A 72,089-nucleotide genomic window follows, 5' to 3' on the forward strand; every position below is an offset into this window, starting at 1 on the left:
AAAACCAAATAGAAAGTAACAAGCCTTTTTCAGAATTGAAAGCAAATTCCGTACATTCACGACATGCATAAAACAACAATGGTTTATAGAATTTAAAAATTTTAGTTTAATCATTTATGTTGGTTGTAGTTTCCGTTAGCTTAATCAACATGTTAAATTACTAAATTTTGACAAAAAATACTTACGAGTTTAATGATTGTACCGAGATTTTTAAATAAAAAAGTCGGAAGACTAATTTCTAACCTTTTAAATATAGGGACTAAAAGCATCTTTTAACTTTGATATTATTATTATAAGCAGGGATAATGTCACCTTTGGCATCTGTACTTTCATAAAATGTCTAGTGGTACAAGTACTTTGAAAATATATAATGTGGTACCTGAACTATCAATAGGTGTTATTATTATGGTACATGTACTTTGAAAATGTTTAATGTGGTACCTAAACTATCAATATATATTTTATTATGATACTTGATAAAGACGGACTATGGTGGCTTAGGGGGCTCTTTGTCCCGCCACCCTTGCAAAAAAAAAAAATCGAAGAATTTTGTTTTTTCCTTTAAAATTTTTAGAAAATTTCAATTAGGCCCTCAAAATTTTTGAAAATTTTCATTATACCTTTTAATTTTTTTGAAAATTTTAATTAAGCACTCTTAAATTTTGAAAATTCTCATTAATCTCACAAAAAATTTAAAATTTTTTATTAGACCCCCAATTTTTTTTAAAAAAATCTTATTAAACCATTAAATTTTTAGCAAATTTTACCTGCCCCCTCCCCCCCAAAAAAACCTAGTCCCAACTACTAGTATCCGCCATTGTTACTTGGTATTAACACTGTTAGAAAATTGCTAAATCAACCAATAAAAATTTGACACATAGAACCCTTTTTTTAATTATCAAGTCCACGTGGATAATATAATAGTGAAAAACTAAATAAAAAATAATTAAATGAAATTAAAAAACAAATAACTAAACATATGGTTAATAAAAAAAAACCCATACTTTCAAAGATAATAAAAAATATTATTTAAAAATCAATTGAAAATATTATTTTAAAAGGAAAACTCTTTGAAGAAGATGATCATTTGCTTAAATGGAGAATATAATATTTTTGGTTATGTAAGTTTAGTATTTACTTCTTTTTTATTAATCATATGTTTAGTTTTTTTTTAATTAATTTAATTGTTTTATTTAATTTTTCACATAATGTTATTTTACACATGCGGACTTGATGAATTAGAAAAAAAATATTATGTGTCAAATTTTCATTGGTTGGTCTAATAATTCATTAACGGTGGATTTGTTCTACATTGATGACAAAGATGTGGAGTTTAAAGAAGTAAGAACTTATCAACAATATTCGAGGTTCTGTTATATGTTACCTTATTAAAAAAGTCATCACTTAAATTCTTCTATGTTGCCTTATGTATGTAGGTTCTTGAGTCACCTTTGCCAAAAGCACCGCTTGATACATCTGTTACATCCCACTGGCTTGCGATTGAAGGCATTCAACCAGCAATTCCAGAAAATGCTTCAATTGAAGGTACCGTCTTAGCTAACCTAAATATTCTCTCGAAGCTATTTGTGTTGAAGACTCTCATGGTTCATGTTCTTTTCTGGTTTTATCACTTTAATCTAATACGACTTATCGTCATTTCTACACGGAATTTGTATTTTGCTTTCCATGCAGCACCTTCTGATGGTAAAAAGGCTGAATACAAAAAAGATGGGCTTTCCGTTGATGTCAAATTACCTGTTAAGCATGTATTATCTAGAGAGCTTCAAGTATGTTGTACATCTTCAGCAACATTTTTCTGTTAAAATACATTTTGCACAGAATGATATTAAAAGACTAATTTGGTTGTCATGCAGCTTTACTTTGACAAGATCGTGGACATTACCATGAATAAATCAGTCTCAATTCTCTTTAAACAAGCATTACTGAGTTTGGCAACAGACTCGGGATTACATCCTTTAGTTCCTTATTTTACATATTTTTGCGGATATCTCATACCTGATTATATATGTGTGTTGCAAAGAACTTTTGGTTGGTTATCTCGAGCTTACATTTTTGCCACATTTATCTCAGGTTGCACGGAGTAATTTCCCTCTCATGTTTGCTTTGATGCGTGTTGCCCGGAGTCTTCTCCAGAATGAACACTTACACATAGAACCTTACTTGAGTTTATTATTTCAATCATTTAGAAGTACACGAACTAATGCAAATATGCTAGTGGTTTATTTTCCACCTATCTGATTTTTTAAAATGTTCTTCAGTTACACCAGTTGATGCCATCTATTATTACCTGCCTCGTTGCAAAAAGGTTAGGAAATAAATTCACCGACAATCATTGGGAACTTAGAAACTTCGCAGCAAAGCTAGTGGCATCATTATGCAAAAGGTGAGGATTTCTTTTCTTTTGGACTTATACATGCATATTCGTTTTTATGAATCTCAGGTGTCTGATTTTTTAGTTATAAACTTGGATCTATTCTTCAAATCATGTGTATATCATTTTTATGCTATTTCACACATGCAAAACAAATGGTGCGAGCGTGCATGTTATATGCAGAATGCATAGATTAATTACATGTGGATCATTAAGCATGCCTATGTTTGACCATTGTGTGTGGCTACTTTTTTTTACATGATCCAATTTTCGATATGCTTTGCTTTTAGGTTGAATGCGGAAAAGATTAGAACTTAGTTTCCAGCATAATGATTTGTCTTGGATTTGCAGATTTTTACATGCATTTCTTACAAGTCAATATTTTATAGATTTGGGCATGTTTATCACAATCTTCAGCCACGTGTGACAAGGACACTGCTCCATGCTTTTTTGGACCCAACGAAAACATTTCCCCAGCATTACGGAGCAATTCAAGGGTTAGCAGCCCTTGGACCCAGTGTGGTATAATTCTAATCTCAAATATTTACTAGCAACACAATAAGATACTTGTTTGTGGGATCAACTGGTCAAAGATATTGCAATGATAGCCATCTTTTTAAGCCCATTTCTTTCAGAAAACTGTTTTGTCACTCTTTTCTGCAAGATCCGAAAAAAGAAAGAACTTGGAAATCTATAGTCCAAAAGTGTAAATATGCGGTTTCTCTATAGGTATCTTTATTATGGCATCTGTACAGTTTGTCTTTCATATGTTTGGCTAACGCTTCTTCTTCCATGTGTAGGTTCGTTTACTTATACTACCAAATCTTGAAGCGTATTTGCAGCTTCTTGAACCTGAAATAAAAAGACACGAGGCCTGGTGTGTTTATGGGGCCCTGCTGGTAAGTTCCACATCAAATTTGGTACCAGTTTATGAGCATCGTTTCATTTATTTGCTGTAGAACTAACAACACTGCATAAAATTTCCACTAACAGCGTGCAGCTGGACTGTGCATGTATGATCGGCTTAAAATGTTCCCCAGTTTGCTAGCACCCCCAACTCGTCCCGTTTGGAAAAGCAACAACAAAGTTGCGACAAGTATGATTTCTTCGAACCATCATATTTACACTTAATCCACAAGTCTCTTCTCCCCCTTTACGATATTCCTTTTTCTGATCAACCAAGATAAACGAAAAGCAAGCACGGACACCTTGATGCAGCAGCAACAACCTGCCAAGAAAATAGCAACTGAGAGTGCAATAGGTATGATGCCAATAAATTCCATGCAAGCTGATTTACAAGGGTCAGTTAGCGGCTTTTCTACCACCGTAGGAGGTTCCAATATCGGTGTATCATCAATGTCACGGCCGTTATCAAACTATAACATGCTTGGAAGGGAGGCTGGGGGTCGAGTTTCAAAGACATCAACCGTTCTAGCTCAGGCTTGGAAGGAAGACACAGACGCAGGGAACTTGTTAGCATCATTATTTGAACTTTTTGGTGAAAGTATGTTATCATTTACTCCCAAACCCGAGCTTTCATTCTTCCTTTGATTGAATTTCACCTCCAAAAGCTATGGTTTTTGAAGGAATTTGTGTAAATTATCCCCATAGTTTTTTTCAGTCTTACTGTGTTTATCTTTATAAGTCTTCTTTTTTTCCTTGCTCATAAATGTATTGTAGTTATCAGAAAATATATTCTACTTTGGATTTTGTTTATATTAAATTTTAGGTTAAATTCTGCTATTAGTCTCTGTATTTACGAAAATGATGGATTTAGTCCTTATACCTTAATTTGATCAATTTTAGTCATTGTATTTTTTGAATTGGTCAATTTTAAACTATTTACTTTTTGAAGTTTGAAATTTTAGTCTTGATCCAAATAATAATAATAATTAAATCTGCTTATTTAAATTCAATTATTAGTTTTGTATTATGTAGATAGTTATAAATTTAGGGTGGGTTTGGATGGGCTCTGCTTTTACCTGCAGTTAGTGTAAAAATAGCGGCGGTGGTGAGATTAGATATCCAAGGTACCTAATTTTTATTTTGGCCATAAGTACTACTAAAACTATTCTTCCGTTACCCATTTTATACCAAAATGTTATATCGGCTAAAAAGATTCCAACAAATAATAGATTGTATGTCATATAAACTTTTTTAAAAAATCATTAATTAATTAATTTTTATATTTTTCTTTCTTATTCCTTTATAATGTTTGACAATGTCGATAATGCTTGAAATTGGCCCACTTGAGGTCAAAACGCTGGTGATTAATTTTGGTTTTGAATTTCACCACCTACTTCTCTGACCAGAGGGGATAGAAAAAGTTCTTTCATCGATCAAAACTAGTATTTTCAAAAACAGACTGATTCTACGGGTTGGATAGGAAATCGGTTTGGAAATAGGGGTTGAATCGATTGACTTGCGAACAAAAACAAATCGGTTGAACTAAGCTAAAAAAACTGGTTGAATAAGTTCTCTCTTTTTATATATATATAAATAATAATAGACTTTGTTTTTACTACATGTCAATTTTTAATTGGTTAATTTTTTTTTCATATAAATTGAACAATTTGACTAATGACGGAGGTACCAAATTATAGTCTAGGTACCAATTTATGGGTTAAGCCTATTTATAAAATAGACTTTTGACAGTTTGACTAATGGCGGTAGTAACTTGGGAAAAAAAAAAGTAGTTTATGTACCACTTGTGACAAAAAATAAGATTAGGTACCAACATGGGAAAATGAGTATAATTTAGATACCGATTTATGAGTTAAGCCTAATATATTTGTCGCATAATTTTTTGAAAATAACAGAACTTAATAAATTTAACGGTTATTGTTTGGTGATTACTAAAATTTTAAAATTTGAAAAGTACATGAACTAAAAATGACCAAATTAAAATATAAATATTAAGTCCACAACTTTTGCAAAGTACAAGGACTAATTGCAGAAATTAACCTAAATTTCATATGGGTCAATTACAAAAATAATCACTAAACTATCCCTTTGGTTCTATTCTAGTCACTCAACTATATAGGTGCTCATGAGCTTGGCCAGGTCAGGCCTAAGTAAGGGTGAGCATTCGATTGAATCGAAAATTTTCGAGTTAATCGAGTTTTCGAATCTCATTTTATCATCCTAACTTTATTTGAAGTTTTCTCGAATCGAGTCGAGTGAGATGGAATTCGAATCGAATCGAATCGAATCGAATATATTTGTTCGAGTTAAATTTTAAAAAATAATTTTGGGTCCTTGTAACCATTGTCACCCATCGTAATAAAATTTGTCCACCTTAATCAAATTTTTTATTAACTTTCATCACTTCATAATTTATTTATTAATTTTTTATATACTGGTTAGCTTCTTTGCTTGCTTAGTTGTCTTCAGATTCTTGTCACTATGTATTTTAGAATTAAAAAATATATTAAATGTAAAAATATGATTTTTTAATAAAAGTTATTTTAAAAATAAAATGTGAAATTGATACCAATATAAAATTTCAACACGAATATTTTAAGGCATAATTAATAATTCAATTTTAATATAAATATTCAATATGACTAAACAATTCAATAATATAAATAATATAAAATGTGAAATTTAATTTAATAATATAAATAGTAGATATAAATAAAATTATTGCTATTTATGTTTAGTGATTTTTTTTGGATAATTTTGATTTTTTATTTGAGAATAAAAGGTGAGAAGTAAAAGTTTAGGGGAAAAATAAAAAGTTTTGGGGAATAAAAGTTTGAGAGAAAGTAAATAGGGGGAGTAAAATTTTGGAGGGAAAATATTAAAAAAAATTGGAGGGGGGAGGGTTTGGGATAGATGGGAGGTGGGATGGGAAGGGAATAAAAGTTTTAGGGGAAAAGTGGGAGGGAGTAAAAATTTTGGGGGAAAATAAAAGGTTTTGAGGGTTTTTGGGAGTAAAATTTTGAAAAAAAAATAAATGGGAGAGTAAAATTTTGGTGGGAAATGGATTTTGGGTAGATTGGGGGGTTGGGAGGGAGGGGAGTAAAAGTTTTGGGGGGAAAGTGGGAAGGAGTAAAAGTTTTGAGGGAAAAGTAAAAAAGTTTGGGAGTTTGGGGTAAAAATGTAAAATATTATAGTTTGATATTCGAATTATTCGAATTATTCGAGTTATTCGAATTCGAAAACTCAACTCGATTCGAACTCGAAATTCGAAAAAAAATTCGAGTTGATTCGAATAACTCGATTCGTTTAACTCGAAATTTGAATTTTTTTCAATTTTTTCGAGTCGAATCGAGTTTTGCTCACCCCTAGTTGCAAGTGCAACTTGCGTGGTGGCTGCCAGAAGGACTGAATCGTAAATGTAGCAAAAGTTTTGGGGCAAAAATGTAATTTCGAGAAAGTTTAGGGTCAAAATATAATTTTAAAAAATATTAAGGGTTAAAATATAATTTTATAAAAATTTAAGGGTCAAAATGAAATTTTAGAAAAGTTCAGAGGTCAAAATACAATTTTTAAATTTTTTTTTAAAAAAAAAACACGAAATTATTCCCACAAAATTAAGTGATTACACGTAACTTTTCAATGTAAAAGAAAAAAAAGACTGTAACACCAATGTTGTGGTGTTATTTGTTGCCTATAAATACCATTCCTATTCTTCATCTTCCTCTGCAAACATAACATGGCCCCCTATCTCTTTCTCTGCCTATTCCTCTTCTTTCCCCGTCTTTATGCTTCTTTTCTTCTTCAGGATATCAGTCCTGCTCTTCATTAATCCAGTTTAAGGACTCTTTTTCCATAACAGAGGATGCTTCTTCTGATTGCAATGAGATTGCTGGCCTTAAATCTTATCCCAAGACAAATTCATGGAAGGAGGGTACAGATTGCTGCTCATGGGATGGGGTCACTTGTGACCACCTAAATGCTCATGTTATTGCCCTTGACTTGAGCTGCAGTTGGCTATATGGCAACTTCCCTTCCAATACCACTCTCTTCCTTCTTCCTCACCTTCAAAAACTCAACCTTGCCTACAATTATTTTAATCTTTCCAAAATTCCATCCGAGTTCGGTCGGTTTATAAGCCTATTCTACCTCAACCTTTCCAATACAGGGTTTGCAGGAGAAGTCCCATCCCAAGTCTCCCACCTGTCAAAATTGGTTTCACTTGATCTCTCCTGTCGGGCTGATGCACAAACAATTGACAAACATGCTCTGGAGGGACTTGTTCACAACCTAACCGAGGTCAGACATCTGTTTTTGGATGGAATCAACATGTCTTCTGTTAATGCTCATGTCTTCATGAATCTATCCTCTTCTCTAAGGTCTCTCAGTCTTGCTTTTTGTGATTTGCAAGGAAAATTCCTAAAAAACATTATTGATTTGCCAAACCTCAATCTCCTCAACTTGGGACGTAACCAAAACCTCAATCTTGATCCTTTGAAGTTCAATCGGAGCAGCAATCTCGAACATTTGGATCTGTCGTGGATGTCCTTCTCTACAGAATCCGTTAATTCAGTTGATAATCTACAGGCCTTAAAGTACTTAGATCTATCAGGAAATTCTTTCTTTCAAGGATTGTCTGTCTCAATCACAAATTTATCATCTTTGGAGCAATTGATAATTTCAGGCGCAAATTTTTTTGGAGGATTGCCTGACTCGATGGGGAATCTTGTGTCCTTGAAGTTTTTAGTTCTCTCCGATTCCAACTTTTCAGGACCGCTTCCAAGATCACTGGGAAACCTCTTTCAACTCAAGTGTTTAGACTTGAGATCAAACAAATTGAGTGGACAAATTCCATTGTCAATTCTAAACCTAACGCAGTTGGAATACTTGGAAATATCTGAAAATTCTTTAGAAGGTTCCATTCCAGATGAGGTAACCGCTTTTCCTAATCTAATATATTTATACTTATCTGACAATTTACTCAATGGAACACTTCCGTCATGGTTGTATACTGCTCCCTGCTTAAAGGAAATATATCTCTCTCAAAATCAATTCAGTGGGCATATCAAAGAATTCCAATCCAAATCACTAGAATTGATAGCGTTAGAGAGTAATAAACTCCAAGGTCCTCTTCCATCTTCAAAATTCCAACTTCTCAATCTTACCCACCTCTCTTTATCCTCAAGTAATCTCAGTGGTGTCATAGAGTTTCGCATGTTCTCAAACCTTCCAAATCTAAAACTTCTTGACCTTTCATACAACAGCCTATCCTTAGCATCTAATACTACTTCTTGTGTTAACCATATATTGCCTAATCTTACAGACTTACGTTTGTCATCTTGCAATCTTAGTGAATTCCCCCAATTTTTGAAAGGGCTTAAAAGTTTGAAAAGGTTAGACCTCTCTTGCAACAAAATTGAAGGCAAGATTCCACAGTGGATGCAAGAGGTGGGGAATGGCTCTTTGACTTACTTAAACGTATCTCACAACTCTTTGACAGAAGTTGAGCACTTTCCACGGAAGAATATTGAAGTTCTTGACTTAAGCTCCAATTTGATCAGTGGAAATCTTCCGATTCCAGCTTCGACCATCAATGTCTTTTTGATCTCAAATAATAGTTTCAATGGAGAGGTCTCTTCTTTAATATGCAATGCCAGTTATCTTAAAATTCTTGATTTGTCCCACAATAACTTGAGTGGAACAATTCCGCAATGTTTTGGAAATTTGAGCAACAGCCTTCAATTCTTGAATCTGAAGAAGAACAAGTTCTATGGGACGATTCCTCCAACATTTGCAGAGGGATGCCAATTGACTAATTTCAACATAAATGGAAATCTGTTAGAAGGGCCTTTGACACCATCCATCCTTAATTGTAATGAACTGGAAGTGCTAGATCTTGGTAACAACAAGATCAATGATACATTTCCTCATTGGTTGGGCAGTCTTCCATTTTTGCAAGTTCTTGTATTGAAGTCAAATCATATGCATGGTTCCTTGCGTGTCAATAGCTCCAAGTCTAGCCCTTTTTTCTCTAAAATCCAAATTTTTGATCTCTCGAGTAATTATTTTTCTGGACCTCTACCAGTGAGATACATCAACAGCTTCAAGGCTATCATAAATCTAGATAAGATTGGGAGTACAATGTCGTACATGGGGGTGTATGCTCAGAGAGGTAGTGGCTTCTATACCTATTCCATTGGAATTGTTATGAAAGGACAAGATATGGAATTGGTGAAAATTTTCACCATGTGGATGATCATTGATCTATCAAACAATCAGTTTGAAGGGTGTATTCCAGAGGTTTTTGGGAAGCTTAACTTACTGAAAGGGCTCAACCTTTCTCATAACAACCTTCATGGTGGTATCCACCTCAATAGGGAATTTGACAAGTCTTGAATGGTTGGACCTATCTTCAAACAGGTTGTCTGGGACGATTCCAAATAGATTGGCAGATCTGGCATTTCTTTCGTCCTTCAATGTTTCTGATAATCAGCTCCATGGTCAGATTCCTCAAGGCAAACAGTTCAACACATTTGGAAATGATTCATATGAAGGAAACAAGGGATTATGTGGATTTCCAGTCTCGAAAGGTTGCAACATCATTGAGCCACCACCTCCAAATGTGCTTGAAAAAGATGGCTCAAAATCAAACATTACTTTTGGTTGGAAAGTGGTGTTGATAGGTTATGGATGCGGAGTGGTGTTCGGAATGTCCGTGGGATATGTTGTTTTCCAAACTGGTAAGCCGAAATGGTTGGTGAATTTGGTTGAAATCCAACATGAGAAGAAGCAAAGACGAAAGTCAAAGAAAGGCAATCGAAGCAATAGACGAAGAAGGATCTAAGTACAGCAAATGATGTTCAAGAATTAGTGTTGTATTTTAAAAATTTCTTGTTCTGTAGACCGTTTTGCCCATGGTGAAGGGTTGCATTGGTATGTGTATGTCTTTATTATTGTACCAATTCCTGTCTTTCATTGCATTTCGTACTATCTGTAATGGTTTGTTTGAGTGTAACATTTTGTATGGTATTGTTGTTTATGTCTTCTTTCATGACTTTCCATTTAGTCTCGATAATCTTTGCTACTGCTCAGTAAAGGAGGAAGGAGAATAAAATGTCTCAATTTATGTCAATTTATGCTTGCAGATTTGACGTGGAATGTTGTTGAACTGAAGGTTGTTTAACTTTTGTCTTCTAAGCTATACATGAACATATGGGATGTGACAAATATTATTTTAGCTTTTGCTTATGAAATGTTGAAATAGTGAGTTTATATTCCTTGATTAATAAAAAGTGAGATGGAGATAGTCAAACCTCAATTTCCACATTGAAATTGAATCCAAACATTAATTGGTGGATCACATGTCTTGTATTCTGTCAAGTTAAAGGGAGTGAATAGATGTTGCGGAAAGGATCGATTCGAGAACTCCGATATGACTACAAGTAAATTGACCGGAACGAAAAATAAAGTGAACACAAGGATTTACGTGGTTCGGCTTTAATGCCTACGTCCACGGGCAGAGGCGAAAAGAAATTTCACTATAACAAGATGAAGATTACAAGTGTTTTACACTCAAGACACAACCCGAGAACCTCACAACTCTCAACCCCTATAGAAAACCCGAAAGCTAAAATCCTAGCTTTCAAAGAACAAGCTTTGCTCTCTCTTGGTTTGGGATGATCAATATGGCTAATGAACCTCTCTATTTATAAGAGAGTTCAAGGACATAATTGTCCAAAACTTTGGCAAAGATTTGTGGTTGAAAATGGACACCAACAACCATCCACTAATCCACTACCACCAACAACCCACTACCAACAACAACAATCCACTACCAATTTTAAGCCATTTCTTAACAAATCTCCACCTTGGCTTGAAATTTACCAAGCTGAACATCATAGTGAATTCCTCGAACTGGATCACCTCTTCCAAACGCCTCTCTGGCGCTAATCAATCCCGAATACCTATCAAGTCCAAGCAATGCTTGAACTTATATGCAGGGATCACCTTAGTTAACATATCTGCAGGATTCTTCTCGGTAGCAACCTTGCTGATAACAATGTCACCTTGCGTAACATGTTCCCGAACAAAATGATATCTGACATCAATGTGTTTGGTCCGTTCATGAAACATCTGATTTTTAGTCAGATGTATGGCACTCTGGCTATCGCAAAATACAACAGTGAAATCCTGTTGTAAACCCAAACTGCTTACTAGACCTTTCATCCACAATGCTTCTTTCACTGCTTCTGCTAACGCCATATATTCCGCCTCAGTCGTAGATAAGGCTACGGTAGACTGTAACACAGCTTTCCAACTAATGGCTCCTCCAGAATAAGTGAAAACATAACCCGTCAGAGATCTTCTTTTGTCCAGATCTCCAGCATAATCAGAGTCCACATAGCCCGTGACACTGCTAGTGCAGTCACTCTGATCATATACCAAGCATAAATCTGCAGAACCTCTCAAGTACCTGAGAATCCATTTCACGGCCTGCCAGTGTTCCTTGCCAGGACAACTCATGTATCTGCTGACCACACTAACTGCATGTGAAATGTCTGGACGAGTGCAAACCATTGCATACATCACGCTTCCAACTGCACTCGAGTATGGAATGTGAGACATTTGCTGCTTTTCTTCATCAGATTGTGGTGACAACTCTGCAGAGAGTTTGAAATGTGGTGCCAACGGAGTACTCACAGTTTTCGCTTTATCCATGCCGAAGCGTTGAAGAACCTTTTCAATGTAGTTCTTCTGCGACACACGAAGCTTGCCCGCCTTGCGATCTCTGTGAATATCCATGCCCAAAATTTTCTTGGCAGCACCCAGATCCTTCATCTCGAACTCACCACTCAACTGCGACTTTAACTTGTTGATTTCCGACATGTTTTTGGAAGCAATTAACATGTCATCAACATACAGCAACAAATAAATGTGCGAACCATCTGAGAGCTTCCGATGATAGACACAAGCATCATAGTCACATCTTGTGTAACCATGCTGAATCATGAAGCTATCAAACCGCTTGTACCACTGCCTTGGGGATTGTTTCAATCCATATAAAGACTTCTTTAATAGACAGACATGGTCTTCTTTACCAGGAACTGTAAAACCCTCTGGTTGACGCATGTAGATTGTTTCCTCGAGCTCACCATGCAAGAACGCCGTTTTTACGTCAAGCTGCTCAAGTTCTAGATCAGACTTGGCCACCATGGCAAGTAATACACGAATGGAAGAATGCTTTACGACTGGGGAGAAAACTTCATTGTAGTCAATCCCCTCTTTCTGAGTGAAGCCTTTAGCAACCAATCGTGCCTTGAATCTAGTTGCTTCAACCCCTAGGATGCCTTCCTTTTTCTTGAAGACCCATTTGCAACCAACTATCTTCTGGTTACTTGGCGGCTTAACCAACTCCCAAGTATGGTTCTTGTGAAGAGATTCTATCTCCTCACTCATAGCAATTGCCCACTGTGCCGACTCATCACACGTGACAGCCTCATTATAACTGGAAGGTTCTATACCAATGGACTCCGCCACACTGAGCGCGAAAGACACCAGATTAGCGTAACGCGGATTTGGTTTGATTTGTCTCTTCGTTCTTCCAGTGGCAATGCTATATGGTTTTTCTTGAGGTGACTCATCTTCATCGGAATCTTGCACCTCAACTTGATCATCCTGGACTGAAGTACCTTCCGTAGGAATTGGAGCGTCCACCTGACACTCCACCTGCTTCTCAACACCGTGATCTCCCATTCTATCTGACTCCTCCTTTTCCCGGGAATTTGTGGTGGATCGAAGCATGGATGACTCATCAAAAGTCACATCTCTGCTGATGATGAACTTGGACGAAACCGGATCAGGACACCACAACCTGTATCCTTTCACCCCTTGGCCGTATCCAAGAAATATGCATTTCTTCGCCCTCGGTTTGAGTTTTCCCTCATTTACATGAGCATACGCAGGGCAGCCAAACACTCTTAAACCAGAGTAATCAGCAGGAGAACCAGACCATACTTCCTCAGGAGTCTTCAGCTCAATAGCTGTTGACGGAGATCTGTTAACCAAATAACAAGCAGTATTAACAGCTTCAGCCCAAAATTCTTCACCGAGCCCAGCATTTGATCGCATGCAACGAGCTCGCTCCAAGAGAGTTCTATTCATGCGTTCTGCAATTCCATTTTGTTGTGGTGTTCGACGAACAGTGCGGTGTCTCACTATTCCTTCATTTTTGCAGAACTCATTGAATTCACCTGAGCAAAACTCCAAGCCATTATCCGTCCGGAATCGCTTGATCTTCTTTCCTGTTTGATTTTCGATCAAAGCTTTAAATTGCTTGAAGTTGATGAGAACCTCATACTTGCTCTTCAGAAAATACACCCAAACCTTTCTCGAGTAATCATCGATAAAGGTAAGCAGATATCTGTAACCACCTTTAGAAATTGTCGGAGAAGGCCCCCAAAGGTCAGAATGGAAGTAATCCACTGTGCCTTTTGTCTTGTGAGTCCCAGTGCTGAACTTTACCCGAGTCTGCTTACCGAAGACGCAGTGCTCACAGAAATTCAACTTTCCTGTACACTGCCCAGACAATAATCCTCGTTTGCTTAGCACCGATAAGCCTCTCTCGCTCATATGCCCGAGCCGCATATGCCATAACTTCGTGGTGTCAGAATCTAGATCATCTGATGATGACACTCCCGCAACACCTGTAACCGAGGAACCATCGAGGAAGTAAAGGCCCCGCTCCAAATTACCACGTATCACAGTCAAAGCACCCGAGAATACCTTGAGAACTCCACCTTCAGCAGAGTACCGAAAGCCTTTCTTGTCCAACGTACTCAAAGAGATCAAATTTTTCTTCATTTCTGGAATGTGCCGAACATCAGTTAGAGTTCTAACAATACCGTCAAACATCTTTATACGAACTGTGCCAATCCCCATGACTTGACATGCGTGGTCATTTCCCATTAGTACTGAACCAGAATGCTTCTCGTATGTTGAGAATGCATCTTTCGAAGTACTTATATGAAATGTAGCTCCCGTATCAAGAATCCATCTCCCACCAGCGTAAGAGTCGGATACTGCAAGAACGATCTCGGCATCACTTGAAGAATCTGCATCAGCTACATTCGCACGATCATTTTGTTGCTCCTGTGATTCTGATTTCTCCTTCCTTTTCGGACAATCTACCTTCATGTGCCCGTACTTCTTACAGTAGTAGCACTGTATTCTCTTCTTGGACTGCGATCTAGGATGGCTTTTACTTGAACTTCCACCCTTTGCCTTGGATCTTCCTCGAGCAACCAAGCCTTCGCCTTCATTGTTTTCGACCACCTTACCAGTGATTTTCTTCCTCAACTCACTGGAACTTAAGGCATTTTTCACCTCCTCTAGAGTCAGGTCATCACGACCGTACATCATTGTATCAACAAAATTCTCATACGAGGGAGGCAAAGAACACAAAACAATTATTGCTTGGTCCTCATCATCGATTTTGTTATCGATATTATTCAAATCCATGATAATGGAATTGAATTTATCCAGGTGCTGGGAAACAGGTGTACCTTCCTCCATCTTCAGGGCATAGAGTCTTTGCTTGAGGTAGAGCCGGTTCGTCAATGACTTCGTCATGTACTTGCTCTCTAACCGGAGCCACAAACCGGACGCGGTTTTCTCATCCGCTACTTCTCGTAGCACTTCATCTCCTAGACATAGCAGAATAGCACTATGTGCTCTTTCTAGCATGTCATCCTTTTGCTCTTCCGAAAGCGTGCTTGGTAATTTATCTTTACCAGACAATGCTTTTAGCAATCCTTGTTGAACCAGCACTGCCCGCATCTTGATGCGCCATAAACTGAAACTATTTTTCCCGGTAAATTTCTCGACATCATACTTAGTCGATGAAACACTTGTAGCCATAATTTGGAACCTTTGAATGAATGATAATATTTTCTTCCTGATGTGAAAGATCAGACAAAGCTGCAGTCACAGGGCAATTCAGAAAATATTATCACTCCTTCAACTACGCTCTGATACCAATTTGTTGCGGAAAGGATCGATTCGAGAACTCCGATATGACTACAAGTAAATTGACCGGAACGAAAAATAAAGTGAACACAAGGATTTACGTGGTTCGGCTTTAATGCCTACGTCCACGGGCAGAGGCGAAAAGAAATTTCACTATAACAAGATGAAGATTACAAGTGTTTTACACTCAAGACACAACCCGAGAACCTCACAACTCTCAACCCCTATAGAAAACCCGAAAGCTAAAATCCTAGCTTTCAAAGAACAAGCTTTGCTCTCTCTTGGTTTGGGATGATCAATATGGCTAATGAACCTCTCTATTTATAAGAGAGTTCAAGGACATAATTGTCCAAAACTTTGGCAAAGATTTGTGGTTGAAAATGGACACCAACAACCATCCACTAATCCACTACCACCAACAACCCACTACCAACAACAACAATCCACTACCAATTTTAAGCCATTTCTTAACAATAGAGCACCATTCTTCTTCTGCGTGGAAAATAAGTTGGCGTTATGCCAATTTTCACATTCATACATATAAAGGAAGCAAGACCAAGTCAATATACTTTGTAATCTCATCATTTCTTCTTCATTCTTTAGGGAGTTCAAATGAAATACAAATTTTTGGTAAATCAACTCTTCTTTTTTATGAATAAAAATTATATGGTAAAAAGGAAGTGGTGTTAATAATAATATAATAATAATAATAATAATAATAATAATAACAACAACAATACAAAACTAATAAAGCAATTTAGTCTATGATTTGCACAATGATTAATGTAGCGACCTAAAAATTTAGGCACGAGCGCTAATTGAAGTGATTATTGAAAATTTGAAAACAGAATCTCGATTTTATTTGAAAAAGGAGTCGCTATCGATCTTTTTTTCTAGGTGTGATCGGACACCTAATAAATTCTCTTTTTAGAAGAAAAATTCATTTTTAAATTTTTCTAAAAATAGGTAATTTTTCTAAAAAATTTAGGGGTCAAAATGTAATTTTTTATTTTTTGAATTTTTTTTGAAATTTAAAAAAATATATATATATAAACACGACAAAACCCGGGCAAAATTTAGTGCTTACAATTAATACCTAATTTGATCCTTGAATTATAGTTCAAAAAGTATTTTTATATTTTTAAATTTTCATAAAAATAATTGTATCAAAATTTAAAAATCTTAAAAATAAATACAAATTTTATATAAAAAAATCAATTGGCCCAAGAAAAAAAATTTACCAACTAAATTTTCCATATCCAAACTCATAAATAATTCTTCTTTGAACTTTCACAAAAAAATATTAAATACCCTTTCACTTTATCATTATAAATATAATATACATTTTTTTCCTTCTTTTTCATGTAGATCAGCTTCAACTCTACTATTCTTAGATCATTATAAATATAATATATGTTTTATTTACAGCTGAAAGTAAAACCTTGAGTTGAAATTTGGCAGAAAAAATTGTGGGTTTGGAGAAGAAGAAGAGCACTTTGTATTTAAATTTAAAAAATCAAAAATTTCAAAACTGAAAGTTACTCAAAACCCTAAACAATCTAATAATTGGAGTTATAGAAAAGAAATATGAGTTTAGAAATAAATAAAACAAAATAAATTTGCAAAACAATTTCTAGGCAAAACAACATGAAGTTGTTGATGTGATTGAAGGTGTTCTTCAACGGTGGAAAACAAATAGAATTTAATTTGAAAATTTTAAGATTTTTTAAATAATAAAAAATTGCATTAGTTTAAAAACTTTAGTTTTAATTTTAAGATATTTTTAGATTTATACATATTTAATTATTTTTAGATTTTTTAGATTTAAATGAAGTTACAATTATTTTTGAAAACGGTACCTCTACATTTTTGAAGGTACAAGGAAATAAAATATGGATTTGGTATCGATACTTCGGCCCGAGTATCAATGCTCGAGGTAAGTTTATTGATACCTTGCGAAAGGTACCAATAATTTTTTTATATTTTGATATTTGGTAAGAAACATAATGTTAGTTTGGTATCGATTTTCCATGAGATATCAATACCACTTAAAGAAAATATCGATAGCCCTAGGACAGTATCAATACCTATGTAACAGTTTTAGAAATTTTGCAACTGGGCCCATTTGTAGGTTTGATTGATGTTTTTAATACCCTTAGTGTATGTATGGCATGTTTTAATGATAAGAAGTGGTTGAACGACTACAACTCATACGTAGGATTGAATAAAGATGATGATTGGTTACTTGTGAAATTGTTTGCTAAGTAAATGATGCATGATGGTGGTGTAACATCCTAATATTTCGGCTTGGCGACTGAGCCGAGTATAGGGTGTTACAATGTGTTCCACAAGTTTCATCAGCAATCCTTAATGCATCTAATTAATTGGGAAAATTGAGAAAATAGAAAAAGCTTCAGATGGTCAAGAAGATGTAACATGATGAGTACCTCTTTGCACCGTCAAGAATTTTAGTAAGTCTCCAAATTCATTCATCAACCCTCCTTCCTGTTAAATATTTATCATTAATTTTATTAAATTAAAACATAAATTTTTATAAATCTAAAGTGTAATTTATGAGCCGGGTTATTCAATCCAAAAAAAAAAATCAGCCAAGACTCTTTGGACAAATTGCTTGAGTAAAACCAGAAAATGAATAACAATTTTGATGGATTTTGATTACAAATGAATTGAGGCATAATGCCATTACATATACCATGCATTCAGCTGGTCAAAATGAGACAGACATCACCTAATCATCAACCTAACTCCACTAAGTAGCCTTGAAACTTATGAAAACATAACTTGCACACATAGGTACGCTGATTTATCAATCTATCAGCACCTAATTACATCAAACATGTTACCAACTTAGTTCAAATCAAACTAAGCAACAAAACATTAACTTAAAGTAACAAAAAATGAACAGCAGCATGAACTTCAGCTGCAACTGCATGGCTGGAGCAGCTCTGCTTCTTGTCTGCATGCCGGCCAACTTCAACAAGATCTGAGTAAGGCTAATTTGTCCAGAAGTAGCATCATGCAAAACTATTTAATGGCTTTTAGGTAGCTTTGTCAACGGCAAAAAAAATGAGAAAATTAGTCAAATTTCTTCCATTTTTATCTTTAAAAATTTGGTTTTGTGCGTCAACATGAAGTACATGTGGCACGTACATGCAAACTGTCTGATTATTTAGACATCTACACTAGTTTTTAAAGGTAAAAATAGAAGAAAATTTTAATAAACAAGACCAATTAACTCTTTTATCTAGCATACAAGAATTATTCTATACATCTTTCAATAAATGGGGAAAATTACATCCACACATTCTCCACATTTCAGACCTGTAATTCTAGCCAATTGGTCACAAGCATACATGTCCCATTTCAATATTCAAAGGTCTGCTTTGATTATTTTATTTTGTGTTCTGTTGTCGCCCCAAAATAGTTCCACTTGGCACATCTCCATACATTTCAAACATACCAAAAATCTGCTGGCAAGCAATACAAGACAAGTTCCAGCCACTTCAACATTTGGCTCCTGTTCATTGCCAAAAGAAAAAAATAAACATTTTTTATATTTAATTGAAGGTCAAAAACACATAAAAAGACAACCGGACAGCTAGTATTTCATCCAATCTTCACAACATGTCTGTGTGCGTGCAGATCCTTCACTTCCCAGAAGCCTTTAGCGCGTATTCTATTATAAAATCACAGATTACTATTTAAATGATAAATAAATTATTTAAAGTATGAAAATATACATGTTTTTTTTTATTGGCTTAAGGGCGTAAAAAATCCTTAAATTTCTTTTTTTAAAAAAGACAATTAAATTTCTCCTTTTTTTACACTCAATTGAGCACTTAAAGTTTTAAAATGCATCAAAAATACTCTCAAACTTCTTCCGAAAAACAATTAAATCCTTATTTTCTTTCCCACTCAATTGGGTGCTTGAACTTTTTCATAATATTTTTTTGGGCGATTTAATGAACCATACAAGTTTCAAGGCTAAAAGAGGCAAAAGAAAAAGAAAAAGAAAAAAAAGCTAAAATGACTTTTTGTTTGTAAAGTCAAAAAATACCAAATAAATCATTATGTCTTTTTAGTTTTAATTTTTTACTTGATTAAAAGAGAAATAATTAACGAATGAAAAATAGCTATTCCTAAATAAATTTATCAGAATTTATAACAAATGAGATTTTAGATTTGAAGTAGGAGGTTATATATATTATATAAGTATACCTGTTTTTATGGAATCGGTGGATTATATTTTCGACAGTCTTCTTCCCCAAACGTAGTGAATAGAGCACAATTTTGTTCTTTTGGATGGAAAAGAATTTCTACATTAATTAGCTTTGGTTGACAGGCAAATGAATAGATACACACATTTTTTACGTGTTATTAAGGAAGAAGACTAAGTCAATCTACTTTGTAATCTCATCAATCTTAATTTTTTTAGTTGTTTAGGGAGTTCAAATGAAATACAAGATTTTGCTAAAAAAAAAAAAAGCATCCAATTTTAAGAATGAAAAATATATGGTAAAAAGAAGACTAATGGTTGTTGATGGTTGTGAAAAATACAAAATTTATTTGTTGCCTATAAATACCATTCCTATCCTTCATCTTCCTCTACAAACATAACATGGCCTCCTATCTCTTTCTCTGCCTATTCCTCTTCTTTCCCCATCTTTATGCTTCTTTTTCTTCTTCAGGATCTCACTCCTGCTCTTCGCTAATCCAGTTCAAGAATTCTTTTTCCATCACTCAGACAGATGTTGCTTCTTCTTATTGCGATGATCAATCTTATCCCAAGACAGATTCATGGAAGGAGGGTACAGATTGCTGCTCATGGGATGGGGTCACTTGTGACCACCTAAATGCTCATGTTATTGTCCTTGACTTGAGTTGCAGTTGGCTATATGGCAACTTCCCTTCCAATACCACTCTCTTCCTTCTTCCTCACCTTCAAAAACTCCACCTTGCCTACAATTATTTTAATCTTTCCAAAATTCCATCCGAGTTCGGTCGGTTTATAAGCCTATTCTACCTCAACCTTTCCAATACAGGGTTTGCAGGAGAAGTCCCATCCCAAGTCTCCCACCTGTCAAAATTGGTTTCACTTGATCTCTCCTGTCGGGCTGATGCACAAACAATTGACAAACATGCTCTGGAGGGACTTGTTCACAACCTAACCGAGGTCAGACATCTGTTTTTGGATGGAATCAACATGTCTTCTGTTAATGCTCATGTCTTCATGAATCTATCCTCTTCTCTAAGGTCTCTCAGTCTTGCGAGTTGTGATTTGCAAGGAAAATTCCCAAAAAACATTTTTGATTTGCAAAACCTCAATCTCCTCAACTTGGGAGACAACCAAAACCTCAATCTTGATCCTTTGAAGTTGAATCGGAGTAGCAATCTTGAACATTTGGATCTGTCGTGGATGTCCTCCTCTACAGAAATTGATTCAGTTGATAATCTACAGGCCTTAAAGTACTTAGATCTATCAGGAAATTCTTTCTTTCAAGGATTGTCTGTCTCAATCACAAATTTATCATCTTTGGAGTACTTGATTCTTAGAGGCGCAAATGTTTTTGGAGGATTGCCTGACTTGACGGGGAATCTTGTGTCCTTGAAGTTTTTAGATCTCTCCCAGTCCAACTTATCAGGACCGGTTCCAAGATCACTGGGAACCTCTTGCAACTCACTCATTTAGACTTGTCGCAGAACCAATTGAGTGGACAAATTCCAAGATTATTGGGGAACCTCTTTCAACTCACTCATTTAGACTTGTCGTGGAACCAATTGAGTGGACAAATTCCAAGATCATTGGGGAACCTCTTGCAACTCACTCATTTAGATTTGTCGATGAACCAATTGAGTGGACAAATTCCAAGATCATTGGGGATCATTGGGGAACATCTTGCAACTCACTCATTTACTTGTCGGTGAACCAATTGAGTGGACAAATTCCAAGATCATTGGGGAACCTCTTGCAACTCACTCATTTAGACTTGTCGGTGAACCAATTGAGTGGACAAATTCCGAGATCATTGGGGAACCTCTTGCAACTCACTCATTTAGACTTATCGGTGAACCAATTGAGCGGACAAATTCCAAGATCATTGGGGAACCTCTTGCAACTCACTCATTTACAGTTGCCGGTGAACCAATTGAGTGGAAAAATTCCAAGATCATTGGGGAACCTCTTGCATCTCACTCATTTACACTTGTCGATGAACCAATTGAGTGGACAAATTCCATTGTCAATTCTAAACCTAACGCAGCTGGAATACTTTGTAATATCTAAAAATTCTTTAGAAGGTTCCATTCCAGATGAGGTAACCGCTTTTCCTAATCTAATATATTTACACTTAAATGACAATTTACTCAATGGAACATTTCCGTCATGGTTGTTTACTGCTCCCTCCTTAAAGGAAATATATCTCTCTCAAAATCAATTCAGTGGGCATATCAAAGAATTCCAATCCAAATCACTAGAATTGATAGCGTTACAGAATAATAAACTCCATGGTTCTCTTCCATCTTCAATATTCCAACTTCTCAATCTTACCGACCTCGTTTTATCCTCAAATAATCTTAGTGGTGTCATAGAGTTTCGCATGTTCTCAAACCTTCCAAATCTAAAACATCTCGACCTTTCATATAACAGCCTATCCTTAACATCTAATACTACTTCTACTGTTAATCATATATTGCCTAATCTTACAGGCTTACTTTTGTCATCTAGCAATCTTGGTGAATTCCCCCAATTTTTAAAAGGGCTTAAAAGTTTGGAAAGCTTAGACCTCTCTTGCAACAAAATTGAAGGCAAGATTCCACAGTGGATGCAAGAGGTGGGGAATGTCTCTTTGACTTACTTAAACGTATCTCACAACTCTTTGACGAAGTTGAGCACTTTCCATGGAAGAATATTGAATTTCTTGACTTAAGCTCCAATTTGATCAGTGGAAATCTTCCGATTCCAGCTTCGACCATCAATGTCTTTTTGATCTCAAATAATAGTTTCAATGGAGAGGTCTCTTCTTTAATATGCAATGCCAGTTCTCTTCGAATTCTTGATTTGTCCCACAATAACTTGAGTGGAACAATTCCGCAATGTTTTGGAAATTTGAGCAACAGCCTTGAATTCTTGAATCTGAAGAAGAACATGTTTTATGGGACGATTCCTCCAACATTTGCAAAGGGATGCCAATTGAGTAATTTCAACTTAAATGGAAATTTGTTAGAAGGGCCTTTGACACCATCCATCCTTAATTGTAATGGTCTGGAAGTGCTAGATCTTGGTAACAACAAGATCAATGATACATTTCCTCATTGGTTGGGAAATCTTCCATATTTGCAAGTTCTTGTATTGAAGTTAAATCATATGCATGGTTCCTTGCGTGTCAATAGCTCCAAGTCTAGCCCTTTTTTCTCTAAAATCCAAATTTTTGACCTCTCAAGTAATTATTTTACTGGACCCCTACCAGTGAGATACATCAACAGCTTCAAGGCTATCATAAATCTAGAGAAGATTGGGAGTACATTGTTGTACATGGGGGTGTATGATCGGATTGCTAGTGGCTTCTATACCTATTCCATTGGAATTGTTATGAAAGGACAAGATATGGAATTCGTGAAAATTTTCACCATGTGGATGATCATTGATCTATCAAACAATCAGTTTGAAGGGGGTATTCCAAAGGTTATTGGGAAGCTTAACTTACTGAAAGGGCTCAACCTTTCTCATAATAACCTTAATGGTGGTATCCCCACCTCAACAGGGAATTTGACAAGTCTTGAATGGTTATTGTTAAGAAATGGCTTAAAATTGGTAGTGGATTGTTGTTGTTGGTAGTGGGTTGTTGGTGGTAGTGGATTAGTGGATGGTTGTTGGTGTCCATTTTCAACCACAAATCTTTGCCAAAGTTTTGGACAATTATGTCCTTGAACTCTCTTATAAATAGAGAGGTTCATTAGCCATATTGATCATCCCAAACCAAGAGAGAGCAAAGCTTGTTCTTTGAAAGCTAGGATTTTAGCTTTCGGGTTTTCTATAGGGGTTGAGAGTTGTGAGGTTCTCGGGTTGTGTCTTGAGTGTAAAACACTTGTAATCTTCATCTTGTTATAGTGAAATTTCTTTTCGCCTCTGCCCGTGGACGTAGGCATTAAAGCCGAACCACGTAAATCCTTGTGTTCACTTTATTTTTCGTTCCGGTCAATTTACTTGTAGTCATATCGGAGTTCTCGAATCGATCCTTTCCGCAACAAATTGGTATCAGAGCGTAGTTGAAGGAGTGATAATATTTTCTGAATTGCCCTGTGACTGCAGCTTTGTCTGATCTTTCACATCAGGAAGAAAATATTATCATTCATTCAAAGGTTCCAAATTATGGCTACAAGTGTTTCATCGACTAAGTATGATGTCGAGAAATTTACCGGGAAAAATAGTTTCAGTTTATGGCGCATCAAGATGCGGGCAGTGCTGGTTCAACAAGGATTGCTAAAAGCATTGTCTGGTAAAGATAAATTACCAAGCACGCTTTCGGAAGAGCAAAAGGATGACATGCTAGAAAGAGCACATAGTGCTATTCTGCTATGTCTAGGAGATGAAGTGCTACGAGAAGTAGCGGATGAGAAAACCGCGTCCGGTTTGTGGCTCCGGTTAGAGAGCAAGTACATGACGAAGTCATTGACGAACCGGCTCTACCTCAAGCAAAGACTCTATGCCCTGAAGATGGAGGAAGGTACACCTGTTTCCCAGCACCTGGATAAATTCAATTCCATTATCATGGATTTGAATAATATCGATAACAAAATCGATGATGAGGACCAAGCAATAATTGTTTTGTGTTCTTTGCCTCCCTCGTATGAGAATTTTGTTGATACAATGATGTACGGTCGTGATGACCTGACTCTAGAGGAGGTGAAAAATGCCTTAAGTTCCAGTGAGTTGAGGAAGAAAATCACTGGTAAGGTGGTCGAAAACAATGAAGGCGAAGGCTTGGTTGCTCGAGGAAGATCCAAGGCAAAGGGTGGAAGTTCAAGTAAAAGCCATCCTAGATCGCAGTCCAAGAAGAGAATACAGTGCTACTACTGTAAGAAGTACGGGCACATGAAGGTAGATTGTCCGAAAAGGAAGGAGAAATCAGAATCACAGGAGCAACAAAATGATCGTGCGAATGTAGCTGATGCAGATTCTTCAAGTGATGCCGAGATCGTTCTTGCAGTATCCGACTCTTACGCTGGTGGGAGATGGATTCTTGATACGGGAGCTACATTTCATATAAGTACTTCGAAAGATGCATTCTCAACATACGAGAAGCATTCTGGTTCAGTACTAATGGGAAATGACCACGCATGTCAAGTCATGGGGATTGGCACAGTTCGTATAAAGATGTTTGACGGTATTGTTAGAACTCTAACTGATGTTCGGCACATTCCAGAAATGAAGAAAAATTTGATCTCTTTGAGTACGTTGGACAAGAAAGGCTTTCGGTACTCTGCTGAAGGTGGAGTTCTCAAGGTATTCTCGGGTGCTTTGACTGTGATACGTGGTAATTTGGAGCGGGGCCTTTACTTCCTCGATGGTTCCTCGGTTACAGGTGTTGCGGGAGTGTCATCATCAGATGATCTAGATTCTGACACCACGAAGTTATGGCATATGCGGCTCGGGCATATGAGCGAGAGAGGCTTATCGGTGCTAAGCAAACGAGGATTATTGTCTGGGCAGTGTACAGGAAAGTTGAATTTCTGTGAGCACTGCGTCTTCGGTAAGCAGACTCGGGTAAAGTTCAGCACTGGGATTCACAAGACAAAAGGCACAGTGGATTACTTCCATTCTGACCTTTGGGGGCCTTCTCCGACAATTTCTAAAGGTGGTTACAGATATCTGCTTACCTTTATCGATGATTACTCGAGAAAGGTTTGGGTGTATTTTCTGAAGAGCAAGTATGAGGTTCTCATCAACTTCAAGCAATTTAAAGCTTTGATCGAAAATCAAACAGGAAAGAAGATCAAGCGATTCCGGACGGATAATGGCTTGGAGTTTTGCTCAGGTGAATTCAATGAGTTCTGCAAAAATGAAGGAATAGTGAGACACCGCACTGTTCGTCGAACACCACAACAAAATGGAGTTGCAGAACGCATGAATAGAACTCTCTTGGAACGAGCTCGTTGCATGCGATCAAATGCTGGGCTCGGTGAAGAATTTTGGGCTGAAGCTGTTAATACTGCTTGTTATTTGGTTAACAGATCTCCGTCAACAGCTATTGAGCTGAAGACTCCTGAGGAAGTATGGTCTGGTTCTCCTGCTGATTACTCTGGTTTAAGAGTGTTTGGCTGCCCTGCGTATGCTCATGTAAATGAGGGAAAACTCAAACCGAGGGCGAAGAAATGCATATTTCTTGGATACGGCCAAGGGGTGAAAGGATACAGGTTGTGGTGTCCTGATCCGGTTTCGTCCAAGTTCATCATCAGCAGAGATGTGACTTTTGATGAGTCATCCATGCTTCGATCCACCACAAATTCCCGGGAAAAGGAGGAGTCAGATAGAATGGGAGATCACGGTGTTGAGAAGCAGGTGGAGTGTCAGGTGGACGCTCCAATTCCTACGGAAGGTACTTCAGTCCAGGATGATCAAGTTGAGGTGCAAGATTCCGATGAAGATGAGTCACCTCAAGAAAAACCATATAGCATTGCCACTGGAAGAACGAAGAGACAAATCAAACCAAATCCGCGTTACGCTAATCTGGTGTCTTTCGCGCTCAGTGTGGCGGAGTCCATTGGTATAGAACCTTCCAGTTATAATGAGGCTGTCACGTGTGATGAGTCGGCACAGTGGGCAATTGCTATGAGTGAGGAGATAGAATCTCTTCACAAGAACCATACTTGGGAGTTGGTTAAGCCGCCAAGTAACCAGAAGATAGTTGGTTGCAAATGGGTCTTCAAGAAAAAGGAAGGCATCCTAGGGGTTGAAGCAACTAGATTCAAGGCACGATTGGTTGCTAAAGGCTTCACTCAGAAAGAGGGGATTGACTACAATGAAGTTTTCTCCCCAGTCGTAAAGCATTCTTCCATTCGTGTATTACTTGCCATGGTGGCCAAGTCTGATCTAGAACTTGAGCAGCTTGACGTAAAAACGGCGTTCTTGCATGGTGAGCTCGAGGAAACAATCTACATGCGTCAACCAGAGGGTTTTACAGTTCCTGGTAAAGAAGACCATGTCTGTCTATTAAAGAAGTCTTTATATGGATTGAAACAATCCCCAAGGCAGTGGTACAAGCGGTTTGATAGCTTCATGATTCAGCATGGTTACACAAGATGTGACTATGATGCTTGTGTCTATCATCGGAAGCTCTCAGATGGTTCGCACATTTATTTGTTGCTGTATGTTGATGACATGTTAATTGCTTCCAAAAACATGTCGGAAATCAACAAGTTAAAGTCGCAGTTGAGTGGTGAGTTCGAGATGAAGGATCTGGGTGCTGCCAAGAAAATTTTGGGCATGGATATTCACAGAGATCGCAAGGCGGGCAAGCTTCGTGTGTCGCAGAAGAACTACATTGAAAAGGTTCTTCAACGCTTCGGCATGGATAAAGCGAAAACTGTGAGTACTCCGTTGGCACCACATTTCAAACTCTCTGCAGAGTTGTCACCACAATCTGATGAAGAAAAGCAGCAAATGTCTCACATTCCATACTCGAGTGCAGTTGGAAGCGTGATGTATGCAATGGTTTGCACTCGTCCAGACATTTCACATGCAGTTAGTGTGGTCAGCAGATACATGAGTTGTCCTGGCAAGGAACACTGGCAGGCCGTGAAATGGATTCTCAGGTACTTGAGAGGTTCTGCAGATTTATGCTTGGTATATGATCAGAGTGACTGCACTAGCAGTGTCACGGGCTATGTGGACTCTGATTATGCTGGAGATCTGGACAAAAGAAGATCTCTGACGGGTTATGTTTTCACTTATTCTGGAGGAGCCATTAGTTGGAAAGCTGTGTTACAGTCTACCGTAGCCTTATCTACGACTGAGGCGGAATATATGGCGTTAGCAGAAGCAGTGAAAGAAGCATTGTGGATGAAAGGTCTAGTAAGCAGTTTGGGTTTACAACAGGATTTCACTATTGTATTTTGCGATAGCCAGAGTGCCATACATCTGACTAAAAATCAGATGTTTCATGAACGGACCAAACACATTGATGTCAGATATCATTTTGTTCGGGAACATGTTACGCAAGGTGACATTGTTATCAGCAAGGTTGCTACCGAGAAGAATCCTGCAGATATGTTAACTAAGGTGATCCCTGCATATAAGTTCAAGCATTGCTTGGACTTGATAGGTATTCGGGATTGATTAGCGCCAGAGAGGCGTTTGGAAGAGGTGATCCAGTTCGAGGAATTCACTATGATGTTCAGCTTGGTAAATTTCAAGCCAAGGTGGAGATTTGTTAAGAAATGGCTTAAAATTGGTAGTGGATTGTTGTTGTTGGTAGTGGGTTGTTGGTGGTAGTGGATTAGTGGATGGTTGTTGGTGTCCATTTTCAACCACAAATCTTTGCCAAAGTTTTGGACAATTATGTCCTTGAACTCTCTTATAAATAGAGAGGTTCATTAGCCATATTGATCATCCCAAACCAAGAGAGAGCAAAGCTTGTTCTTTGAAAGCTAGGATTTTAGCTTTCGGGTTTTCTATAGGGGTTGAGAGTTGTGAGGTTCTCGGGTTGTGTCTTGAGTGTAAAACACTTGTAATCTTCATCTTGTTATAGTGAAATTTCTTTTCGCCTCTGCCCGTGGACGTAGGCATTAAAGCCGAACCACGTAAATCCTTGTGTTCACTTTATTTTTCGTTCCGGTCAATTTACTTGTAGTCATATCGGAGTTCTCGAATCGATCCTTTCCGCAACAGTTATGTAGTTTTAGATGTTAAGGATAGGCTGTTATATGAAAGGTCGCGATGTTTTAGATTTGGAAGGTTTGAGAACATGCGAAGCTCTATGACACCACTAAGATTATTTGAGGATAAGCTGAGGGAGGTAAGATTGAGAAGTTGGAATATTGAAGATGGAAGAGGAACTTGGAGTTTATTATTTTCTAGATCTAAATATTCTAGTGATTTGGTTTGGAATTCTTTGATATGACGGAAGTGTTCCATTGAGTAAATTGTCAAATAACACTAAATATATTAGATTCGGAACAGCGGTTACCTCATCTGGAATAGAACCTTCTAAAGAATTTTCAGATATTTCCAAGTATTCCAACTGCGTTAGGTTTAGAATTGACAATGGAATTTGTCCACTCAATTTGTTTGATCCCAAGTCTAAATGAGTGAGTTACAAGAGGTTTCCAAGTGATCTTGGACCGGTCCTGATAAGTTGGAATCGGAGAGAACTAAAAACTTCAAGGACACAAGATTCCCCATCGAGTCAGGCAATCCTCCAAAAAAATTTGCGCCTCTAAGATTCAAGTACTCCAAAGATGATAAATTTGTGATTGAGGCAGACAATCCTTGAAAGAAAGAATTTCCTGATAGGTCTAGGTACTTTAAGGCCTGTAGATTATCAACCGAATCAATGAATTCTGTAGAGAAGGACATCCACGACAGATCCAAATGTTCGAGATTGCTGCTCCGATTGAACTTCAAAGTATCAAGGTTGAGGTTTTGGTTACGTCCCAAGTTGAGGAGATTGAGGTTTGGCAAATCAAAAATGTTTTTTGGGAATTTTCCTTGCAAATCACAACCAGCAAGACTGAGAGACCTTAGAGAAGAGGATAGATTCATGAACACATGAGCATTAACAGAAGACATGTTGATTCCATCCAAAAACAGGTGTCTGACCTCGGTTAGGTTGTGAACAAGTCCCTCCAGAGCATATTTGTCAATTGTTTGTTCACCGAACACAGAGGAGGAGAGATCAAGTGAAACCAATTTTGACAGGTGGGAGACTTGGGATGGGACTTCTCCTGCAAACCATGTATAAGAAAGCTTGAGGTAGAATAGGCTTGTAAACCGACCGAACTCGGACCTATCTTCAAACATATTAAATACCCATTCACTTCAATTCTACTATTCTTAAATCATTAAAGTTTTGTGGAAAATATGCTTCTTGGATAAAAATTATTCAACATACATGCCTTGAATTTTATGCAATAAAATAAATCAATATAGGCCACACATGCTTTGAATTTTTAAGTAGTCCACAATTTTGTTCGTTTGTGTGCAAGATTCTACATTGCTTGACAGCCATACATACTAAGTAAATAGACACCCACATTGTTTACGTATTATGAGGAAGAAGATTAAGTCAATCTACTTTGTAATCTCATCAATCTTAATTTTCTCAGTTGTTTAGGGAGTTCAAATGAAATACAAAATTTTGGAAAAAAAATGTATCCAATTTTGTGAATGAAAAATATATGGTAAAAAGGATTTGGTATGGATACTTCGGCCCGGGTATCAATACTCAGAGTAAGTTAAAGCATCAGTGGATGAAGAAGGATCTGGTTGGTGCAAATGAAGTTAAAGCATTTGTGCTGTGTCTTCATAATTTCTTGTTTAGTAGTCTGTCAGAAAGTTTTTCCTATGGTGAAAAGTTGCATTGGTATGTGTCTGTTTTTATGATTGTACCAATTCCTCTGTATTTCATTGCATTTCGTACTATTTGTAAGGGTTTAGTTCGAGTGTAACATCTTGTATGGTGCAACTATGTGTGTCTTCTTTCTTGAATTTCAATTTTTAGTAAACATTGTACTGCTCACCATAAAAAAGGATACATGTAGAATTACAAAAGATTCAATTATTCAAGTTTGAGTTGCATTTATAAACACGTGGCGATGAGAATTCATGAACGTAAGGTATGGTTTGAGCCCTTTTGCCATATGCATTTATGTTGCAGATGTTCAAATATTAATTTAAGAGTAATATTTACAATAGCATTGCAGAGTAACATATTTAAGATTGGATTACACTGTCAAAAGATTGCAGCAACGATGAGATTAATACAATTACAGGAATTGGTATCCTACATGGCTTTTAGGCACGTAGCTTCATTGACGATGAGATAATTTTAGGAGGAAGCAACAGCAAGTGTGAAGTCAATAGACAATTGATGGTCTTTATTCTTTTGTGTGGAAAATTATTTGGGACCAAACTTAACGTGTTATAAGGAAGAAGACTTTGTAATCTCATGAATGTTAATTATTTTACTTCTTTGGTAAAAAAAAAGAAATTAATTTTATGAATGAAAAATATATGGTAAAAAGGAAATAGTTGTTGATCACTAACAACATGATGATTGTGGAAATACAAAAATTCCCATATATGTGTTGAATTCTGCATAATGTAAATGTCCCGCATTGCATGTGAATTTTGCAATAGACCAAATTTTACGTGTTATAGTCCTTTAAACTGAGTTAATGAAAAGTAATCATTCTTATCAAAATTAGTTATACTCTTAATTTATAATAAAAGAAAGAGTAATTTGAGTTTAACTCAAAGGTTAATATGTCATCAATGGGCGATGGCATGGCGCTACCATGTCAGCGATTATTTTCTTCTTTGAGTTAAGGTGATTTCACCAATTTTAGTTTACTTTTTAACTTCAATTTAGGTTTATGCTTATTAGCTTCGAAGATTCTATGTGAGTGCCACAATCAAAGGGTGAGTAAAAAGGGTTAAAAATAATTTTTTTAAAATATTTTTATTTTTATTAAAAATTTAGAATTAGAATTAGACAAATTTTGTAAATGTTAAGGGCTAACTTTATTGAATTTTTTTTTTAGAATTCGAACTAAAATGACAAATTTTGTAAAAAGCGCTAAATTTGTTGAATTTTTTATATTTAAGATCAAATTGATAGAATGTGTAAATATTAGAGGTTAAATTCGTTATTAGACAAAAAAAAACCCACATCAGCTTTCCGTCACTCATCTAACGACAACTAAAGGGAGAGTGATTAAAATATTTAATTTCAAAAAGTTTAGCAACTAAATTGGAAAATTTAATAGTTGGGTGACTATTTTTATAGTTTACAACTTTTTTGGTCACCTGACTATTAAGTGACACTTTTTTGTTGGCATAATAATAATTTTAGTCCTCAATTTTTATACTTTTTGTCAATTTAACTCTGATTATATAAAATGATTACAAAAATGAAATTCTTTTTAAATTTTACAAAATTATAAAAATTAAAAATTAAATGAAAGTAGATAAGAATTTCAAATATAAATAAAGTGAGAGAAAATGAGGGAAATATCATTTTTAAACCCTACAAATTTTCTTTGTATTATCTGTAAAGAAATATCTAATATCCATTCTTTTAGAAAACATAGAAAAAAGTAAAAAAAAAGATTAAGTAAAATTATCTGTATATAATCTGCTTTTATAATTTGGGTTTTTAAAAATAAATTTAAATGAATTGAAAATTCAAATTGAGTTTGAAAAAGAAAATTTTGAGGTATATTTTATATTTTTGCTAGAAAAATGACATCAAAGTCGATTTCGTAAGCTTTTGTAATATCAGTTACAGATGTTCTTCAAGGGCATGGAACTCAACTTGAAAATTTTACTAATTTGGTTGCAAAAAACATTGAGGAAGCATATAATGATCTAACCTTTTTTTTTTTGTTTTGTTCTGTTTTTAATTTGTTATGGGATTCTATTGAATGATAATTTTTTTTTATTTCCCATACATTTTAGTTCTTCAACAACAACATATTCGAGATTTTATTTTTCTAGAATTTTTATATAGAAGTTTATATTTTTTAAAATAATTTTGAGTTTCTTTTTATAATTTTTATATAGAATCGAGGTAGATTGGCAAAAAAAATTATAAAACAAAATAGTAAAATTGTTATTATAGCAACTACAAAGTGTCATTTAACAATAGGGTGACCAAATTGTAACTTTTTTAGTTAAGTGACCAAAACGAAGATTTACCCATAGTTCAGTGGCTAATTATGTAGTTTACCCTTTCATGATTAAAAAAATAGTTGTTAAGTTTTTCTTGTATTAGATAAGATTTTAGATGGTAAAAACCCTCGTTAGTCGCTCTCAATTTTGATATTAAGTAAATTTGTCCATTTAAAAAAAAAATCAAAGCAATTTAATCTTTGTTAATTTCGAAAGTGAGTAACTAAGGACAATTAATCACAATGTCAATATTTTCCATCAATTGTACATATTTTTATTGGTATAATAACAAATTTAGCTCTCAAAGTTTACACATTCTGCCAATTTGGTCTTGATTTAACAAATTTAGCCCGCAACAATTACATATTCTATTAACATTTACACATAATATATAAACATCGAGAGCTTAATTTGTTATTATATCAATAAAAATTATGTACAATTTATAGAAAGCATTAACACAATGATTAATTGTCCTTAGTTGCTCCCTTTCAAAATTGATAATGATTAAATTGCTCTAATTTTCTGAGAGGAACCAATTTGTTCAATATAGAAATTGAGAGGGACGAGAAATGTGTTTTTTTTATCCATTTTAGATACCAACAAGTGTTTGGCGTAGTGGCAAGGCATATTACATTCTGAAGGAGAGAATGCGTATTCGTTGGAGATAACAATGTTGTGTGGGGTATTCACGGATCTCGAACACAGACTGTAAAACATATATAAAGAATAAAAAGAATAACATCTTAATTTAAATAATTAATAAATTTTAATTTGAAAAAAAGTATTTTGAGAAACATAGGTTTTATAAATAGTAAAATTGAATCGATAAAACATGTCCATTATATCAGAATCATAAAAATACAACTTAATTAATTTGAATTTAAACTTAACTCAACTCAATTTGATTATAAAAAACTGATAATTTCAATCCAAAATGACATGATCTTGAAATGATTTGATTTAGTGATCAAACCCGAACGGCAAAACTCGAAATGATGCAATCCAAAAACACAAAGCAAATGAACTAAACTATGAAAAAAAAAAACCTTACACCAACTCAAATCCAAAATAATTTAATCCTAAAATAACCTAAATTTTATGTAATATAAACTCGAAATAACCCGAAAATTTTTAAATAAAAATTGACCCGACCCAAATTCACACCACCTAAAATCAATCGTAACCACCTAATTAAAAAGCATGAAATGAAATGATGTAAAGAGAAAATCAGAGAAAACCAAATAGAAAGTAACAAGCTTTTTTCAGAATTGAAAGCAAATTCCGTACATTCACGACATGCATAAAACAACAATGGTTTATAGAATTTGAGTTTTAGTCCTGTACTTTAAAAGTTAATTTTTCTTAATTTAAAAATATTAGTTTAATTATTTATGTTGGTTGTAGTTTCCGTTAGCTTAATCAACATGTTAAATTACTAAATTTTGACAGAAAATACTTACGAGTTTAATGATTGTACCGAGATTTTTAAATAAAAAAGTCGGAAGACTTAATTTCTAACCTTTTAAATATAGGGACTAAAAGCATCTTTTAACTTTGATATTATTATTATAAGTAGGGATAATGTCACCTTTGGTATCTGTACTTTCATAAAATGTCTAGTGGTACAAGTACTTTGAAAATATATAATGTGGTACCTGAACTATCAGTATGTGTTATTATTATGGTACATGTACTTTGAAAATGTTTAATGTGGTACCTAAACTATTTATATATGGTTTATTATGATCCTTGGTAAAGACGGACTATTATGGTGGCTTAGGGGGCTCTTTGTCCCGCCACCCATGCAAAAAAAAAAAAAAAATCGGAGAATTTTGTTTTTTCCTTTGAAATTTTTAGAAAATTTCAATTAAGCCCCAAAAATTTTTTAAAATTTTCATTATACCTTTTAATTTTTTTTGAAAATTTTAATTAAGCGCTCTTAAAATTTTGAAAATTCTCATTAATCTCACAAAAAATTTTAAATTTTTTTATTAGACCCCCAATTTTTTTAAAAAATCTTATTAAACCCTTAAATTTTAGTGAATTCCCCCAATTTTTGAAAGGGCTTAAAAGTTTGGAAAGGTTAGACCTCTCTTGCAACAAAATTGAAGGCAAGATTCCACAGTGGATGCAAGAGGTGGGGAATGGCTCTTTGACTTACTTAAATGTATCTCACAACTCATTGACAGAAGTTGAGCACTTTCCATGGAATAATATTGCAGTTCTTGACTTAAGCTCCAATTTGATCCGTGGAAATCTTCCGATTCCAGCTTCGACAATCAATGTCTTTCTGATCTCAAATAATAGTTTCAATGGAGAGGTCTCTTCTTTAATATGCAATGCCAGTTCTCTTCAAATTCTTGATTTGTCCCACAATAACTTGAGTGGAACAATTCCTCAATGTTTTGGAAATTTCAGCTACCAGCTTCAATTCTTGAATCTGAAGAAGAACAAGTTCTATGGGACGATTCCTCCAACATTTGCAGAGTTTTTCCAATTGAGTAATTTCAACTTAAATGGAAATCTGTTAGAAGGGCCTTTGACACCATCCATCGTTAATTGTTATGAGCTGAAAGTGCTAGATCTTGGTAACAACAAGATCAATGATACATTTCCTCATTGGTTGGGAAGTCTTCCACAGCTACAAGTTCTTGTATTGAAGTCAAATCATATGCATGGTTCCTTATGTGTCAATAGCTCCAAGTCTAGCCCTTTTTTCTCTAAAATCCAAATTTTTGACCTCTCAAGTAATTATTTTTCTGGACCCCTACCAGTGAGATACATCAACAGCTTCAAGGCTATCATAAATCTAGAGAAGATTGGGAGTACAGTGTCGTACATGGGGTTGAATTATCCTCGGGGTCCTGGCTTCTATACCTATTCCATTGGAATAGTTATGAAAGGACAAGATAGGGAATTGGTGAAAATTTTCACCATGTGGATGATCATTGATCTATCAAACAATCAGTTTGAAGGGGGTATTCCAAAGGTTATTGGGAAGCTTAACTTACTGAAAGGGCTCAACCTTTCTCATAATAACCCTAATGGTGATATCCCCACCTCAATAGGGAATTTGACAAGTCTTGAATGGTTGGACCTATCTTCAAGCAGTTTGTCTGGGACGATTCCAAATAGATTGGTAGATCTGCCATTTCTTTCGTCCTTAAATTTTCTGAAAATCAACTCCATGGTCAGATTCCTCAAGGCAAACAATTCAAAGGAAATAAGGGACTATGTGGATTTCCGGTCTCAAAAGGTTGCAACATCATTGAGCCAGCACCTCCAAATGTGCTTGGAAAAGATGGCTCAAAATCAAACATTGCTTTTGGTTGGAAAGTGGTGTTGATAGGTTATGGATGCGGAGTAGTGTTCGGAATGTTCGTGGGATATGTTGTTTTCCAAACTGGAAAGCCGAAATGGTTGGTGAATTTGGTTGAAGACCAACATGAGAATAGGCGAAGAAGAAAGTCAAAGAAAGGCAATTGCAGCAGTAGACGAAGAAGGATCTAATTACTGCAAATGATGGTGAAGAATTAGTGTTGTATTTTCTAATTTCTTAGTCTGTAGACCGTTTTGCCTATGGTGAAGGGTTGCATTGGTATGTGTCTGTCTTTATTATTGTACCAATTCCTCTGTCTTTCATTGCATTTCGTACTTTCAGTAATGGTTTGTTTGAGTGTAACATTTTGTATGGTGGTGTTGTTTATGTCTTCTTTCATGACTTTCAATTTAGTCTCGATAATCTTTGCTACTGCTCAGTAAAGGAGAAAGGAGAACAAAATGGCGCAATGATCTCTGTTGTATTTTCATAATTTTTTTACAAGTTAGCAGTAAAAGGTTTGGTTATATGGAGAAAGTAATAATATATAGCAGAGTTGAAGGAATGATATAATGAATTGAAACATGGAACAATGCAGACTGTAAAAGGGTACATATAGGTTGCTTTAATTGCTAAAATGGAAAGACTGTAAAATGGAACAATGCAGAAATTGGTGTTGTTATTATGGAGTTCAAAGGTTAATATTCATGCTTGTAGATTTGACGCGGAATGTAGATGAACTGAAGGCTGTTTTGGCATTATGCCAATTTCCACATTCATACATATAAAGGAAGCAAGACCAAGTCAATATCATCAACTCTAATTATTTCACTTCTTTCTTTAGGGAGTTCAAATGGTGGCCCGGAAGGAGTGAAAATGTCACCTAGAAAGAGGGTATCACATATCAAAGCACGAAAGTCGTCATAAAAATTTTAAAAACAAGGAAGATTGAGCCATCAACAGTGTTATTGTGAAACCGATCATAAGGTATCGCAATGCCCAAAACTCCCAAGGATCCCCACGACTGTTGTGAATTTCGCGATACCAAGTTCATTGATGAGAGGAGACAAAATATAACAGTAGGGGTAATCCTTTTCCAACATGTCCCCTAACCAAAATTAGATGATCAAGGACAATTTGGTCACTATTTTTGGATCTGTAATTTGCTAGAAAGGGCAAAAAATTGGCTGAACAAAAGGCAACACTTAACATTTCATGTTTTTCAATTTTTCTCTTTATTTTTAGAGTTTTAGTTTTCTTCTCCATAACTCTAGGGTTTAATTCATGTTTTCTTTGAGTTTTTCTTGGTTCCAATAATAGTAGTTAGTTAAGTTAATTATCACTGTAGCTAGGATTTATTGGCTCGTTTAGTACCTTTAACTCTTTGTATTTTCAGCTTAATCCTTGGTTTTAATATAAATAAATTCCCTTCATCATTAAAAATCTATTTTTAGGGTTTTTTTTTTACATTTCCTTTGCTACCATTGTAATTGTTTTCAAGCTTTTCTCATTTTTCTCATGTTTTCTAGTTATGCCTATTTTGTGTGATTGTTGTATTTTTGTTTGTTTAAATATGATTATGGGTAACTAAATCTGAAGTGAAATTTGGCATTATGAAAATGTCCAACATTGCTTGTGGATTAATTAATTAATCCATGTCTATGTTTTATTTATTCAAATGATTAATAGCTAATTTGATCCTTAAATTATAGTTCAAAAAGTATTTTTATATTTTCAAATTTTCATAAATATAATTGTAGCAAAATTTAAAAATCTGAAAAATAAATAAAAATTTTATATAAAAAATCAATTGGTGCAAGAAAAAAAAATTTCCAACTACTTTTTCCACATTCAATCTCATAAATAATCAGTCTTTGAACTTTCACAAAAAAATATTAAATACCCATTTACTTTAATTCTGCTCGTTTTTCATTTGCTTTATTGATGTATGCTCTCTTCATATTATCTTTCTTTGCCTTTTTTTTTCCTCCTTTTTCATGTAGATCTGCGTCAACTCTACTATTCTTGGATCATTATAAATATAATATATTTTTTTATTTATAGCTGAAAGTAAAACATTGAGTTGAAATTTAGCAAAAAAAATTGTGGGTTTGGAGAAGAAGAAGAGCACTTCATATTTAAATTTAAAAAATCTAAAATTCCAAAATCGAAAGTTAGTCAAAACCCTAAACAATCTAATAATTGGGGTTGTAGAAAAGAAATATGGGTTTAGAAATAAATAAAACAAAATAAATTTGCAAAACAATTTCTAGGCAAAACAGCATTAAATTAAGGACTAAAATATTTTTTTTATAAAGCTTAGAGTGAAATGAGTTTTTGGGAAACTGAAAAAAAAGTGAAATGGGAATGTTTGTACTAATACACATGGCATTATTGGACAGTAGACAATAACTAAAATGTTGCGTTAATTTGTTTATTGGACATTCTTCTGCAATGCTTAGAAAATTTTAATATATGTTTTATTTTTAAAATTTTTAAAATTTATGCTTCTTTTTCTTCTTCAGGATCTCACTCCTGCTCTTCATTAATCCAGTTCAAGAACTCTTTTTCCATAATAGAGGATGCTTCTTTCTATTGCGATCGTGTTGCTGGTCTTAAATCTTATCCCAAGACAAATTCATGGAAGGAGGGTACAGATTGCTGCTCATGGGATGGGGTCACTTGTGACCACCTAAATGCTCATGTTATTGCTCTTGACTTGAGCTGCAGTTGGCTATATGGCAACTTCCCTTAGCAGCCAAAAAAACCCAATTGAGAACTGGGTTCCAAATCAGACAAGGCAAAAGCCAAATCATCTGGGATTGGTGGAGAGTGATGTGTCAGAAGAAGAAGAAGAGGAAGAAGGGGTTCGAGATGTGACAACTACTGCACTGCAATGCAGTCTGCAATTGAGAACTGGGGCCTCCTGCTTAGTTATATGTTATAATGGTCCTATAACTATCCACTACTCGTTATTGTCGTGTTGTGTGAACTTATGTGGAAACATAGGGCTTTCATTCTATGCTTCGTACTTTTTTATAATTGTACTATTATACTATTAGCAGGATTAGAGGTGGTTTATAGGGAGTGTGTTCTTTTAGTGGGTATGAACTCTCCCTTTCATATTAATTGGGTTTTATTATTTTGGCCCAAAGGTGGGGATTGTAGTGTATGGATATTATTATTATTATTCACAGTGGCAACGCCCACCTCGTCTACCAAACGACAAATATAACCTTTGAAATTGACCAAACTTTGTTCGGTCATAACATTGACCATTGACGACAAGAAAAGTTTGTTTTCCATTATATCTTAACCTTTGAAGCATTGTATGTGGCCACCCACGTAGTCTACTATTTATGTTATGTCACGACAAAAACAGCATCCTCCTTTGTCTTTCAAATTCGACATTAATAATGGAGTTCTTTTTGCACACATGCATTCTATTTATTATTTTGAATACAATTCTAATCTAGATTTTTGGCTTTCCATTTTTTTTTTAATCATCAAGTTGTCCATGTTCTTTAATTTTTTTAAAAAAAACTAAGTTGCATTTCCTTTTTTTTTAAATTAACGATATATTGAAATCATTATTGAAATTATAATCAAAATTAATACATGTTCTTTTTATTAGCTTAAGGGCGTAAAAACCCTTCAAAATTTTCAAAAATAAAAATAAAAATTTAAGTCCCTCTTTTTTTTTACACTTAATTGAGCATTTAAACTTTTTAAATGTATCAAAAATATCTTTACACTTCTTAAAAAAAAGCAATTAAATCCCTATTTTTTTCTGCTCAATTGGGTACTTGAACTGTCATAATGCATCAAAAAGACCTTAATTTTTTTTCAAAGAAACAATTAAGCCTTTAGTTTTTTCCCACTCAATTGGGTACTTGAACTTTCATAATGCATCAAAAAGGCCTTAAATTTTTTTCAAAAAAGCAATTAAGCCCCTGCTCTTATTAAAAATTAGAAAAAAAATCATAAAAATAAAAAATTTTAGAAAAATTATTAAATTTTAATACAAAATTAAAAACTTATTAAAAATTAGAATTTTTTTTAGACAAATCGTCAAAAAATAAAAAAATATAAAATTTTATAAAAATCATAAAAAATATAAAATCCATCAAAAAGTCCTTTTAACAATTAACTTTAACTATTGATCGTTAAAGTTAACAACCTCTAGTTTTTTCAATTAAAGTCATTATGTGTCGCAACTCATCGTGACATGTAGTGAAAACAGATAAAAAAGTAAAAATCAATAAAAGTTATGGAAAAATTATAAAATATTTCTTTTGGTACAATAATTTTTATAATTTTTTTTACAAAATTTATTTTTTTACATTTTTATAAGTTATGGAAAATGTTTGAGGGCCCTTTTGATGTATTTTGAAAGTTCAAGTTCCCAAATGAGTGTAAAAAAAAAAGAACAGGTGTTTAGTAGCTAGTTTGAAAAAGTTTGAGGGCTTTTTGCACCCTTAAACCTCTTTTCTTTTTCTAAATTTAATTTAGGACCAACTTTGAGTAAAGAATTGGGAAATTTAAATAGCAAAATTTGTTTCCATGTAAAAATTTCCCCTATTTCTTGTTTGAATTTAAAGCAATACAATATTTTTGAAGCTAGTAACAGAAGATGAGAGTCAATTAATTCCAAGCAATACAAAATTTCCAGTCTGGTGGAAAATTTGTTTCTTAGATACTATTATTCAACTTTTACGGCATAAGTTTGAATATAGGGACTACATTTTTAAAGTGTTGTTTACTACACAATTAGGCATAACTTTTTCAAATGTTGTAAGGTTCCCACTGTCGGTATTATACCATTTTGATCTCCACTAAAAATGACCAAATTAAAGTATAAAGATTAAGTCCACAACTTTTGCAAAGTGCGAGGACTAATAGCAGAAATTAACCTAAATTTCATATGGGTCAATTACAAAAATAATCACTAAACTATTCCTTTGGTTCTATTCTAGTCACTCAACTATAGAGATGCTCATGAGCCGGGCCAGGTCAGGCCTAAGCATGATATTAACGTATTTTATGCTTGCTCAAGCTTAGCTCGGCCCGAAATATGAGCTTAAAATTTCACCTAAACTCATCCATATTTGCAAAAGACTTACCCAAGCTCATTTTAGGCATGCACATATAATTTTTAGTTTTTTTTTAAATATTTATATTATGTTATTTTAATATTTAATAATTTAAACATTTTTTATTTATTAAAAATTTTTATATAGTCATTTTAACATTATTTTAATGTTTACATTATAGTATTATTATCTATTTAGTATAAGTTTATTTTTTTAATCTGTTCTAAATTATATAATATAAAGAATTATACACTTAAAAACGGGCCGGGCTGGGCTCGGGCTTTGAATGTTCAAGCCTGAACCTAGCCCATATTTTAAACGGGCCTAATTTTTTACCCAAACTCAATTTTCGGGCCTAATATTTTTATCCAGACCCTCCCAAATTTTGGACGGCACTTGGGGCTTGGCAAGTAGCCCAACTCATGAACAAGTTTACTCAACTATTAATTTTTCGATTTAGTTGTTAACCTTTTCGAAAGTAAATATTTTAGTCACTCTCCTATTAGGTTGTTAAATGAGTGAGGAAAAGCTGATGTGGGCTTTTTTATTAGTCTAATAACAAATTTAGCCCTCCAATATTTACACATTCTATCAATTTGATCCTAGATATAAAAAAATCAACAAATTTAGCCCTAATGTTAACAAAACTTGTCATTTTAGTTCAAATTCTAAAAAAATTAATAAATTTAACCCTTAATATTTTCAAAAATTTTTATTAGTCTAATAACAAATTTAGCCCTCCAATGTTTGCTGCATGCTGAACCAACTTCATCAAAAGTTGCATTGGTATGTGTCTGTTTTTATGATTGTACCAATTCCTCTGTATTTCATTGCATTTCGTACTATTTGTAAGGGTTTAGTTCGAGAGTAACATCTTGTTTGGTGCAACTATGTATGTCTTCTTTCTTGAATTTCAATTTTTAGTAAACATTATACTGCTCACCATAAAAAAAATACATGTAGAATTACAAAAGATTCAATTATCCAAGTTTGAGTTGCATTTATAAACACGTGATGATGAGAATTAATGAACATAAGGTATGGTTTGAGCCCTTTTGCCATATGCATTTATGTTGCAGGCGTTCAAACATGGAATAATTCAACCTGCCTTTGTGTATTCTTAATTTTGTGCCAAACCTATATATCTATCGACAAATTTAAGAGTAATATTTACAATAGCATTGCAGAGTAACATTTTTAAGATTGGATTACACAGTCAAAAGATTGCAGCAACGATGAGATTAACCCAATTACAGGAATTGGTATCCTAAATGGCTTTTAGGTATGTAGCTTCATTGACGGTACAAACTAGTTAAAATTTCCAGCATTCATGTCTTTGTTTTTCCCTCAAGTAAACGTAGTCAATACTGCAAATGGTGTGGAAGTATTGTACATTGTGGCGCAAATGTCCAAAATTTCCCCATTGCTTGTAAATTAAGTTTGGGTGAGAGAGATGGGAGGAAGCAACAGCAAGTGCGAAGTCAACAGACAATTGATGGTCTTAGTCTTAGTCTTTTTTTGAGGAGTTAAAGTATAGTCAATAGACAATTGATAGTTAAATCAGTAGCAGTCTTCTTCCTCTTTATTCTTTTGTGTGGAAAATTATTTGGGATAAACTTGATGTGTTATAAGGAAGAAGACTTTGTAATCTCATGAATGTTAATTATTTTACTTCTTTGGTAAAAAAAAGTAATCAATTTTATGAATGAAAAATATATGGTAAAGAGGAAGTAGTTGTTGATCACTAACAACAAGATGATTGTGGAAATACAAAAATTCCCGTATATGTGTTGAATTTTGCATAATGTAAATGTCCCGAATTGTATGTGAATTTTGCAATAGACCAAACTTTACGTGTTATAGTCATTTAAACTGAGTTAATGAAAAGTAACCATTCTTATCAAAATTAGTTATACTCTTAATTTATAACAAAGGAAAGAGTAATTTGAGTTTAACTCGAAGGTTAATATGTCATCAATGGGCGATGGCGTGGCGCTACCATGTCAGCAATTATTTTCTTCTTTGAGTTAAGGTGATTTCACCAATTTTAGGTTACTTTTTTACTTCAATTTAGGTTTATGCTTATTAGCTTCGAAGATTCTAAGTGGGTGCCACAATCAAAGGGCGAGTAAAAAGGGTTAAAAATGATTTTTTTTAAATATTTTTATTTTTATTAAAAATTTAGAATTAGAATTAGACAAATTTTGTAAAATGCGCTAAATTTATTGAATTTTTTATATTTAGGATTAAATTGATAGAATGTATAAATATTAGAGGTTAAATTTGTTATTAGATCAATAAAAAAAACCCATATACCACTTATGCCCACATAGTTATCTATTTCATTAGACTCATAATAGGTTTGTTTGCTCTTCACTAATCATTTCAATATCAAATTCTTATTTAATTGTTTTTAACTTGTAATTCTCAAATTTGCTCACATTTAATTCCACTTATACCCAATTATTCATTCTTTTCGCATTTTAATCAAGTCACTTTATTTAAAGACATTTTAGCATATACCATTTTTATAAGTTCATTTATCAACAATTATAAACACTTAGCCCTACTCTAGTGGAATAGGACATGGGTACTCGAGATTCTAACCGATCACACCATACATATGGCACTAATTGTGCATCTAACCTAACACACCAAACACATAACGACCTAAGGTGCACCGAAGTACTACTAAAACTATTCTTCCGTTACCCATTTTATACCGAAATGTTATATCGGCTAAAAAGATTCCAACAAATAATAGATTGTATGTCATATAAACTTTTAAAACTAATTATTAATTAATTAATTTTTTATATTTTTCTTTCATATTCCTTTATAATGTTTGACAATGCCGATAATGTTTGAAATTGGCCCACTTGAGGTCGAAACGCTGGCGATTAATTTTGGTTTTGAATTTCACCACCTACTTCTCTGACCTGACGGGATCGAAAATGTTCTTTCATCGATCAAAACTAGTGTTTTCAAAAATAGACTGATTAAACTGGTTGGATAGGAAATCGGTCCGGAAATAGGGGCTGAATCGATTGACTTGTAAACAAAAACAAATAGGTTGAACTAGTTCTCTCTATTTATATAGATATAAATAATAATAGTCTTCTTCTTTTTTACTACATGTCAATTTTTAATTGGTAAATTTTTTTTCATATAAACTGAATAGTTTGACTAATGACGGAGGTACCAAATTATAGTCTAGGTACCAATTTATGGGTTAAGCCTATTTCTAAAATAGACTTTTGACAGTTTGACTAATGGCGGTAGTAACTTGGAAAAAAAAAAGTAGTTTATGTACCATTTGTGACCAAAAGTAAGTTTAGGTATCAACATGAGAAAATGAGTATAATTTAGATACCGATTTATGAGTTAAACCTAATATATTTGTTGCATCATTTTTTGAAAATAGCAAAACTTAATAAATTTAATGGTTATTGTTTGGTGATTACTAAAATTTTAAATTTTGAAAAGTACATGAACTAAAAATGACCAAATTAAAGTATAAAGATTAAGTCCACAACTTTTGCAAAGTACAAGGACTAATAGCAAAAATTAACCTAAATTTCATATGGGTCAATTTCAAAAATAATCACTAAACTATTCCTTTGGTTCTATTCTAGTCACTCAACTATAGAGGTGCTCATGAGCCGGGCCAGGTCAGGCCTAAGCATGATATTACTGTACTTTATGCTTGCTCAAGCTTGGCTCGGCCCGAAATATGAGCTTAAAATTTCGCCTAAACTCATCCATATTTGCAAAAGATAACCCAAGCTCATTTTAGGCAAGCCTATATAATTTTTAGTTTTTTTTTAAATATTTATATAATATTATTTTAATATTTAATAATTTAAACGTTTTTTTAGTTATTGAAAATTTTTATATAGCCATCTTAACATTATTTTAATGTTTACATTATAGTATTATTATATATTTAGTATAAGTTTATTTTTTTAATTTGTTCTAAATTATATAATATAAAGTATTATACACTTAAAAACCGGCCCTCGAGCTTTGAATGTTCAAGCCTGAACCCAACCCATATTTTAAATGGGTCTAATTTTTTTACCCAAATCCAATTTTCGGGCCTAATATTTTTACCCAGGCCCTCCAAAATTCTGGGCGTCCCTTGGGCCTTGGCAAGTAGCCCAACTCATGAACAAGTTTACTCAACTATTAATTTTTTCGATTTTGTTGTTAACATTTTCGAAAGTAAATATTTTAGTTAGTGTCCTATTAGTTGTTGTTAAATGAGTGACGGAAAGCTGATGTGGGCTTTTTTTATTAGTCTAATAACAAATTTAGCCCTCCAATGTTTACACATTCTATCAATATGATCCTATATATATAAAAAAATCAACAAATTTAGCCCTCAATGTTAACAAAACTTGTCATTTTAGTTCAAATTCTAAAAAATTTAATAAATTTAACCCTTAATATTTTCAAAAATTAGCAATTTAGCTCTAATTCTAAAAATTTTAAAATATATATTTAAAAAAAATATTTTTAATCCTCTGTCTCACCCTTTGATTTTTTAGATGAGCTAAAAGAAAAAGCATCAATTTTAAGAATGAAAAAATATATGGTAAAAGCATCCATAACTTTTCAATGTAAAAGAAAAAAAAGACTGTAACACCAATGTTGTGGTATTATTTGTTGCTTATAAATACCATTCCTATCCTTCATCTTCCTCTACAAACATAACATGGCCCCCTATCTCTTTCTCTGCCTATTCCTCTTCTTTCCCCATCTTTATGCTTCTTTTTCTTCTTCAGGATCTCACTCCTGCTCTTCACTAATCCAGTTCAAGAATTCTTTTTCCATCTCTCAGACAGAGTATGCTTCTTTCTATTGCGATCGTGTTGCTGGTCTTAAATCTTATCCCAAGACAAATTCATGGAAGGAGGGTACAGATTGCTGCTCATGGGATGGGGTCACTTGTGACCACCTAAATGCTCATGTTATTGCCCTTGACTTGAGCTGCAGTTGGCTATATGGGAACTTCCCTCCCAATACCACTCTCTTCCTTCTTCCTCACCTTCAACAACTCAACCTTGCCTACAATGATTTTAATCTTTCCAAAATTCCATCCGAGTTCGGTCAGTTTACAAGCCTATTCTACCTCAACCTTTCTTATACAAGTCTTGCAGGAGAAGTCCCATCCCAAGTCTCCCACCTGTCAAAATTGGTTTCACTTGATCTCTCCTCTGAGTTTGGTGAACAAACAATTGACAAACATGCTCTGGAGGGACTTGTTCACAACCTAACCGAGGTCAGACATCTGTTTTTGGATGGAATCAACATGTCTTCTGTTAATGCTCATGTCTTCATGAATCTATCCTCTTCTCTAAGGTCTCTCAGTCTTGCTGGTTGTGATTTGCAAGGAAAATTCCCAAAAATCATTTTTGATTTGCCAAACCTCAATCTCACTCATTTAGACTTGCCGTGGAACCAATTGAGTGGACAAATTCCATTGTCAATTCTAAACCTAACGCAGCTGGAATACTTGAGAATATCTAACAATTCATTAGAAGGTTCCATTCCAGATGAGGTAACCGCTTTTCCTAACCTAAACTATTTAGACTTATATGACAATTTACTCAATGGAACACTTCCGTCATGGTTGTATACTACTCCCTCATTAAAGGGTATAGATCTCTCTCAAAATAAATTCAGTGGGCATATCAAAGAATTCCAATCCAAATCACTAGAATGGATATGGTTAGAGAATAATAAACTCCAAGGTCCTCTTCCATCTTCAATATTCCAACTTCTCAATCTTACCCAACTTAGCTTATCCTCAAATTATTTTAGTGGTGTCATAGAGTTTCGCATGTTCTCAAACCTTCCAAATCTCGAATATCTTGACCTTTCATATAACAGCCTATCCTTAACATCTAATACTACTTCTACTGTTAATCTTACAAGCTTATTTTTGTCATCTTGCAATCTTAGTGAATTCCCCCAATTTTTGAAAGGGCTTAAAAGTTTGGAAAGCTTAGACCTCTCTTGCAACAAAATTGAAGGCAAGATTCCACAGTGGATGAAAGAGGTGGGGAATGGCTCTTTGGCTTACTTAAACGTATCTCACAACTCTTTGACAGAAGTTGAGCACTTTCCATGGAAGAATATTGAAGTTCTTGACTTAAGCTCCAATTTGATCCGTGGAAATCTTCCGATTCCAGCTTCGACGATCAATGTCTTTCTGATCTCAATTAATAGTTTCAATGGAGAGGTCTCTTCTTTAATCTGCAATGCCACTTCTCTTCGAGTTCTTGATTTGTCCCACAATAACTTGAGTGGAACAATCCCGCAATGTTTTGGAAATTTGAGCAACAGCCTTGAATTCTTGAATCTGAAGAAGAACAAGTTCTATGGGACGATTCCTCCAACATTTCCAGAGGGATGCCAATTGACTAATTTCAACTTAGATGGAAATCTGTTAGAAGGGCCTTTGACACCATCCATCCTTAATTGTAATGATCTGGAAGTGCTAGATCTTGGTAACAACAAGATCAATGATACATTTCCTCATTGGCTGGGAAGCCTTCCATATTTGCAAGTTCTTGTATTGAAGTCAAATCATATGCATGGTTCCTTATGTGTCAATAGCTCCAAGTCTAGCCCTTTTTTCTCTAAAATCAAAATTTTTGACCTCTCAAGTAATTATTTTTCTGGACCCCTACCAGTGAGATACATCAATAGCTTCAAGGGTATCAAAAATCTAGAGAAGATTGGGAGTACAATGTCGTACATGGGGGTGTATGATCGGAATGATGGTGGCTTCTATACCTATTCCATTGGATTTGTTATGAAAGGACAAGATAGGGAATTGTTGAAAATTTTCACCATGTGGATGATCATTGATCTATCAAACAATCAGTTTGAAGGGGGTATTCCAAAGGTTATTGGGAAGCTTAACTTACTGAAAGGGCTCAACCTTTCTCATAATAACCTTAATGGTGCTATCCCCACCTCAATAGGGAATTTGACAAGTCTTGAATGGTTGGACCTATCTTCAAACAGGTTGTCTGGGACGATTCCAAATAGATTGGCAGATCTGCCATTTCTTTCGTCCTTCAATGTTTCTGAAAATCAACTCCATGGTCAGATTCCTCAAGGCAAACAGTTCAACACATTTGGAAATGAATCATATGAAGGAAACAAGGGATTATGTGGATTTCCGGTCTCGAAAGGTTGCAACATCATTGAGCCACCACCTCCAAAAGAGGGCTCAAAATCAAACATTACTTTTGGTTGGAAAGTGGTGTTGATAGGTTATGGATGCAGAGTGGTGTTCGGAATGTCCTTGGGATATGTTGTTTTCCAAACTGGTAAGCCGAAATGGTTGGTGAATTTGGTTGAAATCTAACATGAGAAGAAGCGAAGAAGAAAGTCAAAGGATGGCAGTGGCAGCAATGGACGAAGAAGGATCTAGTTAGTGGAAAGGATGTTCAAGTGTTGATGTTGTATCTTCATAATTTCTTGTTTTGAAGTCTGTCAAATTTTTTTCCTATGGTGAAAGGTTGCATTGCCATGCATCTGTCTTTATTACTGTAACAATTCATATATATTTCACTGTATTACGTAGAATTTGTAAGGGTTTGTTTTAAATGTAACATTTTGTAAGGTTCAACTATTTATGTCTTCTTTCATGACTTTCATTTTTGAGTCTGCATAATCTCTGCATTGAAGATTTTGTCAACTTATTAATTGGTGGATCAATAATCTTCATGCTCATCTCATCATCTTTTTCTCGAGTTAAACACCTCAATACTATAATAATTTCTTCTGTGTGGAAAATAATTTGACATTCTGCAAATTTCCACAATGCTTGTGAATTACCTTTGGTTGACAGCTATGTAAGACCCCATTTTTACCCGGGCCCATACCAACAAAATAACCCAAACAATAAAAAAAAAAAGCAGTCAATTTTCAGCAAATTTAAACCCAAAAACTACAAACCCAAACCCAATAGGCCCAAAAATCAGAAACCCTAAGCCCACAAACTATTTTCAGCAAATAAGGGGAAACCCTAGGGCGCCGCATGCTACTGCCGCAGCTCCATCTGCGCCGCACGCTGCCGCCGCCCGAGACTCGCCTATCACTGGCCTTCCACGCCTCAGACACCTGCAGAAAAAAATAAATGCAAAGCAAGAGGAGAATCCGGCGAAATAAAGAGCAAAAAACAAAAAAGATGATAATCAACAGTTGTAACATGGCTATAAAAGCCAAAATATGCTCGTTGTACAGTTTTTTACCCACATCAGAAATCAAAACTTGAATAGAAAATTTTAAAGGTTGAATCCGCGCTGTTTTCTTCTTCATTTTCTCTTATTTATTTGTTTTATCTTATTTTATTTTACTTTTTTTTGCCCTATGCAAATCTATTTTAAATAACTATAATAAAAAAATCAAAAGCAAAAAATAAGGGGGAAGGGAACACACCGGAAGTGGCCGTGGTTGCGCCATCGGAGGGTCTCTCCTCCATCGCCCGAATCGGGTCCAAGAGGCCGAGAACTTCCCTTGTTTTCGACTCCCATGGGTTGAGAGAGCTTTGGCTCTCAAGGATGCCATGGGGCAGGGGCTAACGGGCCCATTCTTCGGCGCCGGTCGCCGGCCACGTTGGTGGTGCGATGGAGGTCTTGAGAGACAGTCGGCCATTTGAGAAGGGAGGGTATTGACAGAAAAAAACTGAGGCTCCTTCAGTTTTTTTTAGAAAATCTGAAAAAGTGAAGTAAAAAAATATTTTGGTTTATATTTGCAGTTAAACGGCGCCGTTTGAAGGAGGGTGACCTGCGCCTCTTTGCCCTAATGGGTAATTTTCGCATTCAGTCCCTCCATCTGGCGCTGAAGTGCAATCTGACCTTTTTATCTTTTCGATTTCGGCCGAGAATTTTGATTTACATTTCAATATGGTCCTTAGACCATGCGCAGACTCTCACTGCGTTTAGGGGTGGGGAATATTTCCCTAAAGGTCCCTCATGTCATCAACGCATCTTATTTCAGTCCCCTTGCGAACTGTTTATGATTTTTGCAATTAAAGCCACGAATTTTAATTTCATTTCAACCTCATCCTCGGTTTATTTAATTTATCTATTTGTAGAAAATGTTCTTTTATCGTTACTTATTTTAAGTTTTTATATTTATTATTCATTTGAAGTTGTTTTACATTAAATTTATTTTCGTATATATATATATCATTTCTTATAACTTATGTATGAACATCTTTCAATTTTTTTTTACGTATATATTTATATTTTCAAAACTGTTTTATAGGTTCTTTTTTAAATATATATTTTTTTAATTGTTTCCATTATTATTTATTTATTGTCTAATTTATATATATATATTAATCTATTTATTTGAAACGTAATTATTTATTTTGAAATGCCTTCACAAATCATTCATTTTGAGCCATTGTTTTCTTAAATTAATTTATATATTGTTTCGTTTTGTTCGTTTTAGTTATTTATATTTGTATTCGATGTATGGTGTAATTATTGCCATTATGTGTATTAACTCGTTTATTCGTATTTTCGTGCTATGGTAATTTGTTCGTGTACCTTGTTGTTTGAAAAATTGTTTCTCCATGTTGTAAATTGTCATTCCATCAACGCAACCGCTTTTTCACACACTATTTCAAACGTTACATTTATTCTTACCCAAACGTACAAAAATAAAAATTTCTAAAATAAAGGCAATATTCCGTATTTAGAAAATTCGAGAAATCGTGCCCTAACTTACTGGGCTTCGATTTTTCTTGCGTTGATCCTAAATAATCGAATATCCTTTTAAAATTAAAACGAATGAGGTTTAAATAAAAAGCGAAAGGCAAGCTTACTCTCAAAATACGAGGTGTCGTGTCCTAATTTACTGGATGTGACATCTTGTTCCTTCGAGATAAGGAGGCATTTTTTATTTTGATTTATTCGAGTAATTTTAAAATAAAACAATATAAAGAAGGACCGTATTTTTAAATTCTTTTCGAGTTTTTAATTTTCGACACAAAGACACTAATTAATCAACTAGGTACCAATTTTGGGCGTTACGAGGGTGCTAATCCTTCCTCGTACGTAACCAACTCCCGAACCCATCTTTCTGAATTTCGTAGACCAAAAAACATTATTTTAATAAATCAAACCATTTATTAAAAATAGCTATTTTCTAATGTGACCCGATCACAGCTCACCAAAAAGGATTGGTGGCGACTCCCCTTTTTTTTTGCAAAATCCAAGTCGACCCCGTTTTAACAAAAAAAATGGTGTCAACAGCTTGGCGACTCCGCTGGGGATCAAAAAATGAGAGTCAAGCCATGTGTTGATTATTTCTTGTCTTTTTGTCGAAAGTTGAAAATTCGATTTAAATTTACGATCCTCTCATTACATCTATTTTGTTTTGAGTTATATTTTTTATCATGTTCTGTATTTTATTTTTATATCTCTGCACATTGCATTGCATGACCACTGGTCACACCCTTTTAAGTAGGAGTGAGAAACTAGTCCTTCGTGAGGTTTTCACCTCCGTGCAGGATAGTGGATTGCTTTCGGGATACATCCGTACCTATGTATTCGTGAGATTTTCATCTCCATGCAGCCATAGCGAAATGTATTCTATTGAACCAAACTCAATCCGTATGAGCCTATAATGGGTGAGGATCGAGGAATCTGCTGGTTCGGGTACCCTTGCTTTAGAACTAAACCACATGTAGAATACCTTAAGAGCCACCCTAGGTAGAACTACTTCAAACCCCTAGTGGTCACCCGAATAGGTGTTCTATTTATTCTTGCTTGCTTTTGCTTTGTACTAACCCGTTGTCTTTTTGGTTATGATTGCATTGCATTTTCATCATAAAAAAGAGATGTTGATTCACGTTCAGTTGCTAAATAGAGAGCCTGTCATAAGAAAACGGGTTTCTTGATAAAGTGGATGACAATACGGTTGTCCGAATATGATCCAAGAAAATGTGATAAGAGAATGATGATAGTTTAATGGATGACTACACGACTTTGCTTTGTTGCCCGAGGATTCAAGCTGACAAAGATTATTCAAAAGCCGTCGAACTTTCTTAAAGAAGCCAACGAGCATCACGAAGATAAGGGAGCAATGAGTCACAACCCGGATCAAGCAAAGAAGAACTAGTAGAGGCATCTAATGGAAAGTTTATGAGATTTGATCTTAACATCCAGATATGAATAAAGGGGTTGATGTCTTCGCCTGGAGTATGAGGGCAAGGCCGTATAAGTCTTCATTTTATGTAAAGAAATTTATCTTCTAGAAAAATTGTTCTAATGGAATTGAATTCAGAATCAGTGCCTCTTTTTCTTTTGCATTCATTCCATGCATTTGCATTCTATTGCATCATATGCATTAGAGTTTCATAAAATGGCTCTAATTAGGTAAAATTATTTTAGTTACCCTGGAAACCAACAAGAATCCGCCAATCAAATATCACTACGGAACTCATCGCCAAGCAAAAGCAATGGATCAAAGGTTAGAAAGGCTGGAACAAATGCAAAAAGAAATGCAAGATAAGATGCAAGAACAATTGGATAAAATCCAACAAGACGCGCAGGAATCCCAAAGAATTATGAGCCAATAGGCACAATTATTGGCTGATAAAGGAAAGAGCCCTATAATTAATTCGGGAGTTGATTAGGAGGACCCTGTTTATCCTCCAGGTTTTACCCCGACAAGCACCCAGGCGCAATTAGATGTGTGCCCCCAAAGAGCACCTGTCACTATTGGACCTCAATATCGGGCTGGCGCCTCAATACCAATGCACTTTCAAGTAGGCTCGGGTTCTAATCCCGGGGACAACCCTACCAACCTTGTGGTCCCTGATCTCGATGACATGACAGAAATGGAAAAAGTAAGAATGGACTTGCCAAAACAACTCGAGGACCGATGTAGATGGCTAGAGGAGAAATTTAGAGCCATCGAGAACACCGACTATCGTTGTGGAGTTGACGCCAAGGATTTGAGCTTGGTCCTTGATTTAGTGCTCCCACCTAAGTTTAAGATGCCAGAGTTCGAAAAATATAACGGGACTAGTTGTCCTGAAGCTCATATCACTATGTTTTGTTAAAGAATGACAGGATACGTTAATAATTATCAATTGTTAATTCACTGCTTTCAGGACAGTTTGATCGGGTCTGCAGCCAAATGGTACAACCAACTGAGCCGTGCCAACATCCATTCATGGAAGGACTTGGCACGAGCTTTCATGAAGCAATACAACCATATAACAGACATGACGCCTGATAGAATCACACTGCAGAACATGGAAAAGAAGCAAAGTGAGAGCTTTAGGCAATATGCCTAGAGATGGAGAGAAGTGGCAACGCAAGTCCAACCCCCACTCCTAGGGAAAGAGACAACCATGCTTTTCATCAATACTTTGAAGGTTCCATTCATTAACCACATGTTAGGAAGTGCTACTATGAGCTTCTCAGACATGGTAATGTCTGGCGCGATGATTGAAAATGCCATAAGAAGTGGGAAGATAGATGCGGGAGAAAGTGCCGAAAGATCAACCCCAAAGCACAAAGAAAATGAAGTGAGCAACCTGAGCTTGTATAATAAAGGGTATTCAAAGGCGGTCACTGTAGGTCAGCCAAGGACGATAATAGCTAGCTATCAAGACCCTTCAAAGCAAGAATCCAACTTGAGGCCAAGCGTAAAAAAACTTCAGTTCACACATATCCCGGTGACATATAAGGAGTTATATTAGAAATTGTTTGATGCGCATGTAGTAGCTCCGTCCTACTCCAAACCCATGCAACCTCCATACCCCAAATGGTACGACAGGAATGCTAAATGCGAGTATCACGCAGGAACTACGGGGCACTCGATTAAAAATTGCACTACATTTAAAAAGTTAGTAGAAAGGTTCATTAATAAGGATATGGTGAAGTTTGACGATCCATCTGGACTTGATGTGGCGGGAAATCTGTTACCCAGTCATCCAGACCCAGGAGTAAACGAGATAGCTGAGAATGGAGGGAAAAGAGCCAAGACCAATATTGCAGAAGTAAAAACCCCACTGAAATGGGTTTTGAAACAAATGATAGACGTGGGATTAACCATTCAGAATTTGGAGAAGAGACCAAAAGGGGTGAGGAGCTACTGTGAGTTCCACGCTAAAGAAGGCCATGAAATCCAGGAGTGCGCCGAATTCAAAGCCTTGGTGCAAAGTCTAATGGATAATAAAGAGTTGGAATTCTTTGAAGAAAACAAAGGCCCAGAAGGAATATAGGGAAATTCAAACACTAACGAGGAAGTTGGAGAAGAGAATTTATGAAGTGTCTGCCCTTAACACACTTGGGACTGTTTTGAACAATAGGACTGTGGAAGAGATCCTTGTATTTTTTAGACCTAATTCAAAGTAATGTCCAGAACACGCTTATTGCTCTAAGCCTAGGAGCAATAAGGATCCTTTTGTGAGATAGGCTTATGTTCAATATCTTTGTTTCAATAAAAATGCATCTTTGTTTCTCGCTTCGAGCAAATATTCTTTCATTGTTTACATTTCATTCATAATCATACTGTACAGATAAATATTCTTAGATTCTTTTATTCTTTGGATCTGCTTTCGTCCTTACAACAGGTCTCGAAATATCAAATACATGAGCGGCACTGCTATTGACTCAGAATCTCCTTTTGAGCAAGATATGTGTCCAGATGAGCCTCAGGACTTTGAAGATGACTGAGACTGTGGCTCATATCCTGATTTGTTAATGATGTTAGAACAAGATCCTACCTTACAAAGAATCAATGGAAGCCATGATTTTTCTCTATGTGGGGCACGGATATCATTGAGCCAATCTCATTTAAGGTTTTGGCGATCATGATTATCACTAAGTGGGTAGAAGCTTTCGTAGGCCAATGTCACAAAGTCAACGGTCAGCAAATTCCTGAAAAAGAAATCATATGTCAGTATGGAATGCCAAAAGGCTCATATCAGACGATGCATTAAATTTGAACAACAGCACGACATCAGAAGTTTGCAGTCTGTTCAAGATTAACACCATGTCTCCCCAAAATGAACGATTCAGTGGAGGCAAAAGAAAAAACCTCTACCGGGGTAACTCATTTCTCATTGGCATATGGAATAGGGATAGTTTTACCCAACGAAGTTGATACTCCTTTCCTTCGAGTCTTGTCAGAGCAGAAGTTGGATAAAGCAGAATGGATCCAAGCCTAATATGATCAGTTTAAATTTGTTTGAAAAGAAAATGTTGAAAGCTATCTGTCATGGTCAAGTGTACCAAAAGCGAGTGATGCAAGCTCACCAAAAAGGTTCGCTCTAGAGAATTCTATGAGGAGCACCCGATATTGAGAAGATCCTTCCCATACAAAAGGACTTCAAAAGAAAATGGATGCCAAACCTGAAGGACCTTATGTGGTAGGCCTTATCTGGGAGAGCGTCGGTATTGACCAAGATGGATGGTAAGAACTTGCCTAATCTTGAGAATTCTGATTCAAGCAATAAATACTTCACTTGAAAAAAGAAACAAAAAAGAAAAATAAAAAGAAAAGAAGAATGAAAAAGAAAGGAGAAGCCAAGGTGAAAACCCGCAAAGGGCGCCTTGAGACCAAAGGGGTTTTGAATTGAAAACCCAGTAATGGGCAATTCAAATATTTTGATCGAAGTTAGGGCATGCGGTAGTCTTGTCCTCTCTAAATTAATAAGGAGAAGATATGCTACATCTTGGGGCATCAACAAAGTCTTCTAGGACTTCTAAACACATATCAAGTTCAAAAGGGTCCTCAAGAAGTTTGGGGCAGAGAAGCTCATACTACGATATCTGGAGCACCTATTTTTGTTTTATTCATTTTTTGTATTTTTGACAAAATATGCCTTACTGATTAATTTATTCTCATTTTGTATTCTAGCAAAATTTGTTATCTTGGTTGATTCATTCATTTTGAGCTTTGCTCTCAACAAAATTTCATCTTGTCCAGTATGATAATCTTTTTCGAGAATTTTTTTATTGAAATAACGATTAACGAACTGAATATTCAAGTAGAAGGAGTTCTGCATATTACTTTGAAAGCTTCTAAATAATATAGGAACCTGAAACAGGACTATTGCTTAGAACACACCAGGTTTAAAGATCGAAATGTCTAAGAAGGGAGTCTAAATTAAGACCATCCTTTCGAATTTTGTTGCCCAAGCATGGATTGAACAAAACAACAAAATGTCGTGTTGGTGACAATGCTTCAATGAACAAACGAGCAATGATCACTGAGTGTTAAGAAGAAGTTTCTTGGAAGAGAAAAGTTCTACATTTGTGCATAAACATTTGGTACAACACCCTGGGAATAGTGTAAGTGACCAAATAGATTCAGATCCTGTATCCTCGAATTATTGTGAGAGAGGATTGAGAAAGAGCCAGATCTTATACTCAGTGGGAGGAAGATGACTCGAACTTTATGTCCCAAAATTACCGTGGACTTAACCTTGAAGATTACAACGGATTAAACTTTGAATATTACAATAGGGGCAATCTGGCTAAGTGAGAGATGAGTGTTACTAGCCGGGCAAGATGGCATTCTGACGTGTTGGTAATAGAGCCTAAATGAACAAAGGGGAATGACAACCCAAACATTAAAAGATATCATTCTCATGACATTCTGCATTCATACAAATATCATTCCATGTAAATATCATACATACACCTAGTTAGGAGCGTTTGATTCATTTTGGTCATGACATCCTAATCACTAGGCATAAGTAGGTCCATGAAATGGATTCTACAGGTCATGTTCCCCAGAAAAAAGATCAATGAAGTTACCTTCCCTGGCAGTATAGTAGAGCAGATTGAAGCTATGACGGCGAATCTTGCTTCTCTGACATTACAATTTAAAAGATTGAAGCCGCAACGACGAATCTTACTTCCTTGGCGATGCAGTGGATCAGATTAAAGCTACGACGGTGAATCTTGCTTCCCCGACATTGCAATTTAAAATATTGAAGCCGCAACGCCGAATCTTACTTCCCTGGCGATGCAGTGGATCAGATTAAAGCTACGACGACGAATCTTGTTCCCCGACATTGCAATTAAAAAGATTGAAGCCGCAACGACAAATTTTACTTCCTTGGCGATGCAGTGGATCAGATTGAAGCTACAATGGCGAATCTTGTTCCCCGACATTGCAATTAAAAAAATTGAAGCCGCAACGACGAATCTTACTTCCCTGGTAGTGCAGTGGAACAGATTGAAGCTATAACGGTGAATCTGGTTCCCCGATATTGCAATTAAAAAGATTGAAGCCACGACGGTGAATCTTACTTCCCTGGCGGTGCAGTGGAGCAAATTGAAGCTACGACGGTGAATCTTGCTTCCCAGAGATTGTAATTAAAAAGATTGAAGCCACGACAGCGAATCTTACTTCCTTGGCGGTGCAGTGGAGCATATTGAAGTCGCAACGGCAAATCTTGTTCCCCGACATTGCAGTTAATTTGACAGAAATTAATTTTATCTCCCTGAAGTTGCAGTGGAGCGGATTAAAACCACAGATCTTATCTCCCTAAGCAGTAGTTGAGCAGATCGCATCCAGTCTTATCTCCCTAAGCAGTAGTGGAGCAGACAGTAGAAATCAATCCTATCTCTTTGAAATTGCAGTGGAGCGGATTAAAACCACAGATCTTATCTCCTTAAGCAATAGTGGAGCAAATCGCATCAAATCTTATCTCTCTAAGCAGTAGTGGAGCAAATCGCATCAAGTCTTATCTCCCTAAGCAGTAGTGGAGCAAATGAAAGAAACCAATCCTATCTCCCTGAAGTTGCAGTGGAGCAGATTAAAACCACAGATCTTATCTCCCTAAGCAGTAGCGGAGCAGATCGCATAAAGTCTTATCTCCCTAAGCAGTAGTGGAGCAGACAGAACCACAGATCTTATCTCCCTAAGCAGTAGTAGAGCAGATTGCATCGAGTCTTATCTCCCTAAGCAGTAGTAGAGCAGACAGAACCACAGATCTTATCTCCCTAAGTAGTAGCAGAGCAGATCGCATCAAGTCTTATCTCCCTAAGCAGTAGTGGAGCAGACAGAACCACAGATCTTATCTCCCTAAGCAGTAATGGAGCAGATCGCCTCAAGTCTTATCTCCCTAAGTAGTAGTGGAGCAGGTTGAAGATACAAGTCTTATCTCCCTGAAGTTGCAGTGGAGTAGACTAAAATCACAAATTTCATACCCATAGAGTTGCAGTAGAATAGATTGAACTTACATCTCTCTAAAGATGCCGTAAAGTGGATTAAAGCGACAAGACGCAGTGGACTAGAATGAAGCTACTTGAAGATAAGCGTCAAAAGAAGTCAAGATTCTGTGAGACCGGGAAAAATTGGTCTTTCTTAGTCTTTGCTCTATTCTCGTTACACGAGAATGAGCAAAGAGGGGCAGCTGTAAGAGCCTATTTTTTCCCGGGCCCATACCAACCAAATAATCCAAATAATAAAAACAAAAGCAGTCCATTTTCAGTAAATTTAAACCCAAAAACTACAAGCCCAAACCCAATAGGCCCAAAAATCAAAAACCCTAAGCCCACAAACTATTTTCAGCAAACAAGGGGAAACACCGCATGCTACTACTGCCGCTCCATCTGCGCCACATGCTGCCGCCGCCCGAGACTCGCCTATCACTAGCCTTCCACGCCTCTGACACCTGCAGAAAAAAATAAATGTAAAGCAACAGGAGAATCCGACGAAATAAAGAGCAAAAAACTAAAAAGATGATAATCAACAGTTGTAACATGGCTATAAAAGCCAAAATATGCTAGTTGTACATTTTTTTACCCATATCAGAAATCAAAACCTGAATAGAAAATTTTAAAGGTTGAATCCACGCTATTTTCTCCTTCGTTTTCTCTTATTTATTTATTTTTATCTTATTTTATTTTACTTTTTTCGCCTTTTGCAAATCTATTTTAAATAACTATAATAAAAAAATCAAAAGCAAAAAATAAAGGGGAAGGGAACTCACCGGAAGTGGCCGTGGTTGCATCGTCGGAGGGTCTCTCCTCCATCGCCTGAATCGGGTCCAAGAGGCCGAGAACTTCCCTTGTTTTCGACTCCCATGGGTTGAGAGAGCTTTGGCTCTCAAGGATGCCATGGGGCAGGGGCTAACGGGCCCATTCTTCGGCGTCGGTCGCCGGCCACGTTGGTGGTGCGACGGAGGTCTTGAGAGACCGTCGGCCATTCGAGAAGGGAGGGTGTTGAGAGAAAAAAAACTGAGGCTCCTTCAGTTTTTTTTTTAGAAAATCTGAAAAAGTGAAGTAAAAAAAATATTTTGGTTTATATTTGCAGTTAAACGGCGCCGTTTGAAGGAGGGTGACCTGCGCCTCTTTGCCCTAATGGGTAATTTGCGCATTCAGTCCCTCCATCTGGCGCTGAAGTGCAATCTGACCTTTTTATCTTTTCGATTTCGGCCGAGAATTTTGATTTCCATTTCAATATGGTCCTTAGACCATGCGCAGACTCTCACTGCGTTTAGGGGTGGGGAATATTTCCCTAAAGGTCCCTCATGTCATCAGCGCATCTTATTTCAGTCCCCTTGCGAACTGTTTATGATTTTTGCAATTAAAGCCTCGAATTTTAATTTCATTTCAACCTCATCCTCGGTTTATTTAATTTATCTATTTGTAGAAAATGTTCTTTTATCGTTACTTATTTTAAGTTTTTATATTTATTATTCATTTGAAGTTGTTTTACATTAAATTTATTTTCGTATATATATATATATATAATTTCTTATAACTTATGTATGAACATCTTTCAATTTTTTTTTGTACGTATATATGTATATTTTCAAAACTGTTTTATAGGTTCTTTTTTAAATATATTATTTATTTTTTTAATTGTTTCCATTATTATTTATTTATTGTCTAATTTATATATATATTGATCTATTTATTTGAAACGTTATTATTTATTTTGAAATGCCTTCACAAATCATTCATTTTGAGCCATTGTTTTCTTAAATTAATTTATATATTGTTTCGTTTTGTTCGTTTTAGTTATTGATATTTGTATTTGATGTATGGTGTAATTATTGCCATTATGTGTATTAACTCGTTTATTCATATTTTCATGCTATGGTAATTTGTTCGTGTACCCTGTTGTTTGAAAAATTGTTTCTCCATGTTGTAAATTGTCATTCCATCAACACAACCGCTTTTTCACACACTATTTCAAACGTTACATTTATTCTTACCCAAACGTACAAAAATAAAAATTTCTAAAATAAATGCAATATTCCGTATTTAGAAAATACGAGAAATTGTGCCTTAACTTACTGGGCTTTGATTTTCTTGCGTTGATCCTAAATAATCGAATATCCTTTTAAAATTAAAACGAATGAGGTTTAAATAAAAAGCGAAAGGCAAGCTTACTCTCAAAATACGAGGTGTCGTGTCCTAACTTACTGGATGTGACATCTTGTTACTTCGAGATAAGGAGGCATTTTTCATTTTGATTTGTTCGAGTAATTTTAAAATAACACAATATAAAGAAGGACCGTATTTTTAAATTCTTTTCGAGTTTTTAATTTTTGACACAAAGACACTAATTAATCAACTAGGTACCAATTTTGGGCGTTACGAGGGTGCTAATCCTTCCTCGTATGTAACCGACTCCCGAACCCATCTTTCTGACTTTCGTAGACCAAAAACATTATTTTAATAAATCAAACCGTTTATTAAAAATAGCCATTTTCTAAGGTGACCCGATCACACCTCACCAAAAAGGATTGGTGGCGACTCCCATTTTTTTTTCAAAATCCAAGTCGACCCCGTTTTAACAAAAAAATGGTGTCAACAAGCTATACATATAAAGGAAGGAAACAAGACCATGTCAAAATTTCCACAAATTAGCCATTGATTTTTGAACAGTATTCTATTTTTCAAAATTGTAAATCCTCAAATAATGTAAATTAGTCCTAAAACTCCAGTTTTGAAATCTTTACAATTTAACCCCTTATAGTTTCAAACTTTACTATTTTATGCTCAACTTTCTAAATCTTCATATTTCATGATCATATAATTTAGTTACTACATCAATATTTCAAATTTCACTACTCAAACCCTTACTTCATTTTGGTCCTTACTTCAATTTTATCAAATTAAATCATTTTTCAATTTGAATGCATTGATGTGAAATTGAGGGACCACTAAACAATGTTGATGCGAGTTTAGGCAAAATTGGTGGATCCCATCTCCTTAGTAATTTCTTTATGGAAGTAGCTGCTTTCACACTGCAAACTTGGATAGTTTGTGGTGGACGATGATGAATAATTTCACAATCAAACATACCATTTTTAAACACAAAATTAACAATATATTGAAATCATTATTGAAATTATAATCAAAATTAATACATGTTCTTTTTATTAGCTTAAGGGCGTAAAAACCCTTCAACATTTTCAAAAAATAAATAAATTTAAGTCCCTCTTTTTTTTTAACACTTAATTGAGCACTTAAACTTTTAAAATGTATCAAAAATATCTTTACACCTCTTCAAAAAAAGCAATTAAACACCTATTCAAAAAAAAGGTAGGGGCTTAATTGCTTTTTTTGAAAAATGTTTGAGGGCCTTTTTGATGTATTTTGAAAGTTCAAGTACCCAAATGAGTGCATAAAAAGAACAGGGGTTTAGTTGCTATTTTTGAAAAAGTTTGAGGGCTTTTTGCACCCTGAAACCTCTTTTCTTTTTCTAAATTTAATTTAGAACCAACTTTGTGTAAAGTGTAAAGATAAAAAAAAGTTATAGAAAAATTATAAAATATTTCTTTTGGTACAATAAATTTTATAATTTTTTTTACAAAATTTATATTTCTTTACATTTTTGTATAATTTTCTTATGACTTTATAAAATTTTATATTTCTATATATTTTATAATTTTTTAAAATTTTTATAAAATTTTACAATTTTTATATATTTTTTAATAAATTTTTAATATTTGAATTTTTTATTAAAATTTAATAATATTATAGATTTTATTGATTTTAATTTTTTCTCTCATTTTTAATAAAAGTAGGGACTTAATTGCTTTTTTTTTAAGTTTGAGGGTGTTTTTGATGCATTTTGAGAGTTTAAGTACCCAATTGAGTGCAAAAAAAAAAGTAGGAGCTTAATTACTTTTTTTGAAAATTTTTGAGGGCCTTTTAGATGTATTTTGAAAGTTCAAGTCCCCAAATGAGTGTAAAAAAAAAGAACAGGGGTTTAGTTGCTATTTTTGTCGAGTTAAAGTGTAGTCAATAGACATTTGATAGTCTTAGCCCTTTTTGTGGAGTTAAATTTATATTCAATAGACAATTGATAGTCTTTATTCTTTTGTGTGGAAAATTATTTGGGACCAAACTTGACGTGTTATAAGGAAGAAGACTTTGTAATCTCATGAATGTTAATTATTTTACTTCTTTGGTAAAAAAAAAGAAATCAATTTTATGAATGAAAAATATATATGGTAAAGAGGAAGTAGTTCTTGATCACTAACAACATGATGATTGTGGAAATACAAAAATTCCCGTATATGTGTTGAATTCTGCATAATGTAAATGTCCCGCATTTCATGTGAATTCTGCAATAGACCAAACTTTACGTGTTATAGTCCTTTAAACTGAGTTAATGAAAAGTAACCATTCTTATCAAAATTAGTTATACTCTTAATTTATAACAAAGGAAAGAGTAATCTGAGTTTAACTCAAAGGTTAATATGTCATCAATGGGTGATGACGTGGCGCTACCATGTCAGCGATTATTTTCTTCTTTGAGTTAAGGTGATTTCACCAATTTTAGTTTACTTTGTTACTTCAATTTAGGTTTATGCATATTAGCTTCGAAGATTCTAAGTGGGTGCCACAATCAAAGGGTGAGTAAAAAGGGTTAAAAATATTTTTTTTAAAATATTTTTATTTTTATTAAAAATTTAGAATTAGAATTAGACAAATTTTGTAAATGTTAAGGGCTAACTTTATTGAATTTTTTTTCAGAATTCGAATTGAAATGACAAATTTTGTAAAAACCGCAAAATTTGTTAAATTTTTTATATTTAGGATCAAATTGATATAATGTGTAAATATTAGAGGTTAAATTTGTTATTAGATCAATAAAAAAACCCACATCAGCTTTCCATCACTCATCTAACGACAACTAAAGGGAGAGTGATTAAAATATTTAATTTCAAAAAGTTTAGCAACTAAATTGGAAAATTTAATAGTTGGGTGACTATTTTTACAGTTTACAACTTTTTTGGTCACTTGACTATTAAGTGACACTTTTTAGTTAGTATAATAATAATTTTAGTCCTCAATTTTTATACTTTCTATCAATTTGATTCTGATTATATAAAATGATTACAAAAGTGAAATTCTTTTTAAATTTTACAAAATTCTAAAAATTAAAAATTAAATGAAAGTAGATAAAAATTTCAAATATAAATAAAGTGAGAGAAAATGAGGGAAATATTATTTTTAAACCCTCCAAATTTTCTTTGTATTATCTGTAAAGAAATATCTAATATCCAAATTTGGGTTTTTAAAAATAAATTTAAATGAATTGAAAATTCGAATTGAGTTTGAAAAAGAAAATTTTGTGGTATATTTTATATTTTTGCTAGAAAAATGGCATCAAAGTTGATTTTGTAAGCTTTTGTAATATCAGTTACGGATCTTCTTCAAGGGCATGGAACTCAACTTGAAAATTTTACTAATTTGGTTGCAAAAAAACATTGAGGAAGCATATAATGATCTAACATTTTTTTGTTTTGTTCTATTTTTAATTTGTTATGGGATTCTATTGAATGATAATTTTTTTTATTTCCCATATATATTAGTTCTTCAACAACATATTCGAGATTTTATTTTTCTAGAATTTTTATATAAAAGTTTGTATTTTTTAAAAATAATTTTGAGTTTTTTTTTATAATTTTTATATAGAATCGAGGTAAATTGGCAAAAAAAATTATAAAAACAAAATACTAAAATTGTTATTATAACAACTACAAAGTGTCATGTAACAATAGGGTGACCAAATTGTAACTTTTTTAGTTAAGTGACCAAAACAAAGATTTACCCATAGTTCAGTGGCTAATTATAAAGTTTACCCTTTCATAATTAAAAAAATAGTTGTTAAGTTTTTCTTGTATTAGATAACATTTTAGATTGTAAAAACCCTCTTTAGTCCCTCTCAATTTTGATATTAAGTAAATTGGTCCATTTTAAAAAAATCAAAGCAATTTAATCTTTGCTAATTTCGAAAGTGAGCAACTAAGGACAATTAATCATTGTGTTAATGCTTTCTGTAAATTATACATAATTTTTATTGGTATAATAACAAATTTAGCTCTCAAAGTTTACACATTCTGTCAATTTGGTCTTGATTTAACAAATTTAGCCCGCAACAATTACATATTCTATTAACATTTTACACATAATATATAAACATCGGGAGCTTAATTTGTTATTATATCAATAAAAATACAAAAATTTTGAAAATCTAATATTGTGGTATTACTTTTCAATGTAAAAGAAAAAAAAGACTGTAACACCAATGTTGTGGTATTATTTGTTGCCTATAAATACCATTCCTATCCTTCTTCTTCCTCTACCAACATAACATGGCCTCCTATCTCTTTCTCTGCCTATTCCTCCTCTTTCCCCATCTTTATGCTTCTTTTTCTTCTTCAGGATCTCACTCCTGCTCTTCACTAATCCAGTTCAAGAACTCTTTTTCCATCAATCAGACAGAGGATGCTTATTTGTCTTGCGGCCCTAAATCTTATCCCAAGACAAATTCATGGGAGGGTACAGATTGCTGCTCATGGGATGGGGTCACTTGTGACCACCTAAATGCTCATGTTATTGCCCTTGACTTGAGCTGCAGTTGGCTATATGGCAACTTCCCTTCCAATACCACTCTCTTCCTTCTTCCTCACCTTCAAAAACTCAACCTTGCCTACAATGATTTTAATCTCTCCAAATTTCCATCCGAGTTCGGTCGGTTTACAAGCCTATTCTACCTCAACCTTTCTCGTACAGGGTTTGCAGGAGAACTCCCATCCCAAGTCTCCCACCTGTCAAAATTGGTTTCACTTGATCTCTCTTTGATTAATGGCCATGAGCAATTTACAATTGAGAAACATGCTCTGAGAGGACTTGTTCACAACCTAACCGAGGTCAGACATCTGTTTTTGGATGGAATGGACATGTCTTCTGTTAATGCTCATGTCTTCATGAATCTATCCTCTTCTCTAAGGTCTCTAAGTCTTGCTAATTGTGATTTGCAAGGAAAATTCCCAAAAAACATTTTTGATTTGCCAAACCTCAATCTCCTCAACTTGGGAAGCAACCCAATCCTCAGTCTTGATCCTTTGAAGTTGAATCGGAGCAGCAATCTTGAACATTTGGATCTGTCGTTCATGCCCTTCTCTACAGAATTCATTGATTCAGTTGATAATCTACAGGCCTTAAAGTACTTAGATCTATCAGGAAGTTTTTTTTCTTCTGTCTCAATCAGAAAATCGGGGTACTTGTTTACTGGAGGCGCAAATTTTTTTGGAGGATTGCCTGACTCGATGGGGAATCTTGTGTCATTGAAGTTTTTAGATCTCTCCAATTCCAACTTATCAGGAACGGTTCCAAGATCACTGGGGAACCTCTTGCAACTCACTCATTTAGACTTGTCGGGGAACCAATTGAGTGGACAAATTCCAAGATCATTGGGGAACCACTTGCAACTCACTCTTTTAGACTTGTCGCAGAACCAATTGAGTGGACAAATTCCATCGTCAATTCTAAACCTAACGCAGTTGGAAAGCTTGAGAATATCTGAAAATTCATTAAACGGTTCCATTCCAGATGAGGTAACCGCTTTTCCTAATCTAATATATTTAGACTTAACTAACAATTTACTCAATGGAACACTTCCGTCATGGTTCCATACTGCTCCCTCCTTAAAGAGAATATATCTCTCTCAAAATCAATTCAGTGGGTTTATCAAAGAATTCCAATCCAAATCACTAGAATATTTATATCTAGACAATAATAAACTCCAAGGTCCTCTTCCATCTTCAATATTCCAACTTCTCAATCTTACCCTTCTCAGCTTATCCTCAAATAATCTTAGTGGTGTCATAGAGTTTCGCATGTTCTCAAACCTTCCAAATCTCGAAGATCTTGACCTTTCATATAACAGCCTATCCTTAACATCTAATACTACTTCTACTGTTAATCTTACAAGCTTATTTTTGTCATCTTGCAATCTTAGTGAATTCCCCCAATTTTTAAAGGGGCTTAAAAGTTTGAAATGGTTAGACCTCTCTTGCAACAAAATTGAAGGCAAGATTCCACAGTGGATGCAAGAGGTGGGAAATGGCTCTTTGACTTACTTAAATGTATCCCACAACTCTTTGACAGAAGTTGAGCACTTTCAATGGAAGAATATTGAATTTCTTGACTTAAGCTCCAATTTGATCCGTGGAAATCTTCCGATTCCAGCTTCGACCATCAATGTCTTTCTAATCTCAAATAATAGTTTCAATGGAGAGGTCTCTTCTTTAATCTGCAATGTCACTTCTCTTGGAATTCTTGATTTGTCCCACAATAACTTGAGTGGAACAATTTCGCAATGTTTTGGAAATTTGAGCAACAGCCTTGAAATCTTGAATCTGAAGAAGAACAAGTTTTATGGGACGATTCCTCCAACATTTGCAGAGGGATGCCAGTTGACTAATTTCAACTTAAACGGAAATCTGTTAGAAGGGCCTTTGACACCATCCATCCTTAATTGTATTGGTCTGGAAGTGCTAGATCTTGGTAACAACAAGATCAATGATACATTTCCTCATTGGTTGGGAAGTCTTCCATTTTTGCAAGTTCTTGTATTGAAGTCAAATCATATGCATGGTTCCTTATGTGTCAATAGCTCCAAGTCTAGCCTTTTTTTCTCTAAAATCCAAATTTTTGATCTCTCGAGTAATTATTTTTCTGGACCCCTACCTGTGAGATACATCAACAGCTTCAAGGCTATCATAAATCTAGAGAAGATTGGTAGTACAGTGTCGTACATGGGGGTGAATGATCCTCGAGGTAGTGGCTTCTATACCTATTCCATTGGAATTGTTATGAAAGGACAAGATATGGAATTGGTGAAAATTTTCACCATGTGGATGATCATTGATCTATCAAACAATCAGTTTGAAGGGGGTATTCCAAAGGTTATTGGGAAGCTTAACTTACTGAAAGGGCTCAACCTTTCTCATAATAACCTTAATGGTGGTATCCCCACCTCAATAGGGAATTTGACAAATCTTGAATGGTTGGACCTATCTTCAAACAGGTTGTCTGGGACGATTCCAATTAGATTGGCAGATCTGCCATTTCTTTCGTCCTTCAATGTTTCTGAAAATCAACTCCATGGTCAGATTCCTCAAGGCAAACAGTTCAACACATTTGGAAATGATTCATATGAAGGGAACAGGGGATTATGTGGATTTCCGGTCTCGAAAGGTTGCAACATCATTGAGCCAGCACCTCCAAATGTGCTTGAAAAAGATGGCTCAAAATCAAACATTACTTTTGGTTGGAAAGTGGTGTTGATAGGTTATGGATGCGGAGTGGTGTTGGGAATGTCCGTGGGATATGTTGTTTTCCAAACTGGTAAGCCGAAATGGTTGGTGAATTTGGTTGAAATCCAACATGAGAAGAAGCGAAGAAGAAAGTCAAAGGATGGCAGTCGCAGCAATGGATGAAGAAGGATCTAGTTAGTGGAAATGATGTTCAAGTGCTGATGTTGTATCTTCATAATTTCTTGTTTTGAAGTCTTTCAATTTTTTTCCCATGTGTAAATATTAGAGGTTAAATTTGTTATTAGATCAATAAAAAAACCCACATCAGCTTTCCGTCACTCATCTAACGACAACTAAAGGGAGAGTGATTAAAATATTTAATTTCAAAAAGTTTAGCAACTAAATTGGAAAATTTAATAGTTGGGTGACTATTTTTATAGTTTACAATATTTTTGGTGACCTGACTATTAAGTGACACTTTTTAGTTGGCATAATAATAATTTGATTCCTCAATTTTTATACTAATTTTTGTCAATTTGACTCTGATTATATAGAATGATTACAAAGTTGCTGAGTTAAAGGGAGTGAATAGAGCACCATTTTCTTCTTCTGCGTGGAAAATAAGTTGGCATTATGCCAATTTCCACATTCATACATAGAAAGGAAGCAAGAGCAAGTCAAAATAATTTCTAATTATTTCAGTTCTTCATTCTTTAGGGAGTTCAAATGAAATTTTGGGTAAATCAACTCTTCATTTTTATGAATAAAAATTATATGGTAAAAAGGAAGTAGTGTTAATAATAATAATAAAGATCAACAATAGAAAACTAATAAAGCAATTTAGCCTATGATCTGCACAATATATTACTACAAATGTACCGTACAAAATATTGAAAGAAAACTAATAAAGAAATCTGAAATTTTAACAAGTTCCGCAAATAATGTTTATGATTTGCTATAAATTGCTATGTCAAATTAGGCTCTCCATCACACTTAAAAGTTTATTTTCGAGCAATTTAGATATCTTTGTTGCGTTTTTATTTTGTTTTAGTTCTTTATATTAATAAATGATTAGTGTGCATTTTGATGCTATTTTAAGACCTGAGATGGCCAAATGGCACTCCGGGAATCTAATGAGGTTGATGAGTGATGCAGAGAGCCCATGGTGGCCTGGAAGGAGCGAAAATGTTACCTAGAAAGAGGGTATCGCAGATCAAAGCATGAAAGTCGTAATACCCATAACAATGTTAAAAACAAGGAAGATTGAGCCATCAACAGTGTTGTCGTGATACCGGTCATAAGATATCGCGATACCCAAAACTCCCAAGGATCCCCAAGACTGTTGTAGATATCGCGATACCAAACTTTGGGTATCGCAATATCATTGATGAGAGGAGACAAAATATAACGGTAGGGGTAATCCTTTTCCAACATGTGGAATGGCCATGGGATGTGTTGTTTTCCAAACCGGTAAGGCGAAAAGGTTCGTGAATTTGGCTGAAGACCAACATGAGAAGAGGCGAAGAAGAAAGCCGAAATATAGCAATCGCATCAATGGATGAAGAAGGATCTAGTTGGTTCAAATGAAGTTAAAGCATTTCTGCTGTGTCTTCATAATTTCTTGTTTAGTAGTCTGTTAGAAAGTTTTTCCTATGGTGAAAAGTTGCATTGGTAAATATTAGAGGTTAAATTTGTTATTAGATCAATTAAAAAAACCCACATCAGCTTTCCGTCACTCATCTAACGACAACTAAAGGGAGAGTGATTAAAATATTTAATTTCAAAAAGTTTAGCAACTAAATTGGAAATTTTAATAGTTGGGTGACTATTTTTATAGTTTACAACTTTTTTGGTCACCTGACTATTAAGTGACACTTTTTAGTTGGTATAATAATAATTTTTATCCTCAATTTTTATACTTTCTGTCAATTTAACTCTGATTATATAAAATGATTACAAAAGTGAAATTCTTTTTAAATTTTACAAAATTCTAAAAATTAAAAATTAAATGAAAGTAGATAAAAATTTCAAATATAAATAAAGTGAGAGAAAATGAGGGAAATATTATTTTTAAACCCTCCAAATTTTCTTTGTATTATTTGTAAAGAAATATCTAATATCCATTCTTTTAGAAAACATAGAAAAAAGTAAAAAAAAAGATTAAGTAAAATTATCTGTATATAATCTGCTTTTATAATTTGGGTTTTTAAAAATAAATTTAAATGAATTGAAAATTCGAATTGAGTTTGAAAAAGAAAATTTTGTGGTATATTTTATATTTTTGCTAGAAAAATGGCATCAAAGTTGATTTTGTAAGCTTTTGTAATATAGTTACGGATGTTCTTCAAGGGCATGAAACTCAACTTGAAAATTTTACTAATTTGGTTGCAAAAACATTGAGGAAGCGTATAATGATCTAACCTTTTTTTTGTTTTGTTCTGTTTTTAATTTGTTATGGGATTCTATTGAATGATAATTTTTTTATTTCCCATACATATTAGTTCTTCAACAACAACATATTCGAGATTTTATTTTTCTAGAATTTTTATATAGAAGTTTATATTTTTAAAAATAATTTTGAGTTTTTTTATAATTTTTATACAGAAGTTTATATTTTTTAACTTGGCAAAAAAAATTATAAAAACAAAATACTAGAATTGTTATTATAGCAACTACAAAGTGTCATTTAACAATAGGGTGACCAAATTGTAACTTTTTTCGTTAAGTGACCAAAACGAAGATTTACCCATAGTTCAGTGGCTAATTATGTAGTTTACCTTTTCATAATTAAAAAATAGTTGTTAAGTTTTTCTTGTATTAGATAACATTTTAGATGGTAAAAACCCTCTTTAGTCCCTCTCAATTTTGATATTAAGTAAATTGGTCCATTTTAAAAAAAATTAAAGCAATTTAATCTTTGTTAATTTCGAAAGTGAGCAACTAAGAATAATTAATCACAATGTCAATATTTTCCATCAATTGTACATATTTTTATTGGTATAATAACAAGTTTATAAACTTGTTTACATATTCTGTCAATTTGATCTTGATTTAACAAATTTATCCCGCAACAATTACATATTCTATTAACATTTACATATAATATATAAACATCGAGAGCTTAATTTGTTATTATATCAATAAAAAATATATACAATTTACAGAAAGTATTAACACAATGATTAATTGTTCTTAGTTGCTCCCATTCAAAATTGATAATGATTAAATTGCTCTAATTTTCTGAGAGGAATCAATTTGTTCAATATAGAAATTGAGAGGGACGAGAAATGTGTTTTTATCCATTTTAGATACCAACAAGTGTTTGGCGTAGTGGCAAATCATATTACATTCTCAAGGAGATAATGCGTATTCAGACGTTGGAGATAATAATGTTGTGTGCGGTATCCACCGATATTGAACACGAATTGTAAAACATATATAAAGAATAAAAAAATAACATCTTAATTTAAATAATTAATAAATTTTAATTTGAAAAAATTATTTTGAGAAACATAAGTTTTAGTAAGTAGTAAAACTGAATTAATTTGAATTTAAACTTAACGCAACTCGATTTGATTATAAAGAAGTGATAATTTGAATCCAAAATGACATGATCTTAAAATGATTTGAATTAATTGTCAAACCCGAACGACAAAACTCGAAATGATGCAATCCAAAAACGCTGGTTAAAATGATGCAATCCAATCGTAGTAAGTTTAACCTGCTGCTTTAGATTTTGCATTTTGGTTAATTGGCTTGTGTTATGTGTTTCTCTGGCATCAGCCGATATGTGGATTTGCCTCTCGTGATGCACTACGATTCAAGAAGCATAATGATTTGTTCTACATTGATGACAAAGATGTGGAGTTTAAAGAAGTAAGAACTGATCAACAATATTCGAGGTTCTGTTGTATGTTGCCTTATTAAATAAGTCTTCACTTAAATTCCTATGTTGCCTTATGTATGTAGGTTCTTGAGTCACCTTTACCAAAAGCACCACTTGATACATCTGTTACATCCCACTGGCTTGCGATTGAAGGCATTCAACCAGCAATTCCCGAAAATGCTTCAATTGAAGGTACCGTCTTAGCTAACCTAAATATTTTCTCGAAGCTATTTGTGTTGAATACTCTCATGGTTCATGTTCTTTTCTGGTTTTATCACTTTAATCTAATACGACTTATCTTCATTTCTACATGGAATTGGTAGTTTGCTTTCCATGCAGCACCTTCTGATGGTAAAAAGGCTGAATACAAAGAAGATGGGCTTTCCGTTGATGTCAAATTACCTGTTAAGCATGTATTATCTAGAGAGCTTCAAGTATGTTGTACATCTTCAGCAACATTTTTATGTTAAAATACATTTTGCACAGAATGTTATTAAAAGACTAATTTGGTTGTCATGCAGCTTTACTTTGACAAGATCGTGGACATTACCATGAATAAATCAGTCTCAGTTCTCTTTAAACAAGCATTACTGAGTTTGGCAACAGACTCGGGATTACATCCTTTTGTTCCTTATTTTACATATTTCATTGCGGATGAGGTTGTCTTAAAGATCTTTGATACCTCATTATATATGTGTGTTGCAAAGAACTTTTGGTTGGTTATCTCAAGCTTACATTTTTGCCACATTTATCTCAGGTTGCACGGAATTTGAATAATTTCCCTCTCATGTTTGCTTTGAAGCGTATTTGCAGCTTCTTGAACCTGAAATAAAAAGACACGAGGCCTGGTGTGTTTATGGGGCCCTGCTGGTAAGTTTAACATCAAATTTGGTACCAGTTTATGAGCATCGTTTCATTTATTTGCTGTAGAACTAACAACACTGCATAAAATTTCCACTAACAG

The 72,089-nt window shown here is 34.6% G+C and overlaps 6 protein-coding genes across 6 annotated transcripts in view; all 6 read left to right on the forward strand.

The window, feature by feature from the left end:
* Positions 1-1,254: 1,254 nt before the first annotated feature.
* On the forward strand, positions 1,255-4,033 carry LOC107956070 (transcription initiation factor TFIID subunit 6b-like). The gene is made up of 9 exons (XM_041092836.1): positions 1,255-1,341; positions 1,437-1,545; positions 1,693-1,787; positions 2,092-2,181; positions 2,280-2,404; positions 2,782-2,914; positions 3,193-3,291; positions 3,386-3,488; positions 3,576-4,033. Exons 1-9 carry the CDS (start codon positions 1,255-1,257, stop codon positions 3,941-3,943), a joined length of 1,209 nt encoding a protein of 402 aa, XP_040948770.1. The 3' UTR covers positions 3,944-4,033.
* Positions 4,034-4,972: 939 nt separating this feature from the next.
* LOC107956071 (receptor-like protein 7) lies at positions 4,973-22,284 on the forward strand. Its single transcript, XM_016891820.2, has 5 exons — positions 4,973-5,000; positions 7,122-9,674; positions 9,766-10,053; positions 20,047-20,957; positions 21,001-22,284. The coding sequence occupies exons 1-5, from the start codon at positions 4,973-4,975 to the stop codon at positions 22,282-22,284; spliced, it is 5,064 nt and encodes a 1,687-aa protein (XP_016747309.2).
* On the forward strand, positions 21,648-28,556 carry LOC121217315 (receptor-like protein 9DC3). The gene is made up of 3 exons (XM_041092837.1): positions 21,648-21,672; positions 22,115-23,130; positions 28,525-28,556. Exons 2-3 carry the CDS (start codon positions 22,503-22,505, stop codon positions 28,554-28,556), a joined length of 660 nt encoding a protein of 219 aa, XP_040948771.1. The 5' UTR covers positions 21,648-21,672; positions 22,115-22,502.
* Positions 28,557-64,290: 35,734 nt separating this feature from the next.
* LOC107960539 (receptor-like protein 7) lies at positions 64,291-65,792 on the forward strand. Its single transcript, XM_041092838.1, has 2 exons — positions 64,291-65,535; positions 65,778-65,792. Exons 1-2 carry the CDS (start codon positions 64,291-64,293, stop codon positions 65,790-65,792), a joined length of 1,260 nt encoding a protein of 419 aa, XP_040948772.1.
* Positions 65,677-67,451, forward strand: LOC107956079 (receptor like protein 22-like). The gene has a single exon (XM_016891827.2). The coding sequence runs from the start codon at positions 65,818-65,820 to the stop codon at positions 67,420-67,422; it is 1,605 nt and encodes a 534-aa protein (XP_016747316.2). The 5' UTR covers positions 65,677-65,817; the 3' UTR covers positions 67,423-67,451.
* A 1,297-nt stretch (positions 67,452-68,748) lies between these two features.
* Positions 68,749-72,089, forward strand: part of LOC107960540 (uncharacterized) — a 3,904-nt gene continuing 563 nt past the window's right edge. Inside the window, exons 1-6 of the mRNA XM_041092839.1 lie at positions 68,749-68,812; positions 70,973-71,115; positions 71,209-71,317; positions 71,465-71,559; positions 71,647-71,885; positions 71,917-71,995. Coding sequence (XP_040948773.1) covers positions 68,749-68,812; positions 70,973-71,115; positions 71,209-71,317; positions 71,465-71,559; positions 71,647-71,885; positions 71,917-71,995 — 729 coding nt within the window. The remainder of the gene's footprint in view (positions 68,813-70,972; positions 71,116-71,208; positions 71,318-71,464; positions 71,560-71,646; positions 71,886-71,916; positions 71,996-72,089) is intronic.

This window comes from Gossypium hirsutum, chromosome D05 (genome assembly GCF_007990345.1).
Source record: "Gossypium hirsutum isolate 1008001.06 chromosome D05, Gossypium_hirsutum_v2.1, whole genome shotgun sequence".
NCBI lineage: Eukaryota > Viridiplantae > Streptophyta > Magnoliopsida > Malvales > Malvaceae > Gossypium > Gossypium hirsutum.

Excerpts from the sequence above, each read along its gene's own strand:
- LOC107956070 (XM_041092836.1), top strand. The coding sequence starts at position 1,255 with ATGTGTCAAATTTTCATTGGTTGGTCTAATAATTCATTAACGGTGGAT. Across the intron at positions 2,915-3,192 it reads CAGCCCTTGGACCCAGTGTG|GTTCGTTTACTTATACTACC; the intron begins GTATAATTCTAA and ends TTCCATGTGTAG. Across the intron at positions 3,292-3,385 it reads GTGTTTATGGGGCCCTGCTG|CGTGCAGCTGGACTGTGCAT; the intron begins GTAAGTTCCACA and ends TTCCACTAACAG.
- LOC107956071 (XM_016891820.2), top strand. The coding sequence starts at position 4,973 with ATGACGGAGGTACCAAATTATAGTCTAG. Across the intron at positions 9,675-9,765 it reads TCATAACAACCTTCATGGTG|ATCTGGCATTTCTTTCGTCC; the intron begins GTATCCACCTCA and ends ATAGATTGGCAG. Across the intron at positions 10,054-20,046 it reads ATATGTTGTTTTCCAAACTG|GATCTCACTCCTGCTCTTCG; the intron begins GTAAGCCGAAAT and ends TTTCTTCTTCAG.
- LOC121217315 (XM_041092837.1), top strand. The coding sequence starts at position 22,503 with ATGTTTTATGGGACGATTCCTCCAACATTTGCAAAGGGATGCCAATTG. Across the intron at positions 23,131-28,524 it reads CTCAACAGGGAATTTGACAA|ATTCGGAACAGCGGTTACCT; the intron begins GTCTTGAATGGT and ends TAAATATATTAG.
- LOC107960539 (XM_041092838.1), top strand. The coding sequence starts at position 64,291 with ATGGCCTCCTATCTCTTTCTCTGCCTATTCCTCCTCTTTCCCCATCTT.
- LOC107956079 (XM_016891827.2), top strand. The coding sequence starts at position 65,818 with ATGTTCTCAAACCTTCCAAATCTCGAAGATCTTGACCTTTCATATAAC.